Source organism: Lygodium microphyllum, chromosome 17 (assembly GCF_053477565.2).
Source record: "Lygodium microphyllum isolate KBCC chromosome 17, Lygodium_microphyllum_v1.1.10, whole genome shotgun sequence".
Lineage (NCBI taxonomy): Eukaryota > Viridiplantae > Streptophyta > Polypodiopsida > Schizaeales > Lygodiaceae > Lygodium > Lygodium microphyllum.
In genome coordinates this window covers 87,427,710-87,499,798 of record NC_141151.1, presented here as the reverse complement: position 1 = coordinate 87,499,798, position 72,089 = coordinate 87,427,710, and the positions used below count along the sequence as shown (strand labels likewise).

The following is a 72,089-nucleotide window of genomic DNA, read 5'->3' as shown; positions in this document are numbered from 1 at the left end:
ACCCAAAGAATCCATCAAGAAATCTATAAGCCTTCTTCCCGGTCACTCTCTCAATCATGTAATCTATGTAGGGCAATGAATAGTGATTGTGTTTGGTCACTGCATTGACCTTCTTATAGTTGAGACATGAAAATTTTGCCATTCTTTTTTAGTACCACAACAATGGGTGATACCCAATCAGTATGCTCAATCTCATAACTGAATCCTACTTTTTGCAATTTGTCAAATTCCTCCTTCACATGTTGAGCATAGTGAGGATTCATGGGGTAGGGCCTCTGTTTTTTGACAAGTTTAGCATCTGGCCACATGAAAATAGTATGAGTAAGTACTTGAAGTGGCACTCCTTTGAGATCCATGTAGTTCTAGGCAAGAACGTCATGGAACTCCTTGAGTAATTACATCATCCTTGCTTAAATCCTCAGCAAAAAAGACAGGTTTAGGTGTCTCCCCCTCCTTAGTCAGGTTAAGTTTCTTGACTTTTGTTGGGCCTTTAATAGATTCACTAGCTGCAACCTGGTCCTTGGCACCAAGCATAATGACAACCCAATCCCCTTTCTTGAACCTAGTAAAGTGTTTAGGGAGATCCTGGGGCATACATTGTGAGCCTATAGCAGCAAAGCCAAGGTTCTTCTAAGCTTGCTTAAAATGCTTCGTTCTCAAGTGAACTTGCAATTTCATCTTAGAGCATGGATCTGGGGTAGACTGAGGGATTTCAGGATCCAAGCCAGTGCTAGCATTGAACTCAAAATCAGACCCCTCTAAAATTGGTGGAGCAAAATGTATGTCTTTTAAGGGTCGGTAGTAAATAGACAAGGTTGGAGGTGGGGTCAAAAGTGTGGGATTCCAGTCAAGAGTAATCCATGGCCTTTAGGTACTCCAACCATTCTAAATCAAATTTAACACGGACCAGGCGAGCATCAATGTGAAAAGTGAGGTGTTTGGAGGGCTTTTGGTCAACTGTGATTTGTTCAATTGTTCATCCATCAGAACCATAGTCTATGTTAGAATATGTAATGCTATCATATTCGGTCAATTTATCTTCACAGTAACAATCCTTCTCTATGTCAAAGTCATCAGGGGGCATTATGGAGACAAAAAGGTGATTATCATAATTGAACAAAACCTGATGTAGCTTATTCCAATGCCAAATGAGACATGTTAAGATCTCTTCAAAGAGAAATAGGTTAGCCTTGCCCACGTTCTTGAAGGGCTGGTCACCATAATGAGAGGCGTTGATAGAGTTCAAGTCTATCAGTGGGTGCACAAAAGCCCGCTTAGATGTTCATGATGGGCCAACATGCATCATCAACAAGGGCACAAAATGAAGTGCATCAGGAATATCAAGCTTGTTTAGAGGGGCTTCCTTAAGTCCGTGTTGAGACTGAGACATTGTGAGCTTCTCTGTACTCTCTTTCTTTAATGAATGGTAGCTCCGCGGTAGCAAGAATATGAAGCCAATCTTGCTCATCTTCTAGGCATGGAACATATTTGTTCAAGGGCTTCTCTACTGGGGGACAAATGGTATAACCCCACAGTAAGCTAGAAAGAGCATCCAAGTCAACGATTGAGGTAGCCTTCCAACTATACATTTCAATATACACAACATCAGTACAATTTCCAAAAAAGACTAGACCATTGCCCCAATCTTCAATGAGTCATGCATTATGCATCCATGGTCGGCTGAGCAAGAGGTCACAGTCAACTCCTTTCATGACCACAAATGTGACAGAGAACTTGACATCCACAATCTTCATCGGCCAATCCTTTAACACCCCCAAGGGGTGCACCTTAGAACTATCGGCAACAGTGAGATTAAAGTGGACATGCTCAATCAGAGGGCTGCCCCACGTCTGAAGGACTGTGCCTAATTCACATTGCTACTAACAAAAGATCCGCTATATATAATGCCTCTTCTCATGGAATCACTGAATGCTTTCATAGGTAGAAGTGCATATTGTTCAACACCCTCCCCAGATGTAGAAACTCCAAGAGCACCAAGGATAGGGGTCAGTGGGGAGCTAGGCAATGGAGGGGTTCAATTGTCTGCAATAGGCTAGGTTTCCTTACTTCCATCAATCCACAACTTAAACGTTGTCCAAATGGCATGATTGTTCTTGAAGAGCATGCCCAATGGGATGGAGACACTTATAGAGGCGTAGATGGCTAAAAGCCCAAGGTCTTCTTCCTAATACTGGAACTTTCTTGGCTAATCTTGGGCAGGATCTTGTGTGCCAAGCTTAGTAGCACATCTTCCAAAGGTACTAGGGCTAATTATGGAGGCCAAGGGAAGTGTGCTATCGATGCTAGGTGTCTTTAAATTGTCCTTGGCTTCTTTGGTCCTAATTTCAACTTGTGCCTCTTCCACCCAATTCTTAACCTTGCTAATCAACTTGAACTGTTGCTCGAGATCATGGTATTCATCTACTTTGGCCAATTCAATTTAGTATGTGCAGCAAATGTAGCTTGCTTTGCAGCTTTGGAAGCAACTACAGGAGTTGAGGACTCCCCATCACTTTTGAGCTTGAGAGTAGCACGTTTGGTTTTCTTCTTTGCATTCTTCTTGCCAATGGTAGAGCCAATAGCTAGAGATGGACCATGGATACTAACACCACCTTGCTTAGCTTGCACTCAAGTTAATGGCATTAATCGAGATGGGAATCACATCCTCGTCTTTTAGCACTTCAACTACAAAGAGAGTCAAGGGAACAGTGGGTGCTATAGCTCTACTAGAGGTAGCTTTCTGCTTTGAGCAATCGAAATAGATTCCACACTCAAGACATCTTTGATCAGCTTCCTTCTCATTTAGTTGTTCTTGTTTTTGCGGACACCGTGTGGATATGTGACCGGATTGCCACAATAGGCAAGAGTCTCACATGGTTGCATCAAGCCACATGGTTTTTCAGCTAATGGGATTCTTTTGTAGAGGCCTTTCAATCGAGACACATAGTATCGCATGCTCTCTTCGTCGTGTTGCTCAATATTCATGATTCGAACAATTAAATTGTCCCCATAGCTTGCCTCTATGAGTCGCATAATGAAGAGAATCTTGAGGCCTGCGAAGGAAGCCTTCTCAGAGGCCACTAAACCAAGTATGACCCTTCTCACCCATGCAAAGCCTAAAGGCTTAAGCCTGCTTGGCATCTCCTAGAAGGTTATTGGCCTCACAAACTTTCTTGAACTACTCTATGAAGCTGTATGGGTCATCGCCAGCATGATACTTATCAATTTGCTTGGCCACTAGGGATACTTTGGCTTGGTCTCACTGGGCAGGTGTGTTACACATCCTAGTCACAGAAGCCGTGTTTGTGCCATATAAGCTCCTACAATGAGCAAATTCGTGTGAACAAAGAGCCTCTATTGGACGAGGTTAGTTAGGGTGCCAATGGATTATCCTAACATTCCCACATTCAACAACATGTTCTTGATCCCATCTAGTTCAAATTTCATGTTCAAAAGTTCTTCCTTTGTGTCCATGGTGTGTTCAAGGATCTTCTAAAAGTACTAGTTCCTTGATCTTTAAGGGCCATAAGTTTTTCCTCAAGGTCTGTTGGGGGAGAGTCAAACATGATCAAAGCATACAACTATTTGATAGCTATCTAAAGACTCTTGGATATCTTGTGGAAGAGAGTCGAGAAATGTTGCTTCATCCATGGTGAGAGTTGTTGGGACAGGAAGAGTTTTGGGGATAGGGTTCCACTCCTAAGAAGGAGAGAGGATCACCTTGCCATTTCACAAGCACATACAACTAAATCAATGTGAGAGGTTAGCCTAGGCCTTGGCTATGGTCCTTAGTGAGTGATGGATCTAATATTTTGGACTTTCCTTATGTGTTGTTGGTTTAGTTGTTGAGTGGAATTGGGAAGTACCTTAAGGGTTCTCGCAATGTGGGTCAAATAGAATACATTCTTCTCATCATTTCCATTTTCAAGGTTAAAAGAAACACAAGGTGTGAAATCAAGCTTTCTTCCTTTCAAATGCAATGTGCAGGGGTTCAAGCAATTCCTCAAAGTGTCACAACCATGTCATGCTGACAATATGGCAAGTAAAAGTAGCACTATACATAAAGCAAGGGGTTCAAATTTAGAATGTGAGTAAGACAATTATGAGTGAGCCTCAAGGCATACTATGTGTGTGACCAGGAGTGTGAGTGAGTGTGTGAGTGATTGGTTAGTGTGAGTGTGAGTACGAGTGAGGCATACATGAGGTGTGAGTAAGAGGATGTGATGGATGAGTAAGAGAATGAGTGTGTGGATGAGTAAGAGGAAATGATGGATGTGTGGGAGTGTGGGTGTGATGGAAGCGTGTGAGTGAAGGATAAGTAAGATGTGAGTGTTATGGGTATGAGTGAGTGTGGGATGACTAATGAGTGAGTAGAGGTATGAGTGTAAATGAGGGTGTGTAGATGAGTGAGTGGATATGGTATGAGCAAGTGAGGGATGACTAATGAGTGAGGATGAGTGAGTGAATCTGAGTGAGGGATGAGCATGAGTGAGTGAGTGATGGATAACTAATGAGTGAGGATGAGTGAGTGGGTCTGAGTGAGGGATTAGTATGAAAGAATGTGCGTGGATGAGTGAGTGGATGTGGTATGAGTGAGTGAGGGATGACTAATGAGTGAGGATGAGTGAGTGGTTCTGAGTGAGGTATTAATGTGTGTGTCTTTGTGTGGTTATGAGTGTATTGGAATATGTGTGTTAATGTTAGTGTGTGTTCATGTCTCTGTTTGGGAGTGCTAGTATATTGTGTGTGTGTGTGTGTGTGTGTGTGTGTGTGTGTGTGTGTGTGTGTGTGTGTGTCTATCAATGTGTGTTTCGGGGTGTGTGTGTGGTGTGTGTGTGTGGTGTGTGTGTGTGTGTGTGTGTTTGGGTGTGAGTTAGTGTGTGTTTATGTGTGTAAGTGTGTTAGTGTTTGGGTGTGTTAAGATGTGTATTAGTATGTCTGTGTATCTATGTCTGTGTTTGTGTATTTGTGTGTGTGCGTGTGTGTGTGTGTTTATATATGTGGGTGTGTTAGTGTTATGTATGTGTGTGGGTGTGTTAGTGGTAGGGAGTAAGAAGAAAGGGAGAACAATTTATTTAAAGAAAACAAATAAAAAATAAAAAGAAAAACTTACCCCCTGTCATGTTGTCACGTTGCACCGCCACTATAGCTTATCGTCACCACCAAACACCATGCTGCCACCAGATGTTGCGCAACCTACCAGTTGTCCAACCACCCCGGCCTGTCGTCGTCACACAGAGAGAGAAGGAGAACGAGAGCCAACACAAAGAGAGAAAGAGAGAGCCAATATATATATATATATAACACCTAATACCAATCTTGTTTTTTCTTCCTTTTTTTTTAACAAAAAATAACTACTCTTCTTCTTTTTCTCGTCATCTTCCTCTTCTTCTCCTTCTATCATCGTGTTCTTCTACCTTCTTCTTCTTACTCTTTTCACCTAATCCCTCTATACCTTCTACACTTCTTTCTCTACCTCAACAAGACGAGCTTCATGAGACAAGTACGAGGGTAAGCAATAGATTTGATTTGCATTTAATCATGAACATGTGGTATGGAACCACCCATGAGGGCAAAGCAATCAAGCAACCTTGCTACAGGGCATGCCCAACAAGAAGAGTACCTTGAGTTTTTGTTTTGTGTTTGAGATTTGATTTTGAGTTTTTTTGCGTGTTTTTGTTTTTGTTTCTTTTTTATGTTTTGTGTTTTTCCTTACCCTATCATTTGTGTTTTACGTTTAGGGTTTGTGCCCCTCTTGGACATCCTACCCACTTTGTGGGCTCTAGGCGAGTCAATCATCATTGCATGCTTCAATGTTAGCCTAATTAGACCAAGCCTAAGATATTCTAATCACAAATACATGTGTGCAACCCACACAACACTTGTGGGTGCGATAAATACAATTGTGAGTGGTGAATACAATGTGCCCAGGAGTGAGCCCAACTCTCATAAAGTAACACATCCATGATAATGTGATGAAGTCCATGAAATCCATTTATAAACCAAGTGCCCAAAAATAATGCACTGAGGCTCCACAAAAACAATATCCACAAAAAAATAGTAGCCAACACTTGCACTTTCTGCAGCCTTCTCAAAATACCGTAACATGGGGCCTTAAGCCTCTTAAAAAAAAATTGCATGTAGGGAGAGGTGAGCATTTCTTTAGGTGGCGTGAAAAAAAAAAGGTGCCATTTTGACACGACGCCATGAAAAAGGGAGAGGGGGATCTATGAGGCAAAGAAGAACTATATAAACTGATTATGCCAAGATGCTCCTCGATTTTTTCACTTCATGTTGCCATTCTTGGCTCTGAAAATGATAGCCTGATTATGGAGATACAAATTCAGTCTCTCTCTCCTCCCTCTCTATTCTCCAAAGGATGGTCATGCGAGAATTCTTGTGAGAAGATCGGAATGGAGATCGGTTGTTTTGGCTTGAATTGGATTGTTGTGAAATCATGCCGACACTGAGGAGTGATGACCAACGCTATTTGAAAACCAATGGTGGGTCCAATCACTGTCCATAAAATCAATTCATGAGACCCGAAACATGATAAATGGCGATAAGCCTCTTTTTATAATGAAAATTTGGATTATTTTTTACATTTAATTGTACAAATCTTATTCAGATGTGATGAAAATTTGTTTGAAGCTTAATTGTGATGTATTTAAGGGCTATGGATCATAGAATATAAAACGTATCTGTAATTATGAGTTATTACTTTTTAAAAACTTGAAATGTGTGTTTTAACAAAAAAATAATATTTTTAATACAACATTTTATATTAAAAATAAAAAATACCAACAATATGATTTGAGATCAAAAAATTAAAAAAACATTTTTGTGTATAAAAATTGGGGGTATATTTGTACAAATATAATGGAGGTAAAGCATAAGGGTTTGCCTTGATTTACCCCGTTTGTATGCTTTAATACATGCTTATTTTTTTTATAATACAATACACAAACATACATGGAAACACCTCTCAATCTACCCATTGCAAGTAAAACTCTAAACGATAAAGAGAGGGGATTTTATGTGTTGAATATGATTCAAAATCTGATTTATTTGTTGCGCATTTCATATACGCTTCACTCTTATTTTAAGTATTAAGAGATACAGTAATACGGAATAGTTTAGGTACTCCCTCTGCTTGAATTACAATCGAGAAGAATATCACGTTGGATTACAATCTAGAGTACCAATATGTTTAGATACTCCCTCTGCTTGAAGTCGAGGACATCACGTTTGATTACAATCTAGAGATTCCATCTACAAATGCATTCTTTTGATAAATCGGTTCATAGTGTCTATACCCTCTTAGCAGCAAGGCCATGGGGTTATTTAGGTGAGTATAGGAGGTCTGGCTATGATGCTAGGAGACATATTCTACGGTGGATTCCGTGAGACCACAGTGGATTCTGTGAGTTTTTATTCCACGATGGATTCTGTAAAACTATATTTATTTATTGGGTCTCGTATACAAGGTGAATTCCTTGTGCGAGAAGTTAACAAGGACATCTGTCCTTTTTGGATGTCATGCTAATTTAATGTGTACGTGGGTGACTCCACAGCAAGTAATTCTGTAAAATACATATTTAAATTAATGGACGTTTATGAGCTTAAAGTGCACTCGTATTAAATTAAGGTTAGGACAGAGTTTCAACCTATTTATTTATTTTATAACTGAAGACTGCTAGGTATTCACTTTTGTTAGTTTAATTTTATTATTTTCTAACAATTGTGAATGCTACAATTGATGTATAGAGCAAGCAACGGTGGCGTTGGAAAGCACTGGGCGATAGCATGTATTTAAATTACTTAGAAAAAATTATCATTTTTAATAGGCGTGCATCTTATCACTAAAGACGTGACACTAATATTTATTTAGACGTGCTTATTTATTGAAGCACTTTACAAATATTTATTATTTTGTATGCGCATGGACGGATGATTTAGATATTTTATTATTAGACATTGTATTTGGACACAGCCCGACTCTTGGGCCGTCCAACCACTTTATTCTTTATTTGGACAAAAGCAAACACAAAAGCTAAAGCATACTTATTTGTAAAATTGGGCTATTTTTTAGCTTTGAGATGAATAAATTTATAAATATATGTCTTGTGGAGCACTTACACAAGGCATGGGGGAGATTGTACCCGATTGGTCTTTTTGCCTCATGTCGTACAAGTCTATTCTCTTGATTTTTGAGCTTAAAGTAGAGTTCTTTGTTCTTGGGGACCTTCTGACGCTTGCTACGCACGTATCCAACATCCAATTTGTGCACCAGTGGCATCAGAGCAAAGCTGAGATCAAGGGCTTCCAATCGCTTACTATCTCGCGCGAAGGCGAAGCTCCTTGAACAAACGGGCTCTACAGTTAGTCTCGCAACAATCCGTCAATACCAACATGTTCGTGGTGGTGAAGAACCCCCTATTGTACTATTACAATGCAAAGGACCACTCTCTACTGATGGAGGACCACCCGAAAATATCCTTTATAAGTCTCTTGGATATAACAGAGAACAAAGAAGAAAATTTCATTAAGTTTAAGTTTATTAAGCTTAAAAAGCTTAAGAAAATCTTAAGCTTTTCTAAAACTCGACGTCCATGGCGGCAGCATGTACTCCCTGGCGATGACTTTGGCATCAATGTCCTCTTGTCCTGTCGCAGATCAGACGATTAGTCAAAGATTTTTCTTTAAAAGCTTAAGCTTAAGGTTTTGAGCTTATACTAAAGTTTTAAAATTTCAAGCTTAAATCTTCTCCATAGTAGCAATTCCCACTAAATCAACCCTGAACCGATTTTATAACTCCCTGGAAGCCTCTGTCCACACCCGTGCTATGACAAAGAGAATTTTCAGCAACAACGGATTGCTATACGCAGTCTACATGGGCAAAGTATTCATTGAAGAAGACATTCATCAATTTCCATACTCGCAAAAAGGAGAAAGAAAGCAAAAAAAAAACCATTTTTTTAAAAAAGAGAAGCAAGCCTTGTAAATCCGACTTTGAGCTACGCTCATCCTGCTAACAAGATTTCGAGTGTATGAGGTTGTTTGAATTTTTGCAGAATGACTAATCAAAATATGAAAGATTTTATGGCCGAAGGTGATTTACTAGAACCAATGGTGGAGCAAAAATTGGACCTAATTATGATACAGCTTCAAGAGAAACGAAGAGCACGTCAAACTTTGCAAGCTCAACTGGCCACTCTTCAACAATCTACTATCGAACAAGATAAGCCGCAACCTGAATATGTTATACGACGTACGATCAATGCGATACTCTAAACACAATCTATCCCAAAAGAAGCCAAGATAAGTAAAAAAAAATTCAAATTCCGTACTTTTAATGGGCTATGTGATGAAAAGACTGTTCTTTCTTTTATCAATTAGTTTGATGATTATTTCCATGAAGAACAGTATGTCAAAAAAAGACAAACTCAAGTGTATCACTAACCATTTAGTAGACAAAGCATCGCTATGGTGGACTGTTGTCTGCAAAAGTATTGATTTTCCCACTACTTAAGAGGCTTTTCAAAAAAAAAATTTGTAGAATTTTCTGCCACCTCAATTTCACAAAAAAGTAATCAAACAGTGGGATCTTCGACAACAAAGAGATCGTGAGCCTATTTCACAATATACCAAGTATTTCTGGAATGCCTTATTGCAACTTTGAATCCTCGAAGATATACCTAAGGCGATCCACAAGCACAAGTTTACATCTGGTTTGCTTGGTCACTTTATGCAGAGATAAATATATTCAAGCCAACAACTCTCAAGGATGCAATTTCTTTGGCCCACGATGCTAAAGACAAAATTCGAGGATGATAGAAGCGACCACAACAATTCTCAACTAATGGTAACTTCGGTACAAAGCAATTCAATTGTAACTTTCGAAGATTCAATCAAAATCGCTTTGTTCCATCTTCTTTCCGTAAATCTTGGACACAACCCCCTACTTTACCATCAAACACAAATCCAAATCCTAAGCCATCTTTCCAGCCCAATCCCAACATTCCTAAACTCCCAGTCATTACCAATAATGTTTCCAACGCCAAACCCATAGTCCGCTACAAGTGCCATCAACCTGAACATCTAGCGGTGAATTATCAATCCAAAAAGCCAAATGTTCACATCAACTAGTTGAAAGTGATTGAAGATGAAAACCATGAAAAAGTACCTAATTTCATAGAAGACAATGACGATATCGATACTACTTTAGATACTTTACCAAGTGTATCAAATCATCATTCTTTAATAACAATGAAATGTCTTGTGCACGGTAGAGAAAAGATTGTTTTACATTATGATGGGAGCACACACAATTTTATTTCTACAAAATTAGTCAAAGAATTGAATTTATATACTGTTTCGACTCATTATCACATCAAGGCTACATTCTTAAGCACTAGATACAATGAAACACAAGAAATTCACGACTTAGAAATTAAAATTGACAATTATGTTGAGCGCAAAAATTTCTTAATTGTGCATTTGCAATCTAAGAACATTATCTTAGAAATGCCTTGGCGTCATAAATTTAATCCGGATATAGATTATTATACGCATTCAATGAAGATTCATTCTAATGAAAAACAAATCACATTACATGGTACACATACTTTAGATAATTTTCCATTGCTTAGTCACATATAAGCTAAACGTGTATTAAGAAAAGGTAGCAAATCCTATTTAGTATGGGTGAATGAAATTGAAGCTATGAAAAATCAGATGCATCCTAGGTATACACAATTTCTTTCACAATTTAAACATTGTTTTGATATTGACTCACCACCTAGCTTACCATCTACACATCCTGAAGATCATAAAATAGATTTAATACCAGGTTCTCAACCACCATGTAAAGCACATTATCGACATAATCAAATTAAATAAAAACAAATTCAAACCCAAGTTGAAGAATTCTTAACCCAAGGACTCATTAGACCTAGAAGTTTTCCTTTTGGTGCATCTGTCCTATTAGTTTTAAAAAAAATAACACCTATAGGATGTGTATTGATTATCGTACCCTAAATAAGATCATCGTACCCTAAATAAGATCACTGTCAAAAATAGACATTTGATACCTAGAATAGACGACCTCATGGATAAACTACAAGGGACCATAATATTTAGCAAGATAGATCTTAAATCTGGATACCATTAAGTACGATTGGATACACCTTATATTTTCAAAATTGCATTTAGAACTCAATTTGAACATTATGAATTCATTGTTATGCATTTTGATCTAACTAATGCACCAACCACATTCAATCGTATGATGAATTGCATATTATTAAAGCATTAACATTGTGTCATTATTTTCTTTGATGACATATTGATTTTCAGTAAAAATGAGAACGAGCATTATGAACATTTATCCTTGGTTCTTAAATTATTAAAAGAGAATCAATTATATGTTGATCCTGAAAAGAGTGAATTTTTTCAAATCCACATTGAATATTTTAAGACACATTGTTTCATCTTACAGTATTAAAGTTTATCCTAAAAAGATAGAAGCAATTTTAAATTGACTGATACCTAAAAATGTATATGAATTACGTTATTTCTTAGGTCTTGCTAGCTTTTACAAAAAAAACTTGAGAAATTTTTCATTGCTTGTATTGCCTTTGACAAAATTATTAAAGAAATATTGTATCATTGGTCTGATAATCAACAAAAGTCTTTTGACTTTCTGAAACATGCCTTAATACATGTCATTGTATTGCAACTACCTGACTTTAATAGATCATTCTTTCTAGTAGTCACTAATACTAGTGGATTTGAAATAGGAGCTATCCTTATGCAAGATTCACATTCCATAGCCTACTCTAACTGCAAACTAAAACCATCTAAACTCAAGTATTCTACATATGATAAGGAATTACTAGATGTAGTACAAGCTTTACGTCAATGAAAACACTATTTAATGGGGTCTGAATTCATAATCAAAACTGACCAACAATCAAACATCCCCTTAATCAGCCACAATTTTCTGATTTTCATATTAAATGGATTACTTTTATTCAAAGTTTTCATCAACTTATCCAATATCAATCGAAAAAAGAGAATGTTGTTGCCGATGCTTTGAGTAGAAGACCAATTATCCATAATATCTCTGTCATATCTTTTGATTCTCTTATCTCTATGAAAGATACATATGACCAAGACCCCAATTTTTAAGCTAATTTGAATAAATTAGTCCCAAATAACAAGATTTCAATTGATTCATTGTGTTATTCTGATGAATTTATGTTTTATGAAAAAATGTGTTGTATAACTGTTCCATTTCGATCATTTATGTTGTACGAAATTCATTGTCTCCCATATCAAGGCCATAGAGGTATTATTTCTACTTTACATACATTGGTTGAAGATTTTTACTAGCCACAGATGAAATCTGATGTTTCTAACTTTGTATCTGAGTGTTTAATTTATCAAGGAGTTAAGTGATACCATGGTAAGCAATATGATTTATTAATACATTTATCAATTTCTAAACGACTATGAAAACATATTTCAATGGATTTTATTATTGGTTTGCCTAACACCCAAGCTAATCATGATATGATTTGACTATTGTAGATCAATTTAACAAACAAGCATATTTTATTCCACGCAAAAAAATATTAACTACATCTCAAGCTACTCAATTATTTTTTAAAACTATTTTCACTAATCATGGTTTGCCAAAAGATATTATTTCTGACCATGATTCTAAATTTTACAATAATTTTTGGACTACTTTGTTTGCTAATTTAGATACAAAGATTTATTTCTCATCTGCATTTCATCCTGAAACAAATGGACAAACAGAATCTACTAACAGTACAATTTTAGATCTTTTGCGTGCATACATAATTTCAAAACCACAAATATAAAATACACATACATTTACTTCAATTTACATACAATAATACACCACATACAACTACAACGAAAGCGCCTTTTGAAATCATTTATGAAAATAGATTGCCTACACATGTTACATCATTGTCAAACAAAGTGAAAGCTGCTGATAATATTACTAATATGCATGCTATTATTTTTACTAAAGTCAAAGACATGATTGCAAAAGCTCAGCCATCATACCCTAAATAAGCTAACAAGAAAATAAAAGCTATGAGTTTCAAAATTGATGATTATGTTTGGTTATCCATTGAAAAGAGAAAATTATAAAGTGTTGAGAAACATCATATTGTTAAGTTAGCCCCTAGATTTTATGGACCTTTCAAGATTATTCACAAAATCAATGACAATGCATTTAAATTAGAATTACCCCAATACTGAAAAATCCACAATACTTTTCATATGAGTTTGTTATGACCTTTTAGGAGCCAATTACATGTTCACGTTGCTATGAAAACCCTCATTTGTTAAAAGAAGAAACTGAAATCCTTGAACTTCAAACTATTCTAGACACTAGCTTTATGACCACTAGAACTAGCCACAGATATTCCAGATATTTGGTTAATTTTAAAAATCATCCTGTTGAAGAGACCCATTGGATACACAATAACGACCTAAGTGCTTACCCTTCACTGCTCGCTCCACATAGAGCTAATAGCAATTGAGGACAATTGCTATCCCACCCCGATGATATAATACCAAGATGCATATTCCACGATGAATTCTGTGAGTTTTTATTCCATGGTGGATTTCGTGAGGTTTTACAGTGGATTTTGTAAAACTATATTTATTTATCGGGGCTCGTACACAATGTGAATTCCTTGTGCGAGAAGTTGACGGGGACGTTTGTCCTTTACGGGCGTCATGTTAATTTAATATGCACGTGCGTGAGTCCATAGCGGGTGATTCCATAAAATACATATTTAAATTAATGGATGTTTATGAGTTTAGAGTACACTCGTATTAAATTAAGGTTAAGATGGAGTTCCAACCTATTTATTTATTTTGTAGTTGGAGACTGCTAGGTATTCACTTTTGTCAGTTTAATTTTATTATTTTCTAACAATTGTGAATACTTCAATTAATGTGTAGAGCGGGCAACGGTGGCATTGGGCGATAGCGTGTATTCAAATTACCTAGAAATTATCATTTTTGATAGGCGCATGTCTTATCATCAAAGGCGTGGCGATAATATTTGTTTAGGAGCGCTTATTTATTGAAACTCTTGACAAATATTTATTATTTTGTACGCATAGTTTAGATATTTCATTATTGGACATCATATTTGGACACAGCCTGACTCTTGGACCACCTAACCACTTTTCTTTTTATTTGAAAAAAAGTAAACACAAAAGCTAAAGCATGCTTATTTGTAAAATTGGGCTATTTTTTAGCTTTAAGATGAATACATTTATAAATATATACCTTGTAGAGCACTCACACAAGGCATGGGGAGAGATTGTACCCAATTGGTCTTTTTGCCTCACGTCGTGCAAGTCTATTCTCTTGATTTTTAAGCATAAAGTAGAGTTATTTGTTCTTGGGGACCTTTTAACGCTTGCTACATACGCATTCAACATCCGATTTACGTACCATGCTAGAACCAGTGTTTGGCCCATTTTTTATCCTGACACTATTACTTGTTTTAACTAAGGAGGTAGCTCATTCTAGTGCACTCAACTTATTGCATTTCAATATTGTACGTTTCCCAGGCAATTTTTGCATTGTCCACCCTTTTTGAGATTTTTCTAAGCATTTCTAGCATTTTTACTAGCATTAAATACTAGTCAATCATATATTTTTAACCCCAAATTTCAAGTTGGCTAGTTTTTGGGATATTTGACTATTTATAACCGTTTTTCACTTGGCAATCATATATATCTTCTTCTTTCCTCCTTCCTTGGCAAATACACTCTACGACTATGTTATCTTTCTCCGTCTCCGGTACTATAGTTATCACAGTCTAATTTGGTACCCTCACTGACACTGTGGGTTGCATACAAGTATTGATCAGTCCTTTTATATTCAACATTTACTCATTATTCAATGTAGATTCTTTTTCTTCATTTCTTTTAGATTGTCTCTCATCCTTTGTGCTCGAGTTCCTTCTTCCATTGCACACTCATATTTTCAACCATTGAATATAGAACCACATGATAGTATACATAGTAACACACCTAGGGACCCTCAAGCCAGATACATCTGGTGGCCTGGATTACCCAATCAAAATAGTTCATGTCTATATCACATGGTTTTAATATAAGGGGTTTTTCAAATACAATTTTAATACAATTTCTACATACAAAAGGATGCCATATAAAGGGGTTACTTACAAATTGAATATAAGGGATGTGTTTCATTCATGAAGAATTCACATATAAGAATATTTATAAATAGACCTTGAATACATGTGATATAGAGCATATATATATAGTAAATCCCCTTGAGATCTTAGGGCAAATCAAGGGCGACATACCTAGGGAATCTCGGCTTGTCTCCCTATGATTAGACTTGTCTCCTTGAGGTGCTTGCATAGCTCCCTCACCCCACGGTTTGGTTGTTGTGTTGTAGTGCGTTGATAGCTCCACCCACCCACCTTGACATGGTCCCTTACTGAGCCCGGCAAGCTTGTAAATGCTTTCTACCTTTGAATATGACTTGTAGCCCCCAAGATGGGCCCTTTGGCAAATCTCGCGTCGTGTTATGTTGCGTGTTGCATTCCGTGACGTGTTGAGGTGCCCCGTGACGCATTGAGGGGTCAAAATGCAAAAGTTACACGAAGGGTCTAGTGCTGCCCGGGGGCCTAGACGGGGTCCCGAGCGGGTCTCTGAGGGTTGGACCATCATACTTGGTACAATTCTTTGATTACCTTCTCAAATATCCCAATTTAAAAGAAGAAAATGTAGTAAGACTAACTATTGGTAATCACTTAGTACTCTTGACGATACTTCTTTAACTTTTTTCTCTCTCAATAATAACATTACTTCCCATCTTTTACTCACCATCAACTTGTATAATGCTTCATTAGATTGTTAGCAAAAAGAAACCACGAAGTTGTCTTCTAACTATGTAATAGCCTTGGAATGCACAAACACTCATGTAGTAATTGCACCATAACCTATGCATGGATTGGATCCTTAAGTGTGGTACACTATTATATTGGCTTGCTCTAACATAAAATAAAAGCAATAATAATAGCCAATATCAAATGTGACTTTACTACACATAGAGATTCATACTTTGACCCAAAGATTTTTTTAATTAGGAAATGATAGTAAACCAAAAAGAAAAAAACTTCAAAAAAATAGATTAGAAATTCAAAACACGTCGCAGAATCAGAGAAAATGCACTATCATGATCATCTTTCATTATGCCAAGGTCAAGAAACCATACATTATAATTAGTTCCTTGTGGACAACATGTTTGTTGTAATATATCAATTTCTTTACACCTAGCATGAATACACACAAAGACTAAAATTTCTTTACACCTAGCATAAATACACACAAAGACTAAGATTATATAGTCATAAACTAAGCCTTAAAACCTTGTACAACCTAGTGGTTGACTGGGCATAGTCAAAACTTGAACCCTCAAGATGACTTATCAATAGGTGACTTAAAGAATCCTATTCTGTTCCATTAGAATCCTTGCACCTCTTGATGAGCTACACTAAGAAACTGTGGATAGAGCCCCTCTAGGATATCCACAATCCTCGTGTAACCATACCTAATAAAACTAGAAATATTTAGTCTCATTATGTTTGGCCAAATAATTCAGTTTTTAATCGAATATCGATCTAAAGAGATACATCATCATCAATGAAAGACACAAACTTGTTCAAAGAGAAAGCGAAGACAATACACAATAAAAGTAAATATGCTTAATTTCATTATGTTTAGCTAAATAATTAAGTTCAATCAAACATATAAGAGAAGATGGCAAAACATTTTGCTCATCTAGCAACAAAATATGCACCATTATCCTTAAATGCAACAATGATCTTCTCATGACTACATTTTAACAAGCTACCCAAGTTGTGCAAACACTCTTGGCCTGAGACCACATCTACCATAGTCATGTTCATAACTTTGAAATTGAGTTTCATAGTATAACCTTTCACCTATAACCAAACATCACAAACTTTTGTAGCCCATACATTCTTCTCACTAACATTCATAAGAGAAACAAGATATATATGAGCGTACAGTACATGAGGTAAACATAGTTTCTCAACCACAGTGCATAGTTAAGAAAATTGTGAGTTGATCTGTTATCCACAACAATATGAACTCATTGTTTGTCAATCATGGCATGCATATATAACAACTCATGGGGACCAAGTGCAGATTGCCATGGAGAGGTAATCTAGTAACACTCATGCTCACGAGCCTGGTGGCTAGCTTATACAACTGAATACTTCAAACAAGTCTCCAAAGAAGCACTTGCACCATCTACATTTTTTTTTTCCTTGCTTTTTTCAACCTCATTGCCATTGAGTTGTAGACAATACTTACATTCATGAGGACCTAAAATTTTGAAACCATTACATTGTTGTGTATTTTTCAACAAAGTTGTATCTACTCTAAATAAGCCAAAAACTCCCCCTAATAGATAGCATCAATTTTTATTGAGAGTCCTTAAGGTCTTCAATGATCTCGAGGGGGGGGATCCACCTTATAGAACATGTAAGATACCACGTGAGTTCAAAAGAAAGGGTATTATATTTAGTCAATTCTATAGGATTATATTTACAAAATGTATTTTTTTTAAAAATTACAATAAGTTTAGTAAAGTAAAAGGGATCAATTTAAAGCCTTATAACATGTAAAGAAAGGGTGTTTCTTAATATTCTTTGAATGACGTTATATAGATGGTTTCTTATAAGGGGACTCCTTGAGCAATAATCATAAATTTGACTTCAACATATAATGAATGGATCCCAAAAAGGCATTAAATAAGAAGCAACATCAAAATATTGATTTTTGACTGAGAGTTACCCATAAGCACATACTTTGAGGTTTTAATAATCAACGGATACAAGAGCATACCCAAGGCCCACAAAATTTTACAAAAGGCAAAATACCACGATGTATATATCTATATATTCGAACGACCTTATAATTCTTATGGGAGGAAACCTCAACAGGGCAACTACTTAGAATAGAAATTGTCTATCCATTATACTTACGAGGCAACGGCTACATGACCAGTGGAGTTAAGCCGCTATAAGAAGATTGATAAGGCCAAAAGAGTAGGGTCATCACTAGCCTATAATGGTTTCAGAAGCCTGAGACCTTGACTAGAAAGGACAACAAGAGCATAAATCATAAGTGGTAGTGAGAGGGAAGTTGAAAGAGTGGCTTGTAAAGGATCATGAGGAGCCACCCCAGCTTTTTAGATTTCTCCTTCGAGATTGGTGCATCAATTTACAATCTTGTTTCATCTACCTGTCATCTCTTTTTGCATCAATTTGCCAATTCAAAACAAGGCATTATGGGCCTTTCATGCTCCATGGAAAATGTCCCGTATAATGTATAGTTTAGAAAACATTTATAGTGCTATGAATTTATGAAATGTTCTTAAGGGAGTTTGTAGATTATGGTGAGTCTTCAGTGATACCTTGATGGTACATGAAACTCTATTACTTCTAGTCTACTAAATGTTATTGATGCTTCACGATCCTTGGAGATTGCTTCATGTTGTCTCTTGGTAGCAGATGAATACAAGCATGCTCACCTTAATTCGAGAATATGTCACTTGCATGTGTATAATTATCTTGATGGGTTATTCCACATGGATCCCCGTTTGATAGAATATCTTGAATCCATTTGTTTGGTGGCTAGATGGTGATATTGGGGCCAGCATTGTTGGGTATTCTTGTTATTTGTATTCTTCTTCATTTCCAAGTAGACCATTGTGAAAAAAATATGTACTTCTTGAGCCTTAACACCAAACCACAACACTATCACCAGCACTTCTTTTTCTCTTCTCATCGGGTTGTGGATAGGGTTTTCCCTCTCATGGCTCACACATCTTCTTGCAAGCTCTTCACTTGAGAGTGCCCCCCTAGCCCCTTTGGGCTTCTTAGCGTTATTATCTTTTAATGCAATACTAAACATTATCTTCCTAATCTTATTAATTGCTAATGTCAATATAGACTTTGAATGTGCAAATGCATATACAAATATTTTTTTATCCAACGTATCATGAGTTTTCACCTTGGTCTTATACTCATTATCTAAGCTTGAATGAAACCTTGAACCTTCTGAGAGTCATCCAATCCATCAAGTTTGAGAATCATTTCTAGTATAGTTGGAGATCCACCATCGTGCTCTTTATATTTCCAAAATGATATAAACAAAAAAATGTAAACAAACAAAAAGGGAGAGAGATGAAACACAAGCATAATCACAATGAAGAATTAAGCACACAAAGAAGTAGGGTTAAAATTCCTTCTTATTTCTTCTTCTTCCACAAAAAAACCTTCGTGTACAACATAATAAAAGATCAATATGAATATATTAAAACATATGTACATGTGGTTACAAAGTGTGAACCCGCTAAGGAGAGATGAGGCAACACAATGAATGTGACATAACCAAAAGTGAACTACTACGTGGTTGTGGCTACTATAAATTGTGATACTCTTTTATATTGCAATGTTTACTTTCAAACTTGGAGTTCTATATGGTGCACAAACAATGTATGCTCAATAGCGCAACTATCTAATAGTCTACTCACTAAAAACCTACAAAGTGTGCTATATAGCAAAAGTGTCATACAACCTATGTCCTTTGTACACTACCATATACCACATGCCGCCAACATTACGGTATATGATATTCCATACATGTCTTCTTATTGTACTCCATGAGCAATTTGCTACATTTGTGCTATGCAAACTAGTGAATACTTGATTTAGAGGTTTTGTACGATTTCAATGAAAACTTTATTAGCAATGCACCCTTTCATGAAGCACTTTTCCATAGAATACCTAATATATCATCAAGTCAGAGGAAGAAGGTACATACTCTTTTACCAAAAGTCAAATATTTCAAGTGTCTTCAATTTTGTTATGCTACTGTCTCATACAAGCTACATAGCTTGGAGAACTAGCACATCGTTGCATGTTTCCATTCCATCATCTATCTTTGTATGATTGCTTGCAATTTTGTAAAGAACTTGGGGAACATTTCACATCTTTAGAAATTTTGGCGTTTTGATATATCTTTATCACCATTCATTGCCCTCATAAATAAAGATTTGATAAAGAGTTCATTGCTTGCTTTAGGATTTTTCAACCCATCAAATGAGTATGCAAGAAATGATGTCGCATGCAATTTTCTAGCTTTTTTGTACACAATCTTCTTTTCAAACTCTTTTAGCCTTTAGTATAACAAACATAACTATTTTCCAAATCATATAAACCTCACCTTGCCCGGTACATTGGGAGATATTTAATTGGGAGATATTTAACTTCTTCTTTCTAGGAAATGCATGATAGCGGTTCAAAACGCCATGCAATATCTTCCTTCAACTTTGTTTATCTGATTTTAAATTATGTAATAAAGACTCGCGCGAGTTCTTTGAAGATGAAAGCCTTGTAAACACATTTCTCAACTTTTCAAGGGGGGAGGTTCAAGTCCCGTTATAAAACATAAGATTGATTTTCCAAGCAAAAAATCAAAAGATCGTTGAGACAATCAATCCATAATCACGCGAGCCTTCAAGATATATAAATTCAACTAACTCGATTTTACCTTGTAAATTGTTCAATTAACTTGATGTTGCTTTATTGATAGATCATAAAAATTAGTAAAATGTTACGTAAATTCTAATATATTTCAAGGGCATAGTCCACTTGGTTAAGGCTTACAACTACCACCAAGGGTGTATGAGTTCGATGCCTGCTCTCCCCAAAGCCCCGCCAGGCTCCCGCACTGGGACAGGTTCAGGCTCGTCAGGGCGGTCAGCTGCCCCATCTCCGGGGGCAGCCCCGCCAGGCTCCCGCACCCGGACAGGCCCAGCTCCGTCAGGGCGGTCAGCTGCCCGATCTCCGGGGGCAGCCCCGCCAGGCTCCCGCACCCGGCCAGGCCCAGGCTCGTCAGGGCGCCGATCTCCGGGGGCAGCCCGCCAGGCTCCCGCACTCGGACAGGCCCAGCTCCGTCAGGGCAGTCAGCTGCCCGATCTCCGGGGGCAGCCCGCCAGGCTCCCGCACTCGGACAGGCCCAGCTCCGTCAGGGCAGTCAGCTGCCGGCGGTCAGCTGCCCGATCTCCGGGGGCAGCCCCGCCAGGCTCCCGCACCCGGACAGGCCCAGCTCCGTCAGGGCGGTCAGTTGCCCGATCTCCGAGGGCAGCCCCGCCAGGCTCCCGCACCCGGCCAGGCCCAGGCTCGTCAGGGCGGTCAGCTGCCGATCTCCGGGGGCAGCCCCGCCAGGCTCCCGCACCCGGACAGGCCCAGCTCCGTCAGGGCGGTCAACTGCCCGATCTCCGAGAGCAGCCCCGCCAGCTCGTCAGGGCGGTCAGCTGCCCGATCTCCGGGGGCAGCCCCGCCAGGCTCCCGCACCCGGCCAGGCCCAGCTCCGTCAGGGCGGTCAGCTGCCCGATCTCCGGGGGCAGCCCCGCCAGGCTCCCGCACTCGGCCAGGCCCAGGCTCGTCAGGGCGGTCAGCTGCCCGATCTCCGGGGGCAGCCCCGCCAGGCTCCCCGCACCCGGCCAGGCCCAGCTCCGTCAGGGCGGTCAGCTGCCCGATCTCCGGGGGCACCCGGACAGGCCCAGCTCCGTCAGGGCGGTCAGTTGCCCGATCTCCGAGGGCAGCCCCGCCAGGCTCCCGCACCCGGCCAGGCCCAGGCTCGTCAGGGCGGTCAGCTGCCGATCTCCGGGGGCAGCCCCGCCAGGCTCCCGCACCCGGACAGGCCCAGCTCCGTCAGGGCGGTCAACTGCCCGATCTCCGAGAGCAGCCCCGCCAGCTCGTCAGGGCGGTCAGCTGCCCGATCTCCGGGCGGACGGTCAGCTGCCCGATCTCCGGGGGCAGCCCCGCCAGGCTCCCGCACCCGGCCAGGCCCAGGTGCGTCAGGGCGGTCAGCTGCCCGATCTCCGGGGGCAGCCCCGCCAGGCTCCCGCACCCGGCCAGGCCCAGGCGCGTCAGGGCGGTCAGCTGCCCGATCTCCGGGGGCAGCCCCGCCAGGCTCCTGCACCCGGCCAGGCCCAGCTCCGTCAGGGCGGTCAGCTGCCCGATCTCCGGGGGCAGCCCCGCCAGGCTCCTGCACCCGGCCAGGCCCAGCTCCGTCAGGGCGGTCAGCTGCCCGATCTCCGGGGGCAGCCCCGCCAGGCTCCTGCACCCGGCCAGGCCCAGGTGCGTCAGGGCGGTCAGCTGCCCGATCTCCGGGGGCAGCCCCGCCAGGCTCCCGCACCCGGCCAGGCCCAGGCGCGTCAGGGCGGTCAGCTGCCCGATCTCCGGGGGCAGCCCCGCCAGGCTCCCGCAATCGGCCAGGCCCAGGCGCGTCAGGGCGGTCAGCTGCCCGATCTCCGGGGGCAGCCGTGCCAGGCTCCCGCACCCGGCCAGGTTCAGGCTCGTCAGGGCGGTCAGCTGCCCGATCTCCGGGGGCAGCCCCGCCAGGCTCCCGCACCCGCCCAGGCCCAGGCGCGTCAGGGCGGTCAGCTGCCCGATCTCCGGGGGCAGCCCCGCCAGGCTCCCGCACCCGTCCAGGCCCAGGCGCGTCAGGGCGGTCAGCTGCCCGATCTCCGGGGGCAGCCCCGCCAGGCTCCCGCACCCGTCCAGGCCCAGGCGCGTCAGGGCGGTCAGCTGCCCGATCTCCGGGGGCAGCCCCGCCAGGCTCCCCCACCCGGACAGGACCAGCTCCCTCAGGGCGGTCAGCTGCCCGATCTCCGGGGGCAGCCCCGCCAGGCTCCTGCACCCGTGCATGGAACGTTGTTGAATCTGCATTAAAAGAAACTAAGTTACTAACAAATTTCTTTATTTAACATATTAGCAAATAGATGCTCATACAAACCCACTTCAAAGTTCACTTTGTTTCAGGTAATGGTTAGTATTTTCAACTCTCTCTCTCTCTCACACACACACACACCAACAAATATTGCTGAAAGTCAAGAATAATTAGATGTACAAGAGGCCATCTGGCCAACATACAAAAGCCATGTTCACTAGTATAGCATGATTACAATCATGTTCTCCTTGAATCAAGGGGCCAAAAGATCAAGGGGATGGTATTTTTAAATAGGCAAGACTTAAGAGACAGTACAATGCATGTTGTATACAGGTTTGGATACAGAGGCCCAATACATTTGGGTACCGATATGCATGGATGTACTTAAGAGAGTTGTGTTGTGTGCGGCTATTTGCAATTTTCCACCCACTTATTGAGGTGCAGTAAATTGGGAGAGTGTTCATACATGCCGATGTATGAGAATATCATGAGGGTCACTAGCATGGAAATATTTTGCATGATGTATGAGAATATCATGAGGGTCACTAGCATGGAAATATTTTGCATCTAGAGACTTCAATGCACATCTTGGTAGAGAGCAGACAATGATATATGACACACAAGAGGCCATATACCGAAGTTTGTGGTAGAGGAGTTGGATATGCAAAGAGCGGCTCAAAACATAGGGGGTATGATGGAGCATGTTACTGGGTTAATTCTTGCATCGGGATGTTCATGGGCTGGTTTCTGAGCCACCAAAATTAGGGTTGGACTAGAGAAAACATTGTGCGTGAATCCCAATTTTGTCTTCCTAAAAAGACCCAAAAAGCATTATTTTCTTATTACATCCCATTCATCTTTGATTAATTCTATTTTTGCCCTCACACTACTGTCCACCCCCCATTTGGAGCTGTTGCTGGACATTATTCAGTTGTGACTACTATTCCTACATGCTGCCACCTGCTTAAAGGATATCATCACCAATGGACAGCTTCATCCAGTCTGCTAGCCAACCCCTATCATGAACCTTGAGTAGCAGTTGTCATCTACTATCAACATTATCACAGACTACTCCAAGTTGCTTTTCTGTTTTTTATTTTCAGCCTACACATGCCACTGAGCTAAAGCCATCACTATCACATGCTTTATGATCTAGTGATATCACTGTCTTCATCACCAAAGCTCCATTTCTTAGCCATTGTCCTATGCTTTACCACCACTTATTATTCCAGCATTTGACTGACTATGGATGATTGCATTTTGCTCCCTCTGCTGTAATCAACATCATCATCTAGCCTAATGAACTATTGTTACTAAATTTTAGGATCCATCATGAGTACAATACACTCTCAAAGCTATTCATGGCTCCTCCAACACCACTCTCAGCTCAACTCATCCCCGATCCTGGAGACATAGAGGTTTGAAACCCCCAAGTATGTCATCCCCAATCCATTCATTCATCTGTGCATTTTGCATCTTGAGTTTCTACATCAATGTGTATCCTTCACATGGTATAAGGGCTAAGTACTCACATTCATACCTAAGCCTTGATGAGAAAGCTTGAGTATTAAATTATTGCGCCACTGTCTTCTACCAACTATCTTCCCTCGTTTTTTCCACCCAGCCATGCTTAGGAGAATTCAGGAACCATGCGTGTCTAGCATGTTGCCAGCTGTCAATTTCTTAGGAGTTGTACTAATTAATAACTCTCTTTCGAATTGCTTTGTTCCTACTTTCATTCCTAAGCCCCCCGAACTCCATACGGGCGCCCAAGGCTCTTGGACGATCATCTCTCGTGTTGTTTTCCCATAAGTTACATGCATTAATGTAACATTTCCTCCCCCTTAAGAATCGGTTTCGTCCTCGAAAGCGATACTTGGAGCTCCAACTGTAAATTGGGAAACCCTTTCCTTAAAGTACTTACTCGCTCCCATGTTGAGCTTTCTTCTGAATAATCTTTCCATTTCACCATATATTCTTGATAAATAGTATTTCTTCTTCGTCTGTTACCCACCCTCTTAAGTATTGTGAAAGGACCACAATACCCAAGTGAAAGCTTTAGACATCGTCCCATTTTCATGGTTTTAATTTTTTCCAGGCACCTTAAGATATACCAATTCCCCCTCCTCAAAGGAGATGTTTCTTCGGTGAGGATCTGCATAAGCTCTAGCTCGATCTTAAGCTTTCTTAATATTTTCTTGAGCAAATTTTACCATACTATTCATATCCTCCAAAAAATCCTTTACTGCCTGAACCCTTTCCTTATGCAGTCCTATTGCATAGGGAGCTTTGGGCTGAAACCCATACATAAGCATAAATGGACTATATCCAGTGGAAGACTGTTTGGCACTATTATATGCAAACTCTGCTATCGGTAAATACTCTTCTCAATTAGTTTGCCTTTTACTTATATATGCTCTGAACATATCTTTAAGGATTTGGTTAACTCTTTCAGTTTGCCCATCAGTTTGCGGGTGCTCCGCTGTGCTCTACTAAGTTTAATATCCAACTTCCTAAATACAACGTGCCAAAATTGACTATCAAATTTTCTATCCCAATCAAAAACTATATTTGCCGGAGGGCCATACACACTCGGTATATGTTCTCTATGAACAATCTAGTCAATTCTGATGTTTTAACATCAGCTGAAGTTGGAATAAACCTACCCAATTTGGTTAACCTATCCACAATTACCCACACAGAGTCGTGCCCCCTCTGTGTCCTGGGTAACGCAACAATAAAGTCCATGGAGATACTCTCCCATTTTCTCGAAGGAATCTCTAATGGGTGGAGAAGTCCTCCTCTTTTCAATCTTTCAGCTTTATTAACCTCGCATTTATTACATTTGACCACATAGTCAAGGACATCCTTATTCATTCTAGGCCAATAGAACTGCCTTTTAATAAGACTATAAGTCTTATTAACTCCTAGATGTCCCGCACTAGGGGTGTCATGACACTTAAAGAGTATCTGGCGCCTTATTTCTTCAACTTTCGAGACACATATCCTACCCTTGTAGAGTAAATAACCATTATCAATGGTAAAATTCTTCCACTTGAATCCCATTTGAGCAACCCCTGATGCTCCATTTCGTTGTTAAACATGCTCAGATGTTTCTTCCTCGGTGGAGGCTCTTCCACTTGGATCCCCATTTTCTATTGCTTCCCATATGTTGAAATATGCCGGATCAACCTGGCATTTGCCTTTTAAGGATTCAAGCAAATTGGAATTGAACTGAGAAAAACTCAATTCATTTATGATGGGCATTCTGTTGAGTGCATCAGCCACTATGTTACACTTTCATTTTCTATACCTTATCTCATAGTCGAACTCTTGGAGGAGTTCGGCCCATCTAGCTTTACGCCCTTGTAGATCCGGTTGGTCATTAAGCCACTTAATGCTTTCATAATCCGACAAGATCAAAAGTTTGGCACCATAAAAATAGTGCCTCCATTTCTTCATTGCATGTACTATTGCATACAGCTCCCTCTCATAAACGGAATAATTCTGTTTTGAACGGTCTAATTTCTTGCTTTCAAAAGCAACCAGTCAACCCTCTTGTAATAAGACCGCGCCTACTGCCCTGTCACTGGCATCAGCTTCAACCAAGAATGGTTTATTGGGATCCACAATTAATATTACTAGAGCTGTAGCAATAGCTATCTTAAGTTTTTAAAAACTTTCGTTTTGTTCTGTTCCCCTATTAAATCTCTTCCCTTTCCCTTTAAGTTGGTCCGTCATTGGAAAGCTATCTTGGCATATTCTCGAATAAATCTACGATAAAATCCAGATAAACATAGGAAGATCTGTAGCTCTTCCAGGTTCCTTGGAGATGGCCATTCAATAATTACCCTTACTTCTTTTGGATCCATCTTGATTTCCTCTTTCGAGATAATATGCCCCAAATATTTGACCTCTTGTGCGAAGAATTCACATTTAGTTTTCTTCAAATAAAGGAAATGGATTCTTAACAATTGGAATACTAACTGTAAGTATTCCAAATGTTCTTCTCTTGATTTACTAAAGATCAAGATGTCATCCAAGAAGACTACTACAAAGTGTCTTGGAGAGGGTCGTAACACACTATTCATCACCTTCATAAAAGTAGTTGGTGCATTAGTGAGGCCAAAAGGCATTACCAAAAAAACATAATATCCATATCTTGTACGAAATGTTGTTTTAGGAACATCTTGGGCCTTAATTCTTACTTGGTGATAGCTTGATCTTAAATTAATCTTTGTGAAGAATTTTGCCCTTTGTAACTGATCAAAAAGATCTTCCATTTTGGGCATAGGAAATTTTTTCTTCACCGTTATTTTATTAAGTGCTCTATAATCAACACAAAATCGCATAGAACCATCTTTTTTCTTCACCAATAAAATTGGCAAAGCCCAAGGTGAATTGCTGGGTTATATAAACCCCTTATCAAGGTAATCCTTGATTTGTCTTTCAACTTCTTGGTGCTGTGTTTCACTTAGCCTGTAAGGTGGTTTAGAAACAGGGCGGGTATCCCTATCTATGTCAATTGGGTGATTTCCATCACCCCTATCTGGTGGAAGGCCAGTAGGTAAGTCAGATGGAAACATATCTTTAAATTCATCTAACAAACCACTTAATTCATTATTTACATTCAACTCACAAACATAAGAAAATTGTTGTTTTATATTACAAGAAGTAAAAGTGTCCTGTACAAGAAGGGACCATAACATGTATACCTCACAAGCTTCTTTCTTTATCAGCTTCTGAACTTCAAGGGAACACATCAAAGGATTATCAGATATTTCATGTTCACCTTGAATCACAAAAGTCTTACCATCCCTTTCAAATTCCAGTGTATTATGATGATAACTACGCTTTAAGGATGGTTCCATTCCCCATAGCCACTCCCTCCCTAAAGCAATATCGGCCCTTTCCATATTCATAATTTAGAAATCAAGCTTATCTTTATATCCTTGGATCTCAATTTCCAAATTGGATACTATTGTATCCCATATTTTATTATCCTGACCTTGCATCATACGAACAATATATTGATGCTCACTCTTTTGTTGGGGAAGTTTCAACTTTTTGACAAGTGTATAACTTATGAAGTTGTGGGTGGCAGAGTCATCAATCATGACTCTAATCCTCTTCCCACCTACCGATCCATGCACTCTAACTAAATCATGTGGCCCAAAGCATAGAAATAGGGAACGCCCGTTCTAGCACTTGGGAATGGATTAACACATTCCGGGAGGTCCGAGCCCAGAAAATGCTTGGGGAACGTTCCAGCCCGTTCCATGTCCCGTTCCTGCCCGTTTCGAGCCATTCCCTATTTGGAACAGCGGGGCATTTTTTTAAATTAAAAAATCGTTGATTGTGTCATATTCCACCTTGCACCTGCTGCCCAACTCCCACCTCTCGTGAATACTGTCGCGGCTTGCTTGTCGTGACTCTTGTCCCACCTCTAACTAGCTAGCTCGCTCCCGCCTCTCCCACCTCTCTTGCCTGCCTGACATGCCTCACGTCTCTCTCCACTGTCTGGTCGCCCGACTACCAGACCCGCCTCTCCTGCCTGCCAACCGCTTCTCCCACCTGCCTATAATTTCTAGATGAATTTAGACTTAAGTGTTCTATCTCTCTTTTTTCGTAAAAGGTAATTGTATTAATTACGAAAAAAGTACAAGTTTACATGATTACAAGATACACGATGGTTGTACGCCAGTGTGTGTCAATTGTTAGTACAAAACCTGGACAGAGATACACAAGTCATGGCAAAGACACAGTGGAAATTGCCATATGCCAGGGAAGTAAGTCTTCCCGAGGAAGCAAGTCAGAGTGCTGAATGAGATATATCTGCCAAAGCAAAAGGCCTTTAAGCCTGGCAATGTGTCTCAGAACATTAGATGCCGAATCAAAAAGAAAGGCATTCCGAGTAGTCCAATTGTGCCAACATCCCTAATATCTAAGAAAATGGAACAAGATCTTCATATGCAACTCTGCCAGTGCGGGGTATTTTGGGCGTACAAAAACCCAATCGAAAGGGCTCAGCGAGAAACCAACCACCGCTTGCCAAACCGTTGACAAAAGTAACCAGATATACTTAGCAAGAGGGCAAGAGATAAATCGATGACAGGTTGTTTCCACCGTGGTGGTGCAGAAGAAACAATTGCCATTAGAGATTCGAAGCTTGGAAAGGGCGGAGGCAAGAGGAAGACCACCAATCATCACCCTCCAAAGAAAGACCTTGCATTTGAAAGGTGTCTTGTTTACCCAACCCTCCATCATAGTTGCCTTCTACCATGAGTGAGATTTCCGCAACCCCCATACAGTATTGGCTTTAGTGACCAGCCATTGATGATCTTTAATCAGAAGATGGTACACCTAGTTAGCCGAGGCCTTTTCCGAATTCAACCGGCCTGCCAAGACCCAATCCTGCCAAGGGCGATCCACAACAAGGGCAGGAAAGGGTTGCCTGCTCTGGAGGACTAACAAAAGCTATTCCCACAAATCATGGTATCCCGGAGGGATTCAAAAAAGCCGCCTAGCAATGCGAAACGATATGAAGACATTACGACTGGCAAGGGTTGCATCTGCAACAGAAGTCAAGCCCAATCGGGCCATGCGGTTAAATTTTGGCCTGAGCTCTTGTTTGCCTTCCCATGAAAGTAATCTCGAGGCTGCCAACAATTCAAGTTGAAAAGAGTTAGTATGTAAGCGGGCCTCCGCTGGATGCCAACACGCCTTCTGGAGAACCAATTGCCAGGAGCCAACCAAGTGAACAAGCAGGGATGAAGAAGGACTCGAAAACCGAGAGTCTGCATTAAGAACATGCCACCAGGAGCTTCGAATTTGTGTATTACCATGCAGAAGCCCACGGTCCTCAAGAAAATAACGGGCTATCACAACCCACGGGTGCTACTCCACACACATGGCACGAAAAAGAGACCAACGAAGGGCCATCATATGAGTTTCGGCATCCAAAATGCCCCCCCACCCAGGTGTTTGGGAGTACATGTATGCGACCACGAAATCCACGAAATAACTACCTGCAATGACTTCTTCTTCCATAACATGAAACGAATGGGCCGCGTGAGAGCATTCAAAGTGGTAGGAGTCCAAGGCAGCAATGGCAAGAAATATGTGAGCATTGGCAGCATAATTATCTGGGCCACTTTGAGGCGAACATGGAAGGGCCAAGCTTGCGACTTCCAATACAAAAACTTCACTGCCAATTTCTGTGAAATCCACTATAGTAGTTGTTTTGGCCGAACATCAACACCCAAAGGGTACCCAAGATGCCTAACAATGGAACCACGGGGAATAACCTAGCCTTACCAACCCAGTGACTGTAAATCGGGCTCCGTGCAACTGAGAATGGCTGATTTGCAAGTATTGATATGAAGACCAAAAGCCTGGCCAAAGAGCGTCCAGACATCTAATGCTTTGCGAATATTGTCCTTGTTTGCACGTAAAATCATAAAGCTATCATCAGCCAAAGACTGACTAATGAAGTACTAACCAAAAGGAAGAGACAATCCGGCCAATGGAGCAAAAGCTGCCATGGAGGATAACATCGAAAGAACCGGATGAGTCGCCAGGGCAAAGAAGAGAGGACTCAGAGGATAACCCCGTCTCACAGAGCGTGCAAGGACAAAGGGCTCTGTAACACCGCCATTTATCATAACTCGCGAAGAAGCCGTAGCACTAATGGTGTAGATCAAGCGGGACATCCGAGTACCAAAGCCCATGGTAGACATAAGTTCTGCAATGAAAGACCAGTCTAAATAGTCAAAAGCCTTTTCCAGATCTAATTGGACCAATACCACTTCCTAACTAGAGTGCGTTGCATAGTCAATAGCCATCGAGAATACTAGGGCCTCTTCCCACATGACTTATCGCCAGGATTGGCTTCAAGATATGTGATCAAGAGGGGGATCCATAACCATTGGTGACAACTCTTCAATGCCTGTGCCTGGAGTGGAGACCATTCCCTTGTTGCCTGATCGACATTCTTCTTCAGCCAGAAGCTACTCTTTGGACAGGTACATAGGACGGTGGACTCTACACACTCAGAGCCCTTGCTACTAGTCTTCCACGAGCTTGGATTACTTCGGCATGCTCATTATGGGCATTTGAATCTTGATGCTATATGGCGGGCTTCAAGGAGAAGGATGGTTGAGGGACTTTCACCTTTTCCTCCCATTTACATACTAAGTCCCAGCTTCTTGAGGGCAAGCAGCATAGGCAACCTCATCCACAGGTAGCTACTCGGAGGGCATCTACACCACTAGAGTTGGTTCACACCAACATTTGCATACTAATGGGCATGGCCTCCCTTTGAAAAGGCCAAGTACCTTTTGTTGATTGTTGACGACTTTAGTTGTCATCTGTAGCCCTACTTGTTGGAGTACTCCTATGTGTGCAAGTGGAAGGCATTTGTGGAGCAGCGTTTGTGGAGAAGTAAACCTCCCTCAAAGTTTGCCATGTTTTAGCTGATCATGGTGGTGAGTTTTGTTCTAACCTATTTTCCGAGTTTTACTGGGATCAAGGTATTCGGGTGGAATATTCCCATCCAAAAACACCATCTAAAAATGATGTGGTGGAGTATGCCAATCGGTCCATCCTTGAGATGGCCCGATCAACATTGGAGCACATGGTACTTCCCCATTCCTTATGGGTTGAGATTGTGGCTACTATGGTCCATATCCGCAATCAATCACCTACTTCAAGGGAAAAAGAGAGGGGTGCTCCGAACAAGGAGTCCGAGTGAGGAACTCTGACCTCCAAGTCTCACTGTGGCTCAAAGAAATGATGAGAGGCCTCATCCTCTGAGTCAGTAAAGTCGAAAAACTAGTATTGAGACATATTCTAAACTTGTAATTACCCAGAAAAGCTTTGTTTGACAATCAACATCACTGAAACAAGAGGAAGTCGGCTACAATCAAGATGTAGATGTGCCGCCTGCACTAGAACGGCTATGGCCTGCACATAGATGCTATCGCCTACAATCAAGGACTGTCACCGAGGAGAAACTATCGCTAGGAAGCAGAAAAACCTATGTTCAGCCATATGCTATCATCTTGTCATGAGAGCTGTCACCTGGGCAGCAAAGGGTCTGATGTAGCCAAATGTTGTTGCCTATGTTGAGAGATAGGCATGTGAATCCTATGTATACAAGGGTGGATAAGGGGAAACCCTAACTCTAGCCATCCAGAGGCTATTTAGACAGCCAAGAGGTCACTCTCAAATTAAGGGAGAGTGTGCCAGTTGTACTTATGAACAACTCATTAAGCAAGATCTTCTTGTACTTGAGCTCTCTCTTCCTCTTGTGCACACTTTCTCTTAATCTCACTCTGATATTGCAACATGGTATCAGAGCCATCTCTAATCCAACAAGCTTTTTTCAACTCCATTTCCCACTAAGTGCACATGAGCATGCAATTTTCTCATAATATCCCTTCACCTCCATAGCTGTCAATCATATCTACCTTTGTTGGAGGACCTAAAGAGAACAAAAAAGAGCATATCTTACTTGGCTTTCTTCTAGAGAGTTGCTCCCCAACTCAAGGCGCTTTAGCACGCCACAACAAACTCCAACATTGGGCAACAAGGAAGGCAACATTGCGTGTTTTCTTAGATCAGTGCAATTTTTGACAATGTGGAGATTGAATTGATGGTTTCTTGAAATTCCTTCCCTTCTGCTCACACAAAGCAAAACCCTAACCGTGTAAACATTGGTTTTTTTTTAATTTTTCCACTCATTGAAATCGTCAATAGTGATTTTAATTACTAATTTAAGTCCTATGGAGTTTGTTGCACATCTAAAAGCTTCAACTCAAGTTCAAACACACCTTGTGGATATCATTAAGCTCATAAGAAAGCCAACTTGTAAACATACACTATGAGATGAGTGCTTGTAAGCACTAATGCTACAATTCATAGTCATGATTTTAGTTCTAATCATTATTAGAATATGTTTTACACTAAATCTCAATCTTGAGGAGATTAGTCTTTATCTTAAGCATATGTATTGAGTGCTTAACTGTCATTGTAAGGTTATGAGAAGGTTATAAACACATACACCATTGTCCTAATTCCTCATCTCGTCTTATAACATATCATATTTAAGCTTGCTACTTATTAATCGTCTCTTTTGCTTCCGCACTTCTTGGTTGTTGTGTAAATGATAGACACTATGATTGCCTAGTGCAATCGGTAAGACCTGCCTATTATGGCCATGGCCTATGCCGATATTAGGCCTCAAATCCATAAGTTTGATGGAAAAGACTTTCATCCATTATAGGTATTAGTAAAGTATAAAATGATGGAACAGGGCTACTAGCCCTTCATCAAAGGGACCAAGGTTATTGACCTATCAAACCCACCTGATGTAGAAAATGATAAAAGAATCCAAGCCATAACATACTTCATCTGGATGAATGCTTGATTCATCACATTGACCATCTTTCCACTCCCAAGGAGAAATGGGATGAGCTTGAAAAGCTTTATGGCACTAAAGGAAAGAACTCTAAAATTTTCCTTCAGATCGAATTGTTTAGCCTGGAGTATAAGGAAAAAGAAGACCTAGGTAACTTCATCTCTCACATAAAGGGGCTCATGACAGAGCTATCCTTAGTGCAAGCCCCAATTCATGATGAAGATGCCATTGCAATTCTCTTGAAAGCTATAAAGAAGGTATTCCCAATCCTTGTAACTACTCTTACAAATATCCCTAATCCAATCTTGGAAAGTACCATCCAATCTTATTTAGATTAGGAGGAAAGAAATAAAAAAGAAGGCATCACTAATCAAGCATCTACTTCAACAGCCCATGAGCAACTCTTGGCTCATACTATCTCCACCAACTACTCCTTTTACAATAAGAAGAGACATCTTGTCAGCAACTGTTGGAAAAAATATCCTGACAAAATGAAAGTGTAAGAGGACAAGGCATATTACCAATAAATGTCCTACCACTCTTGAAGTAGAATTCGAGGCCAACTTTGTCTCCAAAATACCTGATGATTGACTTTTCTACATCTATAAATCCTCTACTCATAAGCATTCTTATAGCCTGATTTATAAAGACATCCCATTTGATGAGGGGACACATTAACATATCTTATAGTCCAATGCCACTCTAGCATCGAGGGGGGGTGTTAAGAGATAGGCACGTGAACCCTATGTATGCAAGGGTGGATAAGGGTAGTTGGTTGTGAATGAATGTGGAGGGCAACGGAAAACCCTAACCCTAGCCAACCAGAGGCTATTTAAATAGTCTCAAATTGTGGGAGAGTATACCAGTTATACTTATGAACAACTCATTAAGCAAGATCTTCTTGTTGTACTTGAGTTCTCTCTCCCTCTTGTGCACAATTTCTCTTGCTCTCACTCTAATATTGCAACAGCCTAGTCCCAAGAAGGTTGCATTGCAGCAAATCCAGATCTGGAGGGGGTTGCCTGGCAATCTGGAGTGGTCTTTGCGATGAAAATCATCTTCGTGATCTCTCGTTAGGCATGATACCATATGAGAGTGTGCAACAAGAGAAGAAATAGGCACACAGAGAGAAGAAGACAATAAAAAGATGAAGGAAGAAAGAGATTTGTACTGACTGAAATAAATGCTAAATACAAACAAGACTGATCAATCCTTGCACACAGCTCGAGGTGTCAATGAGGGCATGAAATCTGGCTGAAGATAATGATGGCAATAGCAGCATCGGAGATGGAGTGTCCGAAGTCAGAGGAGCAGCGTGCAAAAAGATGATGGTCAAAGTGTGGAGGCACACAGCTCGAGGTGTCAATGAGGACATGAAATCTGGCTGAAGATAATGATGGCAATAGCAGCATCGGAGATGGAGTGTCCAAAGTCAGAGGAGCAGCCTGCAAAAAGATGATGGTCAAAGTGTGGAGGGACCAGCTATATATAGCTAAAGTCTCCCAGATCTGGCCAACCAGCATAAATGCAGTCCAAATCTGGCTGTTGCAATATTCAGAGTGAGAGCGAGATCAAGCCGACCATAGGACTGTAATAAATGCAGTCCAACTACATAGAAAAATGCCATGAATAATGTCATGGCATGCTGGACAATCTATGACCAACAAGAGGTGCAATCAAACTAACAGACATAAAAAAAGGGCCTAAAACAAGAGATATGCATGATAAAATTCCAGAGCTCCCATGTCTTTTTAGACTCTAGCAGGAGCTCATAATCAAGAGATGATAGACTAACACTAAAAGTGACAGGCTAACAGATAGAGAGGGTGTGTGTGTGTGTGTGAGAGAGAGAGAGAGGTAGTGGTAGTGAGAGAGAGAGAGAGAGGGAGAGAGGTATAGATAGATAGAGAGAGAGAGAGAGGAGGTAGAAGGAGAGAGAGAGAGAGAGCAAGAGAGGAAGTGTGCCAACCTTTTTGAAAGCTCATCATCCTACAAAAAGAGGATTGGAAGGGTGAGTGATATATACGAGGATTGGATTTTTTCTCATACGACTTAGGACCTCAACTTGGAAAGGGAAGAAATCGTAGATCCCCTTAGAAATAAGTGAAACAATAACTAGAATCTAAAGTCATCCAGATTATGTCCTAAAACATAAGATGAATCTACAAGGGACCAAGTGATCCCTAGGTTGAACTAGATGCAAAGGTAGATGCCTTGTGATGCTATAAGAAAATGATTGTGCATGGTTAAGACTTGCACATGTTGGTGGGAAGATTTATGTTATATGGGAAGGCTTGAAATGTATTATCTCAACTCACAATCTAAGTATAAATGTGATTGATATATATATCATTTCTCAAGTTAATTGAATTCTATTGGTCTTGAAGAGATGGTATACTTGTTATGAAAAAAGATTGCTTGTTTTAGTTTAAAGATAGGTTGTTTACCTTCTTTTTGTTAGAATCATGAGAACCCCTTAAGGGGGAGAGTTTACTTGTCCCGAGGATTTGTTAGAAAAGGGTCTGATGCGCAAGTGGGTCACCTCCATGATCGCATTCCATGAAAAGATGCGAATAAAGGCAAGGAACCTGAAACTACACTACTTGATACATTGTCTAAATGTTGAGTGGTGAGAAGGCCACCGTGGAACATTTTGCAAGTCATGAATGTTTTGGACACCGCTCATGGGGCCTAGGATGGAGTTGGAAAACCTTCGTGGCCTAGCATCTTTGGACATTGGAAAACCCTATACTAGATAAAGAGTGGATTATGGATTGTGTCCATGGGATTTGGACACGAGTATCTAGATGCTTCAGATACGGGTCTCAATATAAGGGACGGAACATTGGATTGGTGTTTCACCTTCGAAAAGGTGTGGATAAATATATTATCATTATTATCTTCTAAAGGCTGTTTGATTTTGTAGTGTGTTTGTGTGTAAATTACGTGAACGAATCCTGTGCTATAGGCTAGTGAAGAAAGTTGTCTTTACATGTCAACATAAATGTGTTAGGTTTTAATTAAATAACTAAAACACACCATCGAGGAAAGCAAGAGGACAAAACCCCCGACAGATCCATCCTACGGATGGATGGTCTTAGTTAGCCGAGATATTTTCTTCAAAGTTGCGTTAGTTAGGAAATTGCACATTGATCAATTAGGAAATCTAGTAGAACCCTGACTTCGTGTTGTTTTAGGGAATTGGAGTAAGACTATGGCTTATGGGTACAGGGGTTGGCATACTACATTCCCCCTCGTTTCTCACTCTCTTCGAACCAAGTGTGAAATGGGTCGTTAGGTGATCTGGTCTAAAATGGACGCTCAAAGACCAATGCTAGATGAACCAATAGGTGACTTTGTTCTACTCTAAGAACCTAGATTCAAGTTGAGCCTTGTGGGTTACGGCCAGAACCTTCCATTGTGAAGTGGACTCAAGCAAACCTAGGTGACAAACCCTATGTTATTCTAAGGATTATTAGGTGGCGTCACTTAGGAATATCTCTTGATGGGCCACTAAAATCATGTCACTGAGGGCTTCTCATTCAAGCACGTTACAACTCCAGCTTTGTAATAGACTTCCCCTTGTTATATAATTCTTGATATGGAAGTCCCTTACAAGGTTGCTTTGTACTTGGTTTTTTGCCTTGGAAAACTTTATTTTGAGGTGCATTAATAGTATTTTTACTTTTCTCTTAAAAAAAGAAAGAAGATAAAGGCCCATCGTTATCATTGTGGTAAGAAGAGCCATCTTTGCAAGGATTGCACGGACCGAGCCTCATTGCAAAAGGAGGAGAAGAAGAAGCAGGATACAAACTCTTCCGATGAGTCATTGCCCTCATCCTCCTTTAAACTCTCCAGTGAATGCAAAGGTCAAGGTATAGCAAGGTTCATATTTTTCAGAGAAAAGAAAGGCCATAACTACCTCTTTCTCTACTACTTTCTACTACTAGTGATTCAATCATCCCTCGCGACTCCCTAATGCCCAAGAGGGAGTGTGAGAGGGTGGTGGAGGTGGAGCAATTGCACCTCATCTATACTTTGCATACAAGTACAAAGGACCCAAAGAGGCGCTTCCCTTCCACATCGACAAAGTTTGACAAGTTTTGATATCGTGGAGTTGGGATTGACATCCATGTTCATAATGGGTTTTTTTACTTAACAAAGATTGGGATTTGCTCCTAGCTCAGGCTCACATGAGGAGGATGCTTCAATAGTCTGGCAAAGGTGGAAAATGCATGGTCACGTATACTACTGCAGATGCAATAGAGCTACTATGACTCCTTATTATTGTCAAGAGCTACTATAATTAAATATTGACATTAGGTTCTCTCTAAGACACCTTGGTAATGGCTTGATCGCTCACCACGAAGGTATCCATGGTCCATTCTAATGGTCATTGTTGTATGTGCTATGATGAGACTTAAACTTGCATAGTCAGCACCTGATTCGCCCCCAACCACTAGTGCCCCTGGAAGTATTTATTTATCTTGCCTTGCTATAAGGTTGAAGTACACTAAGATATAGACTGATCTCCTTCAATCTTCAATACAATGGCTGTCATAATCGACCAATACTTCTTGGGCATGATTTTCCCCTTGATTGTAGAACAATCCAAGCTCAAATCGGGTCTTCAATCCCTCGCATACAGCCACAATAATTTGGAAATGGACTACCCCTTGGATCAGCTGCAAATTAATATCTTTAGCTACTATACCAAGTATGTGGGTCTTCATAAATAGGCATAGATCCCAAGGTGGCTGTGGAAACCCTGATTTCTACTGTAAATGAGGGTTTCAACAGAAACTTCTATAATTGCTCTTTACCCCAAGCTGGAAATGGCTGAGAACTGTTGAGGGGTTGTCAAAAGATGAGAGAGAGGAAGCTACAAAGAAGAAATTTTTCAATTCTATCACATACAAGTGCCTAGACCGGTTGCTGCCTTAATCAAGGATAGCAAAAATGCTCTCATCTACTAATCTAGAATCTCCAGCTGGCTGTCACTAGCCCCAAAATGTTGACTTTCTGCTTTGGAAAGTCTAGTCAACTTGTCGCCTGTGCTACTCCTTGACCTCTTGATGGCTATAGCAAAATGAAATGCCTTGAAGCTGCTGGCACCTATTGTAGCAGCATGCTCTGTCTCTCTCAGCCTCCACAATCACCTCCGAACTGGCTGGAAATGCCCTGGGGCTGCTAGCAGCTATTATAGCAGCATGCTCTCTATCTCTCTCAACCCCCACAATGCACAAACTAGCTGGATTGATCCTCAACGAGCTCCCAAAGAGCTCTCACCCATAGGTAATTTTGATATAAGTGGCAGCTTGTTTTGCCACTCGGCCTTCTAATCTAATATTTTTCATTAATCAATTAATTCTCAGGGTTTAAATTTTGAAAACTAACTAATTATCCATTTGACCCTACCCTAGCTAGTGCCTATTCACAATTAATGTATTAATCCCATGGGACATTTAATGGTTCCAATATTAATTGGCCTTAGATTAGCATTAATTTATTATTCGATGCCTAGTCCCACAATGTCACCACTGGACATTTAATGTCCCAATTAATAGCCTAGACCGAAAGTGACACCAGGCACCCCATAAGTACCTATCCAGCATAACTTTGTACAACTTCGCCAATGTCACCCACTATTCATTTGGGTTACTTAGATCATCACCATGAGTTAGTTAACTTGCACTTCACATGTGCACCTCACATGTGCACAACGTAATAATGCCAAAGCTAAGAGTTAAAAATGCACGCCCTCATGAGAGACCTCCCCCTTGGAATCCTTGCAATTGCACTACAAGGTGACAAAAGCAAAGCAATACTAAATTGGAAAAAGTAAAGGCATTGATCATAGAACATCAATCGTTGTTGTTGTTCATACTATGCTATTGCCATGGCATGGCAATAATAACAATGTTTGGAGAGCGTCCATGAGCTTCTAACCCCAATAACAAGCAATCACATCCACAAAGGTCACGCTGCAAGTGCCAGCCTGAACTATAGGAACAATGTCTAATCTAATAAACAACAAAAACAGTAAGCTCATGTCTAATCTAATAAACAACAAAAACGGTAAGCTCAGAATCACAATCCCCAAGAATGGTATTAATCATTGGGCTTTTACTTTTCTAAACAAAGCTTTAATTGGGATGCGTAATGGGCCAAGTCCCCCTACAAAATATTCAAAGAATTGAGTGAAATTCAACTTGGAAGGCTTGGGAGGAAGATCTTCTTCGCTTAATATTTGTTGCACAATTAGTTCTTCCTTCTCTCTGAAATAGAGGAAATGGCACTTAAGAAACTTAGTCATGGTTATTGGATGCTTAGAAATCCCCTAAATTTAATCCGAATGGCCTTGAACCTACAAGGGTGCCTATGTGGATGGAATTCCTAAACATGCCCATGCACTTTCAGCCTTACTTAAAGTTAATAGCTTCTCCACTAGGTGAAATTCTGGGGCAAACACCTGTGAACCAAGTTAATCTCAGATGGCATCCTGTGATCCTTGCGGAGATAGACCTAAATACAGGCCTCCCTAAAGTCAAAGTCGTGGAACAACCATTAATGATAAGGGTCCACTCAAGGATTCGTAAGTATGCTAACAAAGATATCGAAACATGCAAATAATCAATCAATTGTTATTTCCTTGAAGTTAGAAGAGAGATTTGTTGTAGTTTCTATTTATGCGAATTGTTTTCTTCAAGTGGGCATTAAATTTGGGACTCATAACAAGTTTTGAGATACCCATTGTTCTAATTGGAGCCCTTAATATGGTAGGACGTGTGATTTGCTGGAGAATGGAAGTACTCATGACTAGATATTAAATCAATCCATAGCCTCATTCGGACAAGACTGTAAAAGATTCTTCGCATGCTTCAATAAACAAAAGGGGGGGCTCTCGACAGGGGCGAGACGTTTCGGTCAAGCGCCACGGGGCATTTCAGGTCCCTTGCGAAAACGTTTCGGCTGCCGTTTCAAGGCATGATGGTCGGGGGTGCCGAAACGCTTGGTCTCGACTCTCAATTGTTGTGGACGTTTTTGAGTTGCGGCTGGTTAAAACGTTTCGTTTTTTATCCTTTCGTGCGTATTTCGTTTTGTGCTAGTTAAAACGTTTTACGTTTTCGTTCCCATAAAAACGTTAGCAAATGAAACATTAGCACAAAACGTATTGGCATAAAATGTTAGCAAATAAAAATGCATTAACAAGCATCTCTTTTAGAACTCAAATTACAGCCTGGCTTTTAAAAGAACGATGGAGACGAATCTGGATTCTAGGTCGATTTGGATTCATAAACTGGTCATCGGTCCGCCACGACTGCCACCACTAGCAAGATTAGATAAAGCATATGTGTCAACTAGTATCCTAACCTCTTATGTAAGTGCTTCCTTCAAGGTTTTTAAGAATATTGTCATGCTAGTTAATTACCAATCCGGTTGATACTATCCAACATTTACCAAATCATTACCACTGGCTTGTTTCATGGTGACCTTGGACTATACAAACTTGACAAGGTCAAGAAAAGTTTGAAGGAAACTTGGAACATGGCCTTCATGTGTATACCTTCCCTAGCTTCTACATGGTCTGACGCAAACACAAAGTCTCGGTTACCTACTAGTTCCTATCCAACATAACTTGTCACAGCTTTTGCCCACATTTCCCATTGCCCAACTTGGGTTTTGGACTATCACTGTGCCAAAATTAACTTGCAATCACATGCACAACTTGATTAAGCTAAGCAATAAATTTACATGTCCCCGTGACAATCATCCCCACATCTATGGTGTCCCTCCTAGAACAAGGCCTCTAGGCTCTTCCCCTTGAAACTTAAGGACTCCATAGATGGAACTTAAAAAGGGTACAAGTCCAAGCCTAGGTGGACTTTTAAATGAGTATTATCAAGATTTTAAAGAAATTCTCGTATCTCCTTTGCTGGCCGTGTGAAAGGCATCTCTCCCATATGGAGCTCTCACCCACAATACCAATGTAGGAAGTCACAAATCCAATTTATAAAAGGAAGAGTCGCCCACTTACCCCTTATTTTTTACCATTACTACAAATACCCTTGGATGGTTAATCCAAGATAAATTGCTGGTGGAAATCTAAGGTATCTCTCTCCATTATTGTTATAAACAAATGGTTCTTAATCAATTTACCACATAATTAATGGCCCTATTCGCAGTAATGAAAAGTCAATTAAATATTCCCTATGGGTTGACGACACCTGTAAGATTTGGCATGCCTTATTCAAGCAAAGGGAGATACCTTTGGGGTACTTGCAATAGGAAAGGTGGTTGCACCAAACAAGGAAATAACTTTGACCTCTTTGAGATTCACTATCCAAGGAAAGACATGCTGCTTGAAGTGTGGTTCCTCCAAAAAATCTTTGCCTAGCTACAATAGATGTATATTGTAGCAATGTTTGGCGATCGTTTGGGAAATCAACAAGAGCACCATGAAGATAAGGTACCCAATCCCCACATTGATTATCTTTTTTGATAACTTTAAAAATGCCAAAAATGGTCAAGAAGATTTATCTAAAATCGGGCTATCATCAAATACACATGAGGAGGGGATGAGTTCAAAACAGCCTTTCGGACTAAAAGAGGTCTATACCACTTTATGGTTATGCCAATTTGGGCCAATCCAAGCATTGATGAATAAAGTGCTACAATCTTTCTTGTTCAAAACAGTCCTCATATTTTTCGATGACACACATCTATAGCAAGAATAGGGAAGATCATTTATAGCAAACGCCATCTCTTGCTCTCACTCTAATATTGCAACAGCCTAGTCCCAAGAAGGTTGCATTGCAGCAAATCCAGATCCGGAGGGGGTTGCCTGGCAATCTGGAGTGGTCTTTGCGATGAAAATCATCTTCATGATCTCTCGTTAGGCATGATACCATGTGAGAGTGTGCAACAAGAGAAGAAATAGGCACACAGAGAGAAGAAGACAATAAAAAGATGAAGGAAGAAAGAGATTTGTACTGACTGAAATAAATGCTAAATACAAACAAGACTGATCAATCCTTGCACATAGCTCGAGGTGTCAATGAGGACATGAAATCTGGCTGAAGATAATGATGGCAATAGCAGCATCGGAGATGGAGTGTCCGAAGTCAAAGGAGCAGCGTGCAAAAAGATGATGGTCAAAGTGTGGAGGCACACAGCTCGAGGTGTCAATGAGGACATGAAATCTGGCTGAAGATAATGATGGCAATAGCAGCATCGGAGATGGAGTGTCCAAAGTCAGAGGAGCAGCCTGCAAAAAGATGATGGTCAAAGTGTGGAGGGACCAGCTATATATAGCTAAAGTCTCCCAGATCTGGCCAACCAGCATAAATGCAGTCCAAATCTGGCTGTTGCAATATTCAGAGTGAGAGCGAGATCAAGCCGACCATAGGACTGTAATAAATGCAGTCCAACTACATAGAAAAATGCCATGAATAATGTCATGGCATGCTGGACAATCTATGACCAACAAGAGGTGCAATCAAACTAACAGACATAAAAAAAGGGCCTAAAACAAGAGATATGCATGATAAAATTCTAGAGCTCCCATGTCTTTTTAGACTCTAGCAGGAGCTCATAATCAAGAGATGATAGACTAACACTAAAAGTGACAGGCTAACAGATAGAGAGGGTGTGTGTGTGTGTGTGAGAGAGAGAGAGAGGTAGTGGTAGTGAGAGAGAGAGAGAGAGGGAGAGAGGTATAGATAGATAGAGAGAGAGAGAGAGGAGGTAGAAGGAGAGAGAGAGAGAGAGCAAGAGAGGAAGTGTGCCAACCTTTTTGAAAGCTCATCATCCTACAAAAAGAGGATTGGAAGGGTGAGTGATATATACGAGGATTGGATTTTTTCTCATACGACTTAGGACCTCAACTTGGAAAGGGAAGAAATCGTAGATCCCCTTAGAAATAAGTGAAACAATAACTAGAATCTAAAGTCATCCAGATTATGTCCTAAAACATAAGATGAATCTACAAGGGACCAAGTGATCCCTAGGTTGAACTAGATGCAAAGGTAGATGCCTTGTGATGCTATAAGAAAATGATTGTGCATGGTTAAGACTTGCACATGTTGGTGGGAAGATTTATGTTATATGGGAAGGCTTGAAATGTATTATCTCAACTCACAATCTAAGTATAAATGTGATTGATATATATATCATTTCTCAAGTTAATTGAATTCTATTGGTCTTGAAGAGATGGTATACTTGTTATGAAAAAAGATTGCTTGTTTTAGTTTAAAGATAGGTTGTTTACCTTCTTTTTGTTAGAATCATGAGAACCCCTTAAGGGGGAGAGTTTACTTGTCCCGAGGATTTGTTAGAAAAGGGTCTGATGCGCAAGTGGGTCACCTCCATGATCGCATTCCATGAAAAGATGCGAATAAAGGCAAGGAACCTGAAACTACACTACTTGATACATTGTCTAAATGTTGAGTGGTGAGAAGGCCACCGTGGAACATTTTGCAAGTCATGAATGTTTTGGACACCGCTCATGGGGCCTAGGATGGAGTTGGAAAACCTTCGTGGCCTAGCATCTTTGGACATTGGAAAACCCTATACTAGATAAAGAGTGGATTATGGATTGTGTCCATGGGATTTGGACACGAGTATCTAGATGCTTCAGATACGGGTCTCAATATAAGGGACGGAACATTGGATTGGTGTTTCACCTTCGAAAAGGTGTGGATAAATATATTATCATTATTATCTTCTAAAGGCTGTTTGATTTTGTAGTGTGTTTGTGTGTAAATTACGTGAACGAATCCTGTGCTATAGGCTAGTGAAGAAAGTTGTCTTTACATGTCAACATAAATGTGTTAGGTTTTAATTAAATAACTAAAACACACCATCGAGGAAAGCAAGAGGACAAAACCCCCGACAGATCCATCCTACGGATGGATGGTCTTAGTTAGCCGAGATATTTTCTTCAAAGTTGCGTTAGTTAGGAAATTGCACATTGATCAATTAGGAAATCTAGTAGAACCCTGACTTCGTGTTGTTTTAGGGAATTGGAGTAAGACTATGGCTTATGGGTACAGGGGTTGGCATACTACATTCCCCCTCGTTTCTCACTCTCTTCGAACCAAGTGTGAAATGGGTCGTTAGGTGATCTGGTCTAAAATGGACGCTCAAAGACCAATGCTAGATGAACCAATAGGTGACTTTGTTCTACTCTAAGAACCTAGATTCAAGTTGAGCCTTGTGGGTTACGGCCAGAACCTTCCATTGTGAAGTGGACTCAAGCAAACCTAGGTGACAAACCCTATGTTATTCTAAGGATTATTAGGTGGCGTCACTTAGGAATATCTCTTGATGGGCCACTAAAATCATGTCACTGAGGGCTTCTCATTCAAGCACGTTACAACTCCAGCTTTGTAATAGACTTCCCCTTGTTATATAATTCTTGATATGGAAGTCCCTTACAAGGTTGCTTTGTACTTGGTTTTTTGCCTTGGAAAACTTTATTTTGAGGTGCATTAATAGTATTTTTACTTTTCTCTTAAAAAAAGAAAGAAGATAAAGGCCCATCGTTATCATTGTGGTAAGAAGAGCCATCTTTGCAAGGATTGCACGGACCGAGCCTCATTGCAAAAGGAGGAGAAGAAGAAGCAGGATACAAACTCTTCCGATGAGTCATTGCCCTCATCCTCCTTTAAACTCTCCAGTGAATGCAAAGGTCAAGGTATAGCAAGGTTCATATTTTTCAGAGAAAAGAAAGGCCATAACTACCTCTTTCTCTACTACTTTCTACTACTAGTGATTCAATCATCCCTCGCGACTCCCTAATGCCCAAGAGGGAGTGTGAGAGGGTGGTGGAGGTGGAGCAATTGCACCTCATCTATACTTTGCATACAAGTACAAAGGACCCAAAGAGGCGCTTCCCTTCCACATCGACAAAGTTTGACAAGTTTTGATATCGTGGAGTTGGGATTGACATCCATGTTCATAATGGGTTTTTTTACTTAACAAAGATTGGGATTTGCTCCTAGCTCAGGCTCACATGAGGAGGATGCTTCAATAGTCTGGCAAAGGTGGAAAATGCATGGTCACGTATACTACTGCAGATGCAATAGAGCTACTATGACTCCTTATTATTGTCAAGAGCTACTATAATTAAATATTGACATTAGGTTCTCTCTAAGACACCTTGGTAATGGCTTGATCGCTCACCACGAAGGTATCCATGGTCCATTCTAATGGTCATTGTTGTATGTGCTATGATGAGACTTAAACTTGCATAGTCAGCACCTGATTCGCCCCCAACCACTAGTGCCCCTGGAAGTATTTATTTATCTTGCCTTGCTATAAGGTTGAAGTACACTAAGATATAGACTGATCTCCTTCAATCTTCAATACAATGGCTGTCATAATCGACCAATACTTCTTGGGCATGATTTTCCCCTTGATTGTAGAACAATCCAAGCTCAAATCGGGTCTTCAATCCCTCGCATACAGCCACAATAATTTGGAAATGGACTACCCCTTGGATCAGCTGCAAATTAATATCTTTAGCTACTATACCAAGTATGTGGGTCTTCATAAATAGGCATAGATCCCAAGGTGGCTGTGGAAACCCTGATTTCTACTGTAAATGAGGGTTTCAACAGAAACTTCTATAATTGCTCTTTACCCCAAGCTGGAAATGGCTGAGAACTGTTGAGGGGTTGTCAAAAGATGAGAGAGAGGAAGCTACAAAGAAGAAATTTTTCAATTCTATCACATACAAGTGCCTAGACCGGTTGCTGCCTTAATCAAGGATAGCAAAAATGCTCTCATCTACTAATCTAGAATCTCCAGCTGGCTGTCACTAGCCCCAAAATGTTGACTTTCTGCTTTGGAAAGTCTAGTCAACTTGTCGCCTGTGCTACTCCTTGACCTCTTGATGGCTATAGCAAAATGAAATGCCTTGAAGCTGCTGGCACCTATTGTAGCAGCATGCTCTGTCTCTCTCAGCCTCCACAATCACCTCCGAACTGGCTGGAAATGCCCTGGGGCTGCTAGCAGCTATTATAGCAGCATGCTCTCTATCTCTCTCAACCCCCACAATGCACAAACTAGCTGGATTGATCCTCAACGAGCTCCCAAAGAGCTCTCACCCATAGGTAATTTTGATATAAGTGGCAGCTTGTTTTGCCACTCGGCCTTCTAATCTAATATTTTTCATTAATCAATTAATTCTCAGGGTTTAAATTTTGAAAACTAACTAATTATCCATTTGACCCTACCCTAGCTAGTGCCTATTCACAATTAATGTATTAATCCCATGGGACATTTAATGGTTCCAATATTAATTGGCCTTAGATTAGCATTAATTTATTATTCGATGCCTAGTCCCACAATGTCACCACTGGACATTTAATGTCCCAATTAATAGCCTAGACCGAAAGTGACACCAGGCACCCCATAAGTACCTATCCAGCATAACTTTGTACAACTTCGCCAATGTCACCCACTATTCATTTGGGTTACTTAGATCATCACCATGAGTTAGTTAACTTGCACTTCACATGTGCACCTCACATGTGCACAACGTAATAATGCCAAAGCTAAGAGTTAAAAATGCACGCCCTCATGAGAGACCTCCCCCTTGGAATCCTTGCAATTGCACTACAAGGTGACAAAAGCAAAGCAATACTAAATTGGAAAAAGTAAAGGCATTGATCATAGAACATCAATCGTTGTTGTTGTTCATACTATGCTATTGCCATGGCATGGCAATAATAACAATGTTTGGAGAGCGTCCATGAGCTTCTAACCCCAATAACAAGCAATCACATCCACAAAGGTCACGCTGCAAGTGCCAGCCTGAACTATAGGAACAATGTCTAATCTAATAAACAACAAAAACAGTAAGCTCATGTCTAATCTAATAAACAACAAAAACGGTAAGCTCAGAATCACAATCCCCAAGAATGGTATTAATCATTGGGCTTTTACTTTTCTAAACAAAGCTTTAATTGGGATGCGTAATGGGCCAAGTCCCCCTACAAAATATTCAAAGAATTGAGTGAAATTCAACTTGGAAGGCTTGGGAGGAAGATCTTCTTCGCTTAATATTTGTTGCACAATTAGTTCTTCCTTCTCTCTGAAATAGAGGAAATGGCACTTAAGAAACTTAGTCATGGTTATTGGATGCTTAGAAATCCCCTAAATTTAATCCGAATGGCCTTGAACCTACAAGGGTGCCTATGTGGATGGAATTCCTAAACATGCCCATGCACTTTCAGCCTTACTTAAAGTTAATAGCTTCTCCACTAGGTGAAATTCTGGGGCAAACACCTGTGAACCAAGTTAATCTCAGATGGCATCCTGTGATCCTTGCGGAGATAGACCTAAATACAGGCCTCCCTAAAGTCAAAGTCGTGGAACAACCATTAATGATAAGGGTCCACTCAAGGATTCGTAAGTATGCTAACAAAGATATCGAAACATGCAAATAATCAATCAATTGTTATTTCCTTGAAGTTAGAAGAGAGATTTGTTGTAGTTTCTATTTATGCGAATTGTTTTCTTCAAGTGGGCATTAAATTTGGGACTCATAACAAGTTTTGAGATACCCATTGTTCTAATTGGAGCCCTTAATATGGTAGGACGTGTGATTTGCTGGAGAATGGAAGTACTCATGACTAGATATTAAATCAATCCATAGCCTCATTCGGACAAGACTGTAAAAGATTCTTCGCATGCTTCAATAAACAAAAGGGGGGGCTCTCGACAGGGGCGAGACGTTTCGGTCAAGCGCCACGGGGCATTTCAGGTCCCTTGCGAAAACGTTTCGGCTGCCGTTTCAAGGCATGATGGTCGGGGGTGCCGAAACGCTTGGTCTCGACTCTCAATTGTTGTGGACGTTTTTGAGTTGCGGCTGGTTAAAACGTTTCGTTTTTTATCCTTTCGTGCGTATTTCGTTTTGTGCTAGTTAAAACGTTTTACGTTTTCGTTCCCATAAAAACGTTAGCAAATGAAACATTAGCACAAAACGTATTGGCATAAAATGTTAGCAAATAAAAATGCATTAACAAGCATCTCTTTTAGAACTCAAATTACAGCCTGGCTTTTAAAAGAACGATGGAGACGAATCTGGATTCTAGGTCGATTTGGATTCATAAACTGGTCATCGGTCCGCCACGACTGCCACCACTAGCAAGATTAGATAAAGCATATGTGTCAACTAGTATCCTAACCTCTTATGTAAGTGCTTCCTTCAAGGTTTTTAAGAATATTGTCATGCTAGTTAATTACCAATCCGGTTGATACTATCCAACATTTACCAAATCATTACCACTGGCTTGTTTCATGGTGACCTTGGACTATACAAACTTGACAAGGTCAAGAAAAGTTTGAAGGAAACTTGGAACATGGCCTTCATGTGTATACCTTCCCTAGCTTCTACATGGTCTGACGCAAACACAAAGTCTCGGTTACCTACTAGTTCCTATCCAACATAACTTGTCACAGCTTTTGCCCACATTTCCCATTGCCCAACTTGGGTTTTGGACTATCACTGTGCCAAAATTAACTTGCAATCACATGCACAACTTGATTAAGCTAAGCAATAAATTTACATGTCCCCGTGACAATCATCCCCACATCTATGGTGTCCCTCCTAGAACAAGGCCTCTAGGCTCTTCCCCTTGAAACTTAAGGACTCCATAGATGGAACTTAAAAAGGGTACAAGTCCAAGCCTAGGTGGACTTTTAAATGAGTATTATCAAGATTTTAAAGAAATTCTCGTATCTCCTTTGCTGGCCGTGTGAAAGGCATCTCTCCCATATGGAGCTCTCACCCACAATACCAATGTAGGAAGTCACAAATCCAATTTATAAAAGGAAGAGTCGCCCACTTACCCCTTATTTTTTACCATTACTACAAATACCCTTGGATGGTTAATCCAAGATAAATTGCTGGTGGAAATCTAAGGTATCTCTCTCCATTATTGTTATAAACAAATGGTTCTTAATCAATTTACCACATAATTAATGGCCCTATTCGCAGTAATGAAAAGTCAATTAAATATTCCCTATGGGTTGACGACACCTGTAAGATTTGGCATGCCTTATTCAAGCAAAGGGAGATACCTTTGGGGTACTTGCAATAGGAAAGGTGGTTGCACCAAACAAGGAAATAACTTTGACCTCTTTGAGATTCACTATCCAAGGAAAGAGATGTTGCTTGAAGTGTGGTTCGTCCAAAAAATCTTTGCCTAGCTACAAGAGATGTATACTGTAGCAATGTTTGGCGATCGTTTGGGAAATCAACAAGAGCACCATGAAGATAAGGTACCCAATCCCCACATTGATTATCTTTTTGGATGACTTCAAAAATGCCAAAAATGCTCAAGAAGATTTATCTGAAATCGGGCTATCATCAAATACACATGAAGGAGGGGATGAGTTCAAAACAGCCTTTCAGACTAAAAGAGGTCTGTACCACTTTATGGTTATGCCAATTTGGGCCAATCCAAGCATTGATGAATAAAGTGCTACAATCTTTCTTGTTCAAAACAGTCCTCATATTTTTCGATGACACACATCTATAGCAAGAATAGGGAAGATCATTTATAGCATGTGAGAGAGGTATTTGATACATTGAGAAAGCATAGACTCTTTGCCAAGCATTGGAGGTGGTTTGCAATGTTGCTAGCGCAAAAATCAACAAACAAAAGTCATTTCGTTTTCTTGCAAATCTAGACTCCAACACCGAGTAGTGTATCTGCTTGGGTTTTAGATGGGTGATAGACCGTCTAATATCTTAGTTTCCAGGTGGGACTTGACATTACTCCAACTCAGCAATTCCTCCCAATACTAAACTCCATCACGAGAAAGCTAACCTACTCAAGCACAGTCCACCTCTCCCTGACAAAAAGGTTTCTAATAGTCAACCAAGTCCTCTTGGAAATAACTTGGTACAATGCTTCTTGCTAGTGTTTCTCCTTGTTATGTGTGGGACAACTACACTCCCTTGTGCGGAATTTTCTCTGGATGGATTCAAATGGGTCTAGGGATTTCCATACCAAGGTGGTGTGGGTGACTATCATCTAGCACTCCTCTAAGGGGGGACTAGGGATCATTGACCCAGAGTATTAGAGTCTAGCCCTACTAGGCAAGCTAGTGCTTCAACGGTTACACCAAGTAGTCTTATGGAAAGTCCTTCTCCAAGAGAGCTTTCAAGAGTGTAGGCCAATGCTAGGTGGGGGGTGGAGACAATCCTTAAGGTTGATCTTCATAACAACTCAAATCACACCACCCAAATTCTCCTTTCTTCACAGCTCTCTCCAAGTGTGGCAAGGCTTGTGGAAGTCCCCTTTTTAGACACCCCCAATGTGTCAAGAGAAGATAGACTACCAATCGATGGTTTGGAATCCCTAGGTCTGAGACCGTGGCAAGACTCAAATATGAGAGCACCCTCACATCCAGTGGGCTGGTTGGGAGGCCCCGCCTTGCACGTGCTGTTAGGGTGTGGCGAGAGGTTTACAAGATAGCAGATCACACGGTTTTACGATAAGCATCTACTTATCAGGTGGAATTGAGGCTAGGAGGAGGGAGATTGATGCAATGATCCCAGAGGAGTGGTTTGACCCTCTAATCAAAGAGCCAATGTAGCCTAAAAAGGTGTGGCAGCTAGGTTCTCACCAGTGGGCATTCCTCTATAGATAGTAGACAGAGTGGATAGTGCCCCTCACAATGTTTTCTACACAATACAAGTTGGTGGATGGCTAGTTCTTGATAGAGGTCAACAAGATGAGGAGCTATTATCCATCCAGTAGGGGAAGGCTCGGGTTTATAGAACTCCAAGGGAAGATTTGGAGGTTGAAATACTATGTATCCTAAGTGGAGTTTTGGTAATGGCACCTTTAGATTTGGGAGAGTTGACCTTTAGATGAGCTAGAGTGGGACCAAGAGAGTGGTATTGACTGGCCGCAGTAGCCACCAAGAAGCTACAAAGTTTCTTAGCCTACACACCTAGGATCGATAGGCATGTTTTAATGCAGAAAGACATGGATTGGGCGCCCTCGTGCAACAGGCATCGGGTGGAATACAGCATCACAGATGCCTTCCAACTAACTTTTTGGCAAAACCTATGGGATAGTTGGAGGCTCGAAGGGTATCATATTTCCTTTGGCTTCTTACCCATGGAGTTTTGGCTATTGAGAGCTAGTTGACCAAGATGCAATAGGATGGAATTTGCAAGCGCTGCTCACATGGCCGCTTAAAAACTCCAAAGCATTGTCTCTAGTCATGCGAGGCAAAACAGTTGGTGTGGAGAGGAGTTTGCCATATTCTCCGTTGTCCAAGCGTGTAAGGAGGTAAAAGGTCTACTAGAGGGGTATGAGACAAAAGAGTTTAGAGAGAGTGAGTCAAGGAATAGGAAGAAATATAGAGTACTAAGTGTTTAGATGCAGTAAAAGACAATGATAGAGGCGCAATCTGATGATTCTATTCCATATATGGTCCAACACTATATCTCAATACAACCATATAAGATTCCCAGATACTAAGCATGCAAACACACTTAGGACAATCGCCCAATAGCTCAAAAATCCTCTGACATACATCAAGATCTCTGCTATACATGGACCAAAATCAAAGACATGCATCCCATAAATCCATACATACATCCAAATCTCTGTAATAGATGAATGCGTATTGATATTAGGAAGTGATACCAAGCATTGAAATCCATCAAAGCCACTATTTATCCATTACAGGGCTTCAAAAACCACTTCAGCCATGTATGACAATTTTATTACAATAAGAAGAAAGTACTCCTTCCTGCCCATAAATCCACTACAAACTTGAGTTTTGATAGTACTCAAACCTTCTCTAGTGTTAAAGAGTTTTATTCCATCAAGAAATGTATTTAGAAGTCTATTTGAAGCTCATGAACTTCATGCATAGCATGCTACCCTATTTTGCCATGTTCTGGTTGGACAATAAAGACACTTCAAAGATAAAACCCTCCTTCAAGTCCTTTTATCACAAGCTTTGATGGCTTCCCCTTTTGCCCTATCTTGGGAGCTTCTTGTTGAGCATAAGAAGCATACAGATCTCCTTCCAATCCTCTCCACGTTTTTTTCACAAGCAAGCCAAAAAATTACACTAGTTTTTTTTCTTTTTGGTTGTCCATGATTGGCTTCACACAAGAGTCCCACTTTTCTCCTTCTCACCCTTTGCATGTTCATTATATTTGGACACTTTCGCCTTGTCCCATGAGCATTAGACATTATCTTGGGCACACAGTTATTCTTGACACTTTTGGTCCTAACCATTTACAACCTTTGCAAAGTACATGGTCACCAACTTAAAGTATACACTTATGTAAACTCCGTCTTACACTTGACAAGTCTTTGATGTATCCCAAACTATCACTCATACCCCCGTATAGTCTTTAAGACATAATCAACTTTCATTTTCCCTGCCATACACTAGTCATGACACACAGATGAAATCATAGTATTTCTATTTAGTATGTAAGTTTTATTTAATGGACACACTGTATTATGACACTGTCTGCTGGTGCCCAACTTGGTGTATATATCTTGGAGGGCTTTTTATTGGCATGCAATCAGCCAAGGCCATCACCTATTGCACAAGGTTGAGATCCACGACACGATTTTCCTCATCAAGGTGGACCACTATATTGTGGTCGCCTTGATTGCATTGTCTAGTTGCCAGGTATTGGACTCCACTCTAGAGCACTCACAGGTATGGGAAATCATTGGGAGCTTCACAAGATAGCTCGCACATTTGGAAGGCACACTATCAACTGATGTTTGGTGGTGAGTGCCTCTTAGCATATGCAATCTTGGGCGAGCTTTGGACTTTCATGATCCACTCTCGCCGCATTCATTGGAACCAAGTGCAAGGTGATTCTTGAGCTTGCCATGAGCCCTATCATCATTTCCTACTCACATGGGGCAGCCATGATGTGTTCTTCATGATGCATGCGAGCAACCCCAGTTGGCGATATACACCTTGTCTTCTTGCCTCCATAACCCCCAGACTTCCTTGAGAGGTTTGTACATTTGATTAATTTTTTATTCTATTTTAGCTCCACCCAAATTGTTGAGCATATGTACTTCATTGTAAACATCTTCTAAGTAATATAATAAATCACTTTTGTTTTGCCAAAAGAAAGTTCGAGCAAAGGATACTATACTATTCAATATTTTCTACTTCGTCTTATACATGTGCAAGATCAGCTTTAGCACATACAATCTACCCTTTGAAGGCTCATCTTGTGGGAACTATGTTGTATAAGCTCACTCCAAAGTTTGATGGAGTAGCCAATGCTTTTTGGGCCCAAAAATCATCAACCCCAATTAGTTTTACTCATATGTCCTCCATGTTGCTTGAACATGAGGCATTTTTTAGGTTGCAAGGGAGGCTTTCATCTCAACATAGTGGCCATAAGAAGGTCTTTGTAAAAATTGCAAGGAACTAGCGTCATTGTGAAAGGAGGAGAAGAAGAAAAACAGCATACAAATTCTTCCAACAAGTCATCATCCTCATCCTCCTATGAACCCTCCAACAAATGCAAAGGTCAAGGTGCGGCAAAGTCCATCTTCTTTCGAGGGAAAGGGTGTAGTTGCCCCTTTCTCTGCTACTTTCTTGTGTTAGTGATGCAATCATCCCTCCCGATTCCCCAATGCCAAAGAGGGATTGTGAGAGGGTGGTATCCGTGGGGCAGTTGCGATGGCTATAGCAAGTGGAATCTGTTAGCAGTCATGTTTGTTATGTCTTTTCATCTCCAGCCTCTGAGCCTTAGTTTGAGTCAGACAAGGACTTTAGGAGATCTGACTTGTCTATCACTTGTTTTGGCAGAGGAGGTAGCTCATTCTAGAGCACTCAATTTATTACATTTTAGTGCATTTTCTCCTCTAGTCGAGATTTTATGTGCATTTCCCAGGGTAGTTTCTGCATTCTTCAGCTTTCCTCACCTACCAAACATTGTCCACCCTTTCCGAGATTTTTTTGAGCATTTTTGGCATTTTTACCAGCATTAAATGCTGGTCAGACATATTTTTAGCCCCAAATTTCAGGTCGATTAGTTTTTGGGATTTTGGGATATTTATAGCCATTTCCCACTTGACAGTCAGTTAGATTATCATCTTTCCTCCTTCCTTGGCAAGTGCACACTCCGACTCTGTCATCTTTCTCCATCTTCGGTGTTGCCATCATCATCAGCCTGATCTGGTACCCTCACTGATGTTGTGGGCTGCGTGCAAGGACTGATCAATCCTCCTGTATTCAACATTTGTTCCTTGTTCAGTGTAGGTTTCTTTTCTTCTTCTCTTGTAGATTGTCTCTCTCTCTTCCTCTATGTTTGAGTTCCTTCTTCCATTGCGCACTCACACAGCATCAGAGCATGGTATCTAACAGCGACACAGAGTTCGTGAGGCCATCCACATCCGCGTTTGCTGAAAATGCAAGCTCCTAGTAGCTTGCGGCTGCATCTAATGCTCAAGCGTCATCATCTGGAGCCTATTGGGTGGAGACGACTGTCTCTTGGCCAGGCAACTACCTTTTGCAGCCAAACACAACCTTTGAGGAACAAGCAATTGCATTCACATCAACGTTTTGGTGCTTCTACATCCTTCGTGAGCAATTGATAGTATTTTCTACCTCTACTCCAACGATTACCCATATTCCTTCATATTGTTGACTTGGAGGAGCCTTCTTCAGTGGTTGCCTCATCTTTTGAGAGGCCTTGGCTGGTTGATAGTGGAGCTTCTAGTCATATGACTCCACAAGGTGATTTGTTGCACGATTTATGCCCTTCTGAGGGTTCAATCACTGCTGGTGACATTGTTTCGGTGCTTATTTGTTGTGTTGGCACTTTGCCTTTATTTCCCGACCGTGCATCGAGCTCCTTTTCACAGGCCCTTTATGTTCAGGACTTGGGCTTTCCACTCCTCTCAGACTATGGCCTTACTAGGCTTGGTACCCGGGTTGTCTTCACCGAGCAAGCCATTTGTATTGAGGATTCTTTTACAGGGGTTGTTATCGTGACAAGTTGGCAAGAGAGCGGGCTTTATAGGCTCCATTCCCCTTCTCTTATATAGGGTCCTCCAATGCAATTGTCTATCGCTACACTCATTCCCACTTGTGCACCCTCTTTTCCATAGATTCCTTCCCATCCCCCACCCTCCCCTTCAGTGGTTCCCTCGTCCCCCCCATCCCTTTCAAAGGGGAATGATCTCAGCGATGAGGTTATGGATTTCCTGGCCCCTTGTGTTTCAAAGGGGATTTTCCAGGATCGTGAGGAGCTTCTTCATCGGCAATCTTCATCGACGGACTTCATCGACATTGGCATTCCTCTTGCCATCCCAAAATCCATTTCTCCCTTGGCCTTCTGCCATATTTAGGATCTGAGAGAAGGTTTTAGCAATCATGTTTGTCATGCCTTGTAATCTCCTGTCTCTAAGCCTCAGTCTGAGTCGGATGAGGACTTTAGGAGCTCTAACTTGTCTATCACTTGTTTTGACAAAGGAGGTAGCTCATTCTAGAGCACTCAATTTATTGCATTTTAGTGCATTTTCTCCTCCATTCAAGATTTTATGTGTATTTTCTAGGGCAGTTTCTGCATTCTTCAACCTGCCTTACCTATCAGACATTGTCCACCCTTTTTAGGATTTTTTTGAGCATTTTTGGTATTTTTATCAACATTAAATGCTGGTCGGACATATTTTTGGCCCCAAATTTCAAGTCAGTCAATTTTTGGGATTTTTGGCTATTTATAGCCATTTCCCACCTAGCAATCAATCAGATTATCATCTTCCCTCCTTCCTTGGCAGGTGCACACTCGGAATCCATCATCTTCCTCTGCCTTTGCTGCTGCCGTCATCATCGGCCTGATCCGGTGCCCTCACTAACACTGTGGGATGCATGCAAGGACTGATCAATCCTTCTATATTCAGCATTTGTTCCTTGTTCAGTGCAGGTTTCTTTTCTTCTTCTCTTGTAGATTGTCTCTATCTCTTCCTCTGTGTTCGAGTTCCTTCTTCCATTGCGCACTCTCATTGAATCACCTCTTGACTGGCTGAAAATGCCCTGGGACTACTGGCGCCTCCTATAGCAGCACTCTCTGTCTCTGTCAACCTCCACAATGCACAAACTGGTTGAAATGACCCTCAATCAATCCCCCAAATAGCTCTCACCCAATTTGCATGGGTAATTTTGACAAGTTGCAACTTGCAACCTTCTAATCTAAATTTCAGTATTAATTAATTAATCCTTTGAATTTAGATTGTGCGTTTAATGGTTCCAATATTAATTGGCCTTGGGCTAGATTAATTTATTAAGTGATGCCTAGTCCCACAATGTCACCATTGGACATTTAATGGCCCAATTAATGGCCTACACCCAAATTGATACTAAGCACCCATAAGTACCTGTCCACCATAACTTTGTACAACTTTGGCCAATGTCACCCCCACTATTCATTTGGGTTACTTATGCCATCACCTTGAGCTAATTAACTTGCACTTTGCATGGCACCTCACATGTGCACAACTTATTAATGCTAAAGCTAAGCATTACAAATACACCTCCTTGTGACAAACCTCCCCCTTGAAATCCTTGCAATTTCATTGTAAGGTGACAAAAGCAAAGCAATACTAAATTGAAAAAAGTAAAGGCATCAGCCATAGAACATCGATCACTATTGCTCATACTATGCTATTGCCATGGCATGGCAATAATTACAATTATTGGAGAGCATCCATGAGCTTCTAATTACAATAGCCAACAATCACATCCTTATGCTATTGGTCCCAACCAAGAGGTGAACTATACGAACAATGCTAACCTGACCACAGCCAAAACAATAAGCTCCAAATAACCATCACCAAGAATGGTATTAATCATTGGGCTTTTGCTTTTCTAAACAAAGCTTTAATTGGGATATATGACGAGCGAAGTCCCCGTGTAGAATATTTAAGGAATGGGATGAAGTTTAACTAGGAAGGCTTGTGAAAAAGGATCATCTTTGCTTAATATTTACCGCACAATTATTCCTTTTTGAAACAAAGGAAATGGCACTTAAGAAATTTAGCCTTGGTTATTAGATGCTTAGAAATTTCCCCTTGTCTTTATTCAAGGGGTGTCCTAAATTTAATCACAATGGCCCTAAACCTACAAGGGTATCTATGTGGGTGAAATACCAAAACATGTCCATGCACTTTTAGTCTTACTTAAAGTTAATAGCTTCTCCACTAGGTTAAATTCTAGGGCAAACACCTATGAACCAAGTTAACATGAAAATGTGTCCTCAAATCCTTGTAGAGATGGACCTAAATATAGACCTCCTTAAAGTTGAAGTCATGGAATACCCATTAGGGTCCACTCCAAGGATTTGTAAGTATAGTAGCTCAGATGTTGAAATATGCAAATAATCAATCAATTGTTGTTCTCTTGGAGGGAGAAGAGGAATTTGTTGTAGTTTCTATTCATGCAAACTGTTCTATTCAAGTAGGCATTAAATTTGGGACTCATAACAAGTTTTTAGATACCCATCGTTCTGATTGAAGCTTTTAATATGGTAGGACATGTGATTTGCTGGAAAATAGTAGTCATGACTCGATATTAAATCAGTCCATAGCCTAGTTGGGACAAGCCTATAAAAAATTCTTCAAGGGAGACTCTCAAAAAAGCAGCATTAGATAGAGCAAATGTGCCAACTAGTATACTAATCTCTTATGTAAGTGCTTTCTTCAAGGTTTTTAAGGATATTGTCATGCTAGACAATTACCCAAGCCAATTGATTCTATCCAACATTTACCGAATCATTGCGATTAGCTTGTTTCATGGAGACCTTGGACTATTCAAACTTGATTGGGTCAAGAAAAGTCTGAAGGAAATTTGGAACATGACCATCGTGTATGCCTTCATCCTATGAAGCAAACACAAAATCTTTTGCGAGAGTTTACAAGCAGAACCACAAGGAGAGGAGATAGAGGCAAGATAAGTCCTCTACATTAGAGCTCGGTAGGCAAGGAGGATCAAAAACCCACGAAGAAAATGTTTGACCCATTGAAGAAAAAGAAAGAGAGATGTTACCTTTGCTCATGGATAACAAAGAGAATCAAGCCAAGGATCAATTCCAATCAAGCCAACTCTTCTTCTTGGATAGTGTGCTAGATGACCTAATTCATCAATAATTACAACAAGCAAACAATTCACAAATCGGAAATAAATACTTTAGTACTTTAATCTTGATAGCAAACACCCGATTGGCCCCAAAGCTGGCACCCCTTGTGGTATTTCTTTAACTTGTATTGCACAAATCTATATCACATTGAGATGTAGACTAACCTCCCTACAAATTTGGGCTCCTTGGATTCTCAATTTTAAAGGGCCTATTCAATGTCTAAGATCAAGATTATTACTAGGCACCTACTAGCACCTATCCGACATAACTTGTCACAACTTTTGTTGATGTTCCCCTTTGCCCAACTTGGGTTTTGGACTATCATTGTGCCAAAATCAACTTGCACTTCACATGTACACCTCCCATGTGCACAAGTTGATTAAACTAAGTGATAAATTTACATGTCTCCATGACACTCATCCTCACATCTATGGTATCCCTCTTAGAGCAACGACTCTACGCTCTCACCCTCAAACCTTAATGACTCTATAGATGAACTTAAAAAGGGTACAAGTCCAGGCCTAGATAGACTCTTTTAAATGAGTTATATCAAGAATTTTAAGAAATTTTCATACCTCCCATGCTAGCTATGTGGAAGGCATCTCTCTCATATGGAGCTCTCACCCACAATACCAAACAATGTAGAAGTAACAAACCCGATTCATAAAAACGAGGATAAGACATTGCTATGCAACCTGAAGATCTATAACCCACAAGATATTCACTAAATCACTATGAAAAATTCTTCCATTTAGCTAAAATTTCTCCTTGGCATATGAGGCCATCTAGACACGTATATAAGTAGAGAACACAAGGCTCTTGTCAAGGGGATACGTATCCTTGATTCCATCATAGTCCTATGGGAGGGAATGGAGCATCCACAAGATACAAAACAAGATTCTGTTTTCTTTTAAATAGACTTTTATAATGCATATGATGAGTCAAAGCAAGACTTCAAATTTTTAGTCATTATAACTTTTAGACACACCTAACTACTAAGATACTCAAAAAAGTATTCAGATAAAGGGAGATACCTTTCGGGTACTTGCAACGGCAAAGGTGGTTGGACCCGACAAGAAAAGAACTTTCAGCTCTTTGAGCTTTGCTATCCAAGGAAAGACTAGCTCCTGGAATTGTGGTTTGTCACAAAGACCTTTGCCTAGCTGCAAGAGACGTACTCTGTGGCAATGCCTGATGATCGTTCCGAAAAAATAGTCCACAGGAAAATCTTTTGAATCTAAATCTTCTAGTATGAGATATGGGCAATCTTCCATTTGAGAACTGGTAGGATAGTGACCCGGCTTTGCCCGTGCTTGGAGATTAAAATATCGGACCTATAAAAAAATCACGACAAATTTCGTTTTCTGTCATTAGTATGAACGAAATCATTGGTTACTAACATTGACACTCGGACATGAGAAACTGACCAGTGACACCTGCATTCCATTTTCGCATGGATCATATTCATGCTCGGATGTTGGCGCAGGTAGAATTGCTATGCTTCTCTCCGTTGCCATTTGTCGGGCCACAAGAACCAGCAGATCGTGAACCACCAAACGACTCATTCCCCAGAACTCGTCTACACGTACAAGTGATTGCTCGACTAGAGACTCAAGGTAGTCCTCTTCCTTCATGGCATACTTGACAGTGTCCACATTGAAGTGCATGTTGCGGTTGAAAAATAGAGCGATGTCCAAGAAAGCATCTTGGAGCCCCTTGCTCTGGAACGTGATGCTTGCCTTGAGCTTGTCGAACACCCTGCCCTTTGCACACGAACGCGGCAGGTCCTCAGCTGCTCTCAATTTCTCGAACACGGGTCTCCAACGACTTTTCACACGCTTGCTCTCGTCTTTGAAGAAACCACCATACACGACCAGCGCCAAAGGAAGCCCACTGCAGAGAGGAACCAGCGTTTTCACCAGCTCATCGTCACTCGACAGTGGCCTGCTCTCCCCTTCCTTGGACGCGCTCTTCAGAAACAGCTTCACCGCATCCTTCTCCCGCAGCAACTCCAGCTCATAATGCAAGTAGCCCCGCTCTACCTCCTCCTTGCTCTTGAAGCACATCTGCCCCAGCTGTCTCACCAACTCCTGATTGCGGGAAGTGATCAAAATGTAGCTCCCACCCGGAAGCACATCGGCAAGCTTCTCTGGCAACAACTCCTCCAGATGCTCCCACACCCACACATTGTCTAGGAAGATGCAGACTGGCTTCTTGTCTGATTGGTAGCGTGCAAAGAGGCTTTTCAACTCAGATTTGCCCTGAGCTGCGGAGGAGAATTCCAGTCTAGAGCCACCAGTGAGCTGGCTCCTGAGGCTCTCTTGCAATTTTGTGGAAGGTGGCGGGGTCATCCCCAACTCTAGGGTGGCTATCTTGTGCCGCTGTGGCACAGTACCATGCTTCAAATGGTGATGTACAGCATTCATGAGTGTGGTCTTTCCAATGCCGCCTTGACCATGCAGGCCCACCACTCTTACACTTTCGTTCCCTGATGTCCTAAGGAACCGCATCACCTCCGATATCCGCAGATCCATCCCTGCATCCAGATGGGCCGGTAGTTCTGGGGAACTGTCAGATGGGCGCGGGACTCGAAGGGAGATTACATCGTCCAAGATCGAGTGTATCCTAGTCGAAACCGTGCTCAGGTTAGCAGCAACACCTTGGAGTTTTTGCGCATCACATTTAGCGCATACCAGAGCACGCAAGTAGCTTGTGCATTTCCACCATCTGCTATGAAACAACACGACGTCACCATCACATATCATTAGACAATTAGCATTGCATATCATTAGAGAGCCTCTCTCTCTCTCTCTCTCTCTCTCTCTCTCTCTCTCTCTCTCTCTCTCTCTCTCTCTCTCTCTCTAACATACTTGCACTGTCTCGCTGCAAAAGTCGGATTCAAGTTAATAAGCATAAGTCTATAATAACCAATAGATACTCAGCAGCAGCTAGCAGACTATGCCATTAGATCAATCAAAAATGGTGACACAAAGAAAGCATATTTGCAGATCCCCTGCTTCTGACAGTTACCAGTTTTTGGGGCTTGCATGAAACTAATTGAATGAACACAAATCAGGCGCGACACCATGTAACTTGACATGAAGGTGCAGATCAGGGGGACAGTACAAACCCAGACGCAGGCGTCGGCCTTCGCAGGTCATCCACTACCGCCGAAATCACGAGCAGCTCCTTGTTAACGCGGTCAAACTCGTTTTGAATGGTATCAGGCAACGATCCGAGGTCCTCGAGCCTGTGAAGCTGCCTTTGCGTTTGTTGGAATCGGACGAGCAGCGACACTTCAGATGACTTATTGTCATGCGCCTGAAGGCCGGACTCCGCTAGAAAGAGGACCGATTGGAGGGCCAACCCCACTGGAGATGGTAGCACGCCGGCCAGCTTGCTAGCACTTTCCGTCAGCACTCTTGCCACGTCCGGGCTGAACGTCGTTTCCGACGCGCCAGCTCGCAGCTGGATCAATGTCACAAAACGATATTCGTTGATCAGTAGCAGCCCATCATTGTCGTCGTCGTCATCATACAGGAAAGATCACGAATGCTACTGTTAATTATAATATATGATGCTAATCTGCAATGATCTACTTGATGGAGTGATCATTTATGCGACCTTGATGAGATTATTGATGATAGTAGACATGAATTAATGCTACCTGGCTACGGATCTCCCGGAGGTTTAATTGTTCTCTGAGCGACGTAAGGTGCTCGCGGAAAAGAGGGTTGATGGTCCCCTGCTGTCCAGCCATAGTAATGGTGGTGGGCAACGAAGATTAAGGACGACGAAGGAGGAGGAAGAGGAGGAGGAGGAGCAGGAGGAGGAAGAATAGAAGGAAGAAATGATGATGACGACGATGATGAAGATAACAGGAGGAAGAACAGAAGGAAGAAATTATAACAGGACGACGATGATGAAGATAACAGGAGGAGGAAGAACAGAAGGAAGAAATTATAATGATGAAGAGAACATTTGATGGTTTGTTACTCGCTAGAGAGAGAGAGAGAGAGAGAGAGAGAGAGAGAAGGAAGCGTGCTTGACCAAAATACTGAGAGAAGGAAGCGTGCTTGACCAAAATACTGTGACGCTGACAACACGGTATTTACGCACCTAATGTGTGTATTTTCTACCCTACGTATTTCCGGACCTTCAGGTGTGTGTCCATTTTGTTGTTTCCCACGTTAGGGTGCGTTTTTGTTAATAGGAGATACGTTAGAATTTTCACATCAGATTTTACGCTGCTTATACACGAAGTGATAGACGTCCAACCTCTCCTTAGAGTGTGGGCATGCATGTTTAGGATATGAGCACAATACTTTTACACACCAAATGGATATAATTTACAAATAAATAATAAATAATAAATTTATAAATTTTTTGATTGGTTGCGAATGCAAAAAGTACATCTTTGTCCGTCACTTTACAAAGTGTGCAAGGGAGACTCCCCATCCAAAAGTGAGCGGGGAGAGTTCACCTATTTAGCAAGTAACCAACTAGTGAGTAAAGGAATGCGAACACCTAACCCTTAAATAACTGTTTTGATTGGTTAAACCTTACAAAGTGGGCATCTGTCATTTGGTGTGTAACCACCCTTAGTGTTCCTAGAGTTAAGCTCATGTATATCAAGAGCCAATTACTTCCTTAGGTTGTCATTCTTGTAGGTATTGGTTGCGGATTCACTTTAGGAAGTTTTTTGTTAAGCCTCTCCATTTAGTTATCATGTTGTATTCTTAATTAAATTTAGGGTCCTTTTTCTTGTTTTTATGGTTGTTTTAATAGAAAAATAGTTTGTCAAGTCCACAGTATTGCTTGGTGTATTTAAAAGTTGTGTCAAGTTCTTAGTGTGTAACTAATGTTTCTTACTTTGTTATTGTTTAAGTGCATGGAAGGTTATGGAAACAACTTAAAGTTGTTCTTTTTCATGTTTTGGACATTTTGCTTTCGAGTTTTGTTATGTTGATATTGTGCCTAAAGTTGTAAAGAGTGTATTGTTAGTTCATTTTGCTTGAAGATCTTTCCATTAGGGTATTTATTTTACAGAAAGTAAGAAACAACTTCAAATTGAAGGGATTTGTAATATTTCCTCGATAATATTTCTAAATCCCATGCTATTCACACGGTCTCCATGGGCTAAATTGAGACTTAGAACTATGGATTATTGAAAACCCGTGCTCTTCATACGAACCGCCTCTTAGGAGGCCAAAAGGATAATTTTTTTTAGAAATAAGACAATTTTTTATTTAATTATCCCTCTCTCCCCCAGCCGACAGTCGTGGTGGAGGAGAGGGATATAGCAAGGATGATTGAGCATCCTTGCTGGATGCCAGAGGGGGGTAAATCCCATGCATTGAGCCGTGTGGGGGCGTGAAGGTCCCCTCCCTCAGCTATAAATGCCGTGGGGGTCAGTAGTTAGGAAGGGGAGGAAACGAACGCTGCCTAGCCGTGAGGAAGGGAGAAAGAAGGAGAACAGACTTCGTGGGTGCAAACGCCATGTGAGAGAGAGGAAGTGGAGCTGCCTGGGGATTGCCATCAGTCATTGTTGAAGCTACCACCATCACGCCGCCATCTGCCCTGTCATTCCGGTCTACCTGCCAGCTACCGCCATTAGACTATCATCCACCCTTCCTCCACGTGTTGCAAGCTTCTTGGAAGCTTCTAAGGGGAGGAGCTAAGCCCCCCTTCATGTGGCTTCCTTAAAGCCTTCCTTTAGAATGTTTTTTTTTTACCCTTTTCCCCCCCTTTTGTCCACCGCGTGCATTTTAAAACCTTCCCATCCTCGGGATTTAAACCCCATTCCTGTGGGTTTCTCCCCTCCCCCCACAAAAATCCCTCTAGAAGGTCCTTTACACCCCTTGCCCCTTTTTTTTTACAATTCCCTAAATACCCCCTTTCTCGTGGAGTCCTATCCTAGGCCTTTAAAAAGGATCATTAAGCCCTTTTTCCCCCTTGGATTTCCCACAAGCTCCCAATAGCCTGAGTGCTAAAGCCCCTCCCCGTGGGCCTTCCCTATTGCCCTCTCAAGCAGGTTCTTGTTAACCCGAGATCTTTTAAAATTTCCATTTGCCTTCACAAAGCAAATCTTTTACACCCCTTTTTCCTAGAAGTTTAAGGAGGAATCCTATAAAGCCTTTTAAAGCCGACTCCGAAAGACGGTGCAAGCGGTCACAAAGGGAGTTCGCGTTCAAAGAAGATTGGCCAACATCATAAATCTGCGTCCAAGGCGAAAAGGCAGAATTCGCGATGGCCCCTAAGAAGGCACAAGGCGCAACCGCAGGAGGATCGTCTCCTAACATCCATGTGGACATTTCACCACAAGTCTAGGTTTTTCTTCCTAATTTTGATTTACGTCGTTATAATTCAATTGTGCATGGATAATTTATGGAGATAAGATGCATTTTTCGATTAAAATACTTTGACTAATTTAAAAGAAATAGCTCACGATGAAAGAATTCGGTCATTAGTATTTTTCAATAAAACGAACAAAATAAAGTGAGCATAAGATTTCTATGCATTTCTAGCAAGTGGTTTTTATGCATTGCAAAGTAATGAAATTAGATTATTTAATGCCCATCTTTACAAAACGGAATTATGATAGTACACTTCAATTAAGCATGGAAGGAATAAACCGCATATCGCATTATTGAACATCTTTTTCGAAATGATTCTTAAAGAAAGTTGCTAGCAACCTTAGGAAATTGCTAGGGCTGCATGAAGAAGATTTAACTCTAGGCAAGTGGCCTAAAAAACTCAAATCAACGAAAGGTTGCGTAAGTTCAGCATATGACTAATTCATTCAGAAATGAGAGTAGAAAAAGGCTGCATGTTTAAACATAAAATCCTAAAGCTTAGTAACATGAATTTTGTTTGCATGTTATAGGATGATCAATTGGAATTATGCTATAACTTAACCTATGCTTTGATCTTAACCCGAAAAGTTAGGGTTTGTAAATGAACTCATATGTAGGTAATGAATCATGTGGTTACGCAAATGGTAGCGTAATTATCTTCAAGAATAGACAAGTAAACACCTAAAAACCGCGAGGGACTCGTTTAGGAAGGGTTAATTCAATGCAAGATATCCCAAAGAGCTAACTAGGATTTAACACGTTGAGAACGTGACCTAGTCGCTCTTATTGCCAAAGCTGAAACTCCAATACCCTAAAGACTTGCCCACATTCACGGAATGTAGGGACAATAGGACATACTTGTGAGAAATGATCAAGGGTTTTTATCCTAAGGATCTCTCGTTAAAAAGATGAAACTCGGTTTGAACTTGGAACCCTAGGACCGACAATGTCGGCCTAATGCAATCAGGAACTGATTGTTATATCTAATCATGATTTCGTGATTAGAAGATTCCATTCGATGGGTAAATAGTCCCACATTTTTGATGCGACACTTGTGCAACAAGTTGCAGAGTCGCATAATCTTGTGATTTGATCACAAGGGAATGGCCAATTCCTCGGAATGAGATTGGCAGATTCTTTCGCAAGTTTATCTTCCAAGAGGATGAATACTTGTCCTGATATAGTACCTTTCTTGGGTAAAGTAACCAAGATACGGGGATTAGATATTTGCTTGGAAGCAAAGGACCAATCAGTAAAGTGGAATAACATATGGTATTGATTAAGTTGGGTCAATAGGGTACCCCCGACTGCCTGTCTGACCCTAACCAAGGGGGTTGTTAACCGCGCCGGGAAGGTGGACCGAACCTGTCGCGAGAGGTCTCTCTGTTGAGCAATACTTGGAGCAGGAGGACGCTTGGGTGCCAGAGGAGGCTCTGGTTGTAAATCCCTCGCCTTTCAAGCCCTGCAGAAGAGGCCAACGTGACTCGGGATTGGATCTCGAGGCCCGCATACTAGTCTACTGGCGGAATCTTGGATTAGTAATCCATGTGGATTGCTGGATAGCCTTCGAGCGAATTATGAATAAGCTTACGGGCTGGACTTTATATACTTCAAAGATAAATATGATAACATGTTAAAAAGGAACATGTTTGACATTGCTTTTCTATGTCAAGTGCTATGATTACGTGAAGGAACTAGTGCCTAATGGGTTAATTAAGGAAGCTGATTGATGCATGTACAACTAAATGTGGTAGGTAATTAAATAACTAAAATAACTTGAGGAAAGTGCGGTGGATGTGGCCATGGGTCCGTCCTACGAATGGGTAGTCCCGGTTGGTCGGGAACTTTTGTCAATCATGATGGACAGCAAGAAGATCGTTTCAAGGGACACAAACAGCAAGGGCGCTGACCTAGAGTCTAAGTTATAATAATCCCGATTTATGTTGTTTTAGGGGAACGGAATGGGACTATGCCTTATGAGAGAGGTTGAGCCTTGCATCCCTCTCGTTTCCCATTCTCCTTGAACCAAGTGCAGCGTGAATCCGCTTCGGACCTGGCGTTTCTGCGTAAAGTAGTTCACTCGGATTCGACGCTAGTTGCCGTTTAGGAAATGACCAATAGAAAAAACCCTGATTCATGTTGGTCCTAAGTGGGAACGGCCAGAATACTTCCACTACATGGCAGACGCGGAAAGTCCTAGATCGCAAATCCCGTAACATTCCATGGGAGTGCCAGGCGCAGCTTTCTAGACAACCTTTCCGATGGACTGCTAAGACGTGTCCTGAAGACAATAGGTGGACACGTTACAGGATTAGTAAAAAGTAAAATATCTTACAAACCCTAAGATCATCTACTTGTACCAGATAAAAAGGTTACACCTTTTAAATTCCCTTATAAAAGACCTTTCAAAGGGGAACCCTCAAAAGAGAAGAAACAAAAATAAAGAGAGTAACACAAAAAGAAGGGAAAACTAATTAAAACTAAAATATATAAAAGAATCAACAAAGAGAGAAGCTCAATTTAAGCACTAAGATTACAAAGAATTCCTTGAGGATGCCTATTAGCCCCAAGGAGAGTAAGTTGCTTGGCCTCTTACGAAGCAATTTATGCTGAAAGAAGTGGTTTGGATTGGATTAGGAGGATTGTTATTAAGGGTATTGGAGGGATTTTAGTGGCTTAAAAGTGCAAATTGGTAACTATTAGGGGAGAGTAATAAATCAAACTAGGTCTCATCTCATATTCTACAAGAAATCTCTTCTCCCTCCATAAGTGGTTTTCAACATAAATGGGAACATCCCTAGGGAGTCAATTTTTTCTACTATAGGTGGTACTCCCATAGAGTGGTAGGTCCCTTTATGTGCTTAGGACTTTTTTATTGGCATGGTGGTTTGTTTAGGTCGTTATTTAAGGCATTTGTCTATAAATGTACATGGAACTTCTTAATAAAGAGTTAGAGAGTGAGACCCACCATAGAGAATATTGCAAGGATAGAATATTAGGTTGGCTTCACCTCTCACGATTTGTATAAAGAAATGGTAAATAGTGGTGAAAAGGAAATGCTCTTGCTATGAATGTCAAGACAAGCTTGTGAAAGGTGAGAAGGATCAAAGCTTGCACTCGAGAGCTACGGCGGGAGAGCAAGAGCAATAAAGAGAGAGACAAGAAATTGGAACTCCAACAGTCACAATGTGTGACCGTGCCTTCCTTTATTCAAACTGTCACTAAAAGAATAAAGAATAAAGTGATGGTGATGGGCGCTCGCTACCTGCAGTGTGCAGTGGCAGTGACTGTCAGTGTAGTAATACATAGGCGGCTAGGCAGAGGTGCCTTTACCCCCAACAACCTCCCACTTAAAGGTGAATCTGCCCTAGTGAGGAGCAAAAAGAAAAAGAAAAAAAAGACAGTACAACATGTACACATGTACAACAGGATGAGGAAAGACGTCATCTCATCCCACGCCCATCAATCTCCTGAGGAAGGCAAAGCGTTCTGTAAAGAGGCTTTTTGTGAGTAGATCTGCAGGATTTTGGTCAATCGAGATCTTGACAAGATTAACAAACTTGTCCTCAACGACCCCACGTATGAAGGAATACCTCACCTCAATGTGTTTCGTCTTCGCATGGAAGACCGGATTCTTGGCTACTTGGCTAACTGAATAGCACTCATAGAATCTGAATGCAATGTAAGGATAGCATCAATACCAAGGTGAGCAACCAAACAACCCAACCAAATGGCCTCCTTGCAAGCCTCAATGGCTGCAACATACTCGGCTCCTGTAGTAGAAACGGCCATGCATTTCTGCACCCTGGACATCCAAGAAACAGCACCTCTAGCATATGTGAATACATAGCCGGAAGTGGACTTCCTACTATCTGCATGTCCTGCATAATCAAAGTTAGTGTATCCCACGACTCCTGTATCCTGGCTACCATAGCATATGCACATATCTGTAGTGCCCTTCAGGTACCTCATGATACCCTTCACGGCATCCCAATGCTTTTTGCTAGATGTAGCCATATAGCGTGCCACAACACCAATTGCAAAGGCAATATCTAGACGAGTGGCTTTCATGGAATACATAAGACTGCCCACTGCGGATGCATAGGGAATCTTGGCCATCTCGGGCCTCTGCTCATCTGTCTGTGGACAATTAGCATGTGATACCTTCACATAAGAAGGCAATGGACAGCCAATAGGCTTTACGTCCTACATGCGGAAGTGCTCAAGGACTTTATGAATGTACTCCCTCTGTGACAAGTAGAGGAGTCCCTGATGCATGTCGCATCTAGTGCGCATACCAAGTATGTGAGTGGCCTGTCCCAGATCTTTCATCTCAAAGCTCTTCTTGAGCTGAGCCTTAAGAGCATCTAGATCATCATGAGCTTTCCCTGCTATTAGCATATCATCCACATAGAGTACCAAAATCAATAAAGAACCATCACGGGCTTTCTTCGTGTAAAGACACGGATCCATAGCACTCCTGCTATAGCCCTATGACTGCATAAAGGCATCAAATTATGATACCACTCCCTAGGTGCATGCTTCAAGCTATAAAGACTTTTCTTCAATTTGCACACTAGGTGCTCCCTACCAGGTTCTACAAAGCCCTTAGGCTGCTCCATATAAACCTCATCATGCAAGTCTCCATGTAAGAAAGCAGTCTTGACATCCATCTGGTATAAATCCAAGTCAAGCTGAGCAACCAAAGCCAAGACTAAGCGCAAGGTGGTCATCTTAACCACAAGAGAAAAGACCTCATCAAAGTCCACACCATGTTCCTACTTAAAACCATTTGCTACCAATCTAGCCTTGTATGCCGGCTTGGGGTATCCAGGGGTACTTTTCAGCTTGTACACCCACTTGCATGGCAAAGCCTTCTTGCCCTTAGGCAAGGTCTCAGTCTTATGCAAGGAGTCTATCTCAGACTACATAGCCCTCTCATAGGAGTGATTGTCACCCCTGCGCATAGCCTCATCATAGGTGAAAGGCTCTCCTGCATCTATAACCAAGACATAATGCATCGAGGGCTGAAATCTATCAGGTGGACGTCTATCTCTAGTAGGCCATCAAGGCTCTACTGCCTATCCAACTACCTGTCCAATATCTTGACCATGAGCATCTGCTACAGCTGTAGTCTATCCAACTGGCTGTGCGGGAGCTCTCGGCTCCTCCTGAAATATGACCTTACGGATCTCAACAACTCTCTCAGGCTGTCGATGCATCTTGTCTTCATGGAAGACTACATCATGATTGCAGATGAACTTCTACGCCTGAGGATCCCAGAGACGGTAACCCATCTCGCCTTCATCCCCATAACCAAGGAAAATGCATTTGACACTCTTAGAATCCAGCTTACTTCTCTTGTCCCTGGGCACATGGCAAAATGCCTCACATCCAAAGACACGGAGATGCATATAAGAGGGAGGTTTTCTAGTCCATACCTCCTCTGCAACTTGGAAATCCAAACCACTAGAAGGTGATTTGTTTATGACATGCACAGCTATAATAACTGCCTCAGCCCAAAAGCTCTGTGGTAGGCGTGCATGGCTAAGCATATTGCGTACACGCTCTTGGATGGTTCTATTCATCCACTCAGCCAAACCATTCTAGGAAGGGGTGTAGGGGGCGATCAATTGACGCTTAATACCTTGCTTATCACATAACTACTCAAAAGCACATGAGACATACTCACCCCCATTATTTATTCTTAGGAATTTTAGCCTATACCCAGACTGGTTCTCAACTAATGCAAGCCATCTCTGAAACACAGCCAAGACATTGGATTTCAACTTAATGGGATAAGCCCAAACTTTCCGTGAAAAATCATCTATGAACGTAACAAAATACTTTGCACCACCCATAGACTGACAAGGCATGGGCCCACAGACATCCGAATGTACTAATGCCAAGGGCTCACTCATGCGTGGCCTACTAGACTTCTTATGCATAGACCTAGTCTTTTTGCCATAAAGACAATGCTCACGTGAATCAAAACATGCATAATCAAGGGGCGGTAAGTATTACAAACCAGAAAGGATTTTCATTCCCTTCAAAGACATATGGCCCAAACGGGCATGCCAAAGAGATACATGTGGGATAGAATCCACAGAAAAAACATGATCAAGGGAAGAAGCGGATACAATCAAGGGATAGAGGCTTGGCACCTCTCGCAATCACAAGTCTGCCGAGTGATCTTCCATGGAGAGTCTCCAAAAGATACATGACAATCTGTGTCATCAAGCTGTCCAGCTGACATGAGACTGCGTGTCAAAGCAGGTCCATGATGTACATCCTGCATAACAAAACTGGCGCCAGAAGGAAACTGCAGCCTAACATCACCAATGTCCACAATATCAAGAGAGTTGTCATCGGCCAAGCGCACAGAACCCGAAACAGTACGGTATAAATGAAACTACTCTCGACAAGGTGTCACATGAAAGGACGCACCTGAGTCCAAGAGCCAACATTGTGCATACATAGAGTATATCTCCGTCATATGCGAAGCACTAGAAGAAGCTGCAAGGATATAATCATCATCATCAACATCCTCAGGCTGCATAACATTCATCTCTTCAATTTTAACACTGGACTTTGCAGGCACTATGCTGCGATCAGAAGACTTATCCTGCATTTTGTCTTTTTCCTTATCTTTGCGCCTTTCATTGCACAGTTCATGGCATTGTGGCCTAATATGGCCCTTTTTTCACAATGGTGACAAGTAACATGTGCATTCCTGCCATGGGATTTGCTACGTGACTTCCCACAAGACTTGGACGAAGATTTCTGAGAATCTCGTCCACGGCCACTGCCACTTGCAGCTATAGGTGGGGTTTATGATTATTCTAATGTAGGATATGAAGATGATGTGGCCTCTTTATGTGGATAGAAGACACCTATTTCACACAACATAGGGCATCATGCTAGCATGGAGAAACATGCATGATCCCCTCTTGTTCTTGCTCTGCAGATCACATGAGTAATTCTTTGGTAAAGAGGCTCCATTTTCTGCTAATTTGGGTGAAGAAGAAGATGATGAGTAAATGTGTAATAGAGGATGGAGGAGATTTGGATTGAAATCATGAGCAGTAAGTGGAGTTACAAGAAATCATGGAGAGGTCTCGACAGCAACAAAGAACAAGCACACGTGATTTTAATGGATAAAGATGGACATGATGGTGATTTTGTTGATGAAGAGGCTCAATTTGCTACTACTTTTCGTATAGAAGAAGATGATGATGATGATGATTCAAATAGCAAATATGAGCAAGGTGGCTTGTTTT

At 41.2% G+C, this 72,089-nt stretch overlaps 1 protein-coding gene across 8 annotated transcripts; it reads right to left on the bottom strand.

The window, feature by feature from the left end:
* Positions 1-17,614: 17,614 nt before the first annotated feature.
* Positions 17,615-62,477, bottom strand: LOC148022121 (disease resistance protein ADR2-like). Of its 8 annotated transcripts, XM_087697759.1 has the most exons (8): positions 62,121-62,475; positions 61,584-61,921; positions 59,881-61,183; positions 59,488-59,787; positions 22,487-22,861; positions 22,397-22,414; positions 21,148-21,215; positions 17,615-21,076 (listed from the first exon to the last, which is right to left on the bottom strand). In XM_087697759.1, exons 1-7 carry the CDS (start codon positions 62,211-62,213, stop codon positions 21,168-21,170), a joined length of 2,475 nt encoding a protein of 824 aa, XP_087553885.1. In that variant the 5' UTR covers positions 62,214-62,475; the 3' UTR covers positions 17,615-21,076; positions 21,148-21,167. The 8 variants fall into 8 exon arrangements, with proteins under 8 accessions (XP_087553885.1, XP_087553883.1, XP_087553886.1 ...); XM_087697757.1 differs by having other exon boundaries at positions 22,397-22,861; XM_087697760.1 differs by lacking the exon at positions 21,148-21,215 and having other exon boundaries at positions 17,615-21,105; positions 22,358-22,414.
* Positions 62,478-72,089: the final 9,612 nt, after the last annotated feature.

Excerpts from the sequence above, each read along its gene's own strand:
- LOC148022121 (XM_087697753.1), bottom strand. The coding sequence starts at position 62,213 with ATGGCTGGACAGCAGGGGACCATCAACCCTCTTTTCCGCGAGCACCTT. Across the intron at positions 61,184-61,583 it reads AGGCCGACGCCTGCGTCTGG|CAGATGGTGGAAATGCACAA; the intron begins GTTTGTACTGTC and ends GTTGTTTCATAG. Across the intron at positions 59,788-59,880 it reads ATGGAATGCAGGTGTCACTG|GTCCGATATTTTAATCTCCA; the intron begins GTCAGTTTCTCA and ends ATTTTTTTATAG.